Source organism: Procambarus clarkii, chromosome 9 (genome assembly GCF_040958095.1).
Source record: "Procambarus clarkii isolate CNS0578487 chromosome 9, FALCON_Pclarkii_2.0, whole genome shotgun sequence".
NCBI classification, from domain to species: domain Eukaryota; kingdom Metazoa; phylum Arthropoda; class Malacostraca; order Decapoda; family Cambaridae; genus Procambarus; species Procambarus clarkii.
The window spans coordinates 3,185,659-3,257,747 of record NC_091158.1 but is presented as its reverse complement, the minus strand read 5'-3'; the positions used below and the strand labels follow the sequence as shown (position 1 = coordinate 3,257,747).

General features: G+C 50.8%; 2 protein-coding genes across 2 annotated transcripts; one reads left to right on the top strand and one right to left on the bottom strand.

Moving 5' to 3' along the window:
- Positions 1-46,458: 46,458 nt before the first annotated feature.
- LOC123766072 (proline-rich protein 36-like) lies at positions 46,459-52,443 on the top strand. Its single transcript, XM_045754915.2, has one exon. It carries the CDS (start codon positions 46,459-46,461, stop codon positions 52,441-52,443), a length of 5,985 nt encoding a protein of 1,994 aa, XP_045610871.2.
- Positions 52,444-52,527: 84 nt separating this feature from the next.
- LOC123766073 (uncharacterized) lies at positions 52,528-53,298 on the bottom strand. The gene has a single exon (XM_045754917.1). It carries the CDS (start codon positions 53,296-53,298, stop codon positions 52,528-52,530), a length of 771 nt encoding a protein of 256 aa, XP_045610873.1.
- Between the last annotated feature and the right edge of the window lie 18,791 nt (positions 53,299-72,089).

Genomic DNA, 72,089 nt, shown 5'->3' with positions numbered 1-72,089 from the left:
GTGTGGCGGGAGAGTGTGGGGGTGGGAGAGTGTGGGGCGGGAGAGTGTGGGGGTGGGAGAGTGTGGGGGTGGGAGAGTGTGGGGCGGGAGAGTGTGGGGCGGGAGAGTGTGGGTAGGAGAGTGTGGGGGTGGGAGAGTGTGTGGCGGGAGAGTGTGGGGTGGGAGAGTGTGTGGCGGGAGAGTGTGGGGTGGGAGAGTGTGGGGCGGGAGAGTGTGGGGCGGGAGAGTGTGGGGTGGGAGAGTGTGGGGTGGGAGAGTGTGTGTGAGAGAGTGTGGGGCGGGAGAGTGTGTGTGGGAGAGTGTGGGGTGGGAGAGTGTGGGGTGGGAGAGTGTGTGTGGGAGAGTGTGGGGTGGGAGAGTGTGTGTGGGAGAGTGTGGGGCGGGAGAGTGTGGGGCGGGAGAGTGTGGGGCGGGAGAGTGTGGGGCGGGAGAGTGTGGGGCGGGAGAGTGTGGGGCGGGAGAGTGTGGGGTGGGAGAGTATGGGGCGGGAGAGTGTGGGGCGGGAGAGTGTGGGGCGGGAGAGTGTGGGTGGGAGAGTGTGGGGCGGGAGAGTGTGGGGCGGGAGAGTGTGGGGCGGGAGAGTGTGGGGTGGGAGAGTGTGGGGTGGGAGAGTGTGTGTGTGGGAGAGTGTGGGGCGGGAGATTGTGTGTGGGAGAGTGTGGGGCGGGAGAGTGTGGGGCGGGAGAGTGTGGGTAGGAGAGTGTGGGGTGGGAGAGTGTGGGGCGGGAGAGTGTGGGGTGGGAGAGTGTGGGGTGGGAGAGTGTGGGGTGGGAGAGTGTGGGGCGGGAGAGTGTGGGGCGGGAGAGTGTGGGGCGGGAGAGTGTGGGTAGGAGAGTGTGGGTGGGAGAGTGTGGGGCGGGAGAGTGTGGGGTGGGAGAGTGTGTGTGGGAGAGTGTGGGGCGGGAGAGTGTGGGTGGGAGAGTGTGGGGTGGGAGAGTGTGGGGCGGGAGAGTGTGGGGCGGGAGAGTGTGGGGTGGGAGAGTGTGGGGTGGGAGAGTGTGTGTGGGAGAGTGTGGGGCGGGAGAGTGTGGGGTGGGAGAGTGTGGGGCGGGAGAGTGTGGGGCGGGAGAGTGTGGGGCGGGAGAGTGTGGGTGGGAGAGTGTGGGGTGGGAGAGTGTGGGGCGGGAGAGTGTGGGGCGGGAGAGTGTGGGGTGGGAGAGTGTGTGTGGGAGAGTGTGGGGCGGGAGAGTGTGGGGTGGGAGAGTGTGGGGCGGGAGAGTGTGGGGCGGGAGAGTGTGGGGCGGGAGAGTGTGGGTAGGAGAGTGTGGGTGGGAGAGTGTGGGGTGGGAGAGTGTGTGTGGGAGAGTGTGGGGCGGGAGAGTGTGGGGTGGGAGAGTGTGGGGTGGGAGAGTGTGGGTGGGAGAGTGTGGGGCGGGAGAGTGTGGGCCGGGAGAGTGTGGGCCGGGAGAGTGTGGGGCGGGAGAGTGTGGGCCGGGAGAGTGTGGGGCGGGAGAGTTTGGGGCGGGAGAGTGTGGGTGGGAGAGTGTGGGGCGGGAGAGTGTGGGGTGGGAGAGTGTGTGTGGGAGAGTGTGGGGCGGGAGAGTGTGGGGTGGGAGAGTGTGTGTGGGAGAGTGCGGGGTGGGAGAGTGTGTGTGTAGGAGAGTGTGGGGCGGGAGAGTGTGTGTGGGAGAGTGTGGGTAGGAGAGTGTGGGGTGGGAGAGTGTGGGGCGGGAGAGTGTGGGGTGGGAGAGTGTGGGGTGGGAGAGTGTGTGTGGGAGAGTGTGGGGCGGGAGAGTGTGGGGTGGGAGAGTGTGGGGTGGGAGAGTGTGGGTGGGAGAGTGTGGGGCGGGAGAGTGTGGGGTGGGAGAGTGTGTGTGGGAGAGTGTGGGGTGGGAGAGTGTGGGTGGGAGAGTGTGGGGTGGGAGAGTGTGTGTGGGAGAGTGTGGGGCGGGAGAGTGTGGGGTGGGAGAGTGTGGGTGGGAGAGTGTGGGGCGGGAGAGTGTGGGCCGGGAGAGTGTGGGCCGGGAGAGTGTGGGGCGGGAGAGTTTGGGGCGGGAGAGTGTGGGTGGGAGAGTGTGGGGCGGGAGAGTGTGGGGTGGGAGAGTGTGGGGCGGGAGAGTTTGGGGCGGGAGAGTGTGGGTGGGAGAGTGTGTGGGGCGGGAGAGTGTGGGGCGGGAGAGTGTGGGGTGGGAGAGTGTGGGGCGGGAGAGTTTGGGGCGGGAGAGTGTGGGTGGGAGAGTGTGGGGCGGGAGAGTGTGGGCCGGGAGAGTGTGGGCCGGGAGAGTGTGGGGCGGGAGAGTTTGGGGCGGGAGAGTGTGGGTGGGAGAGTGTGGGGCGGGAGAGTGTGGGGTGGGAGAGTGTGGGGTGGGAGAGTGTGGGGCGGGAGAGTTTGGGGCGGGAGAGTGTGGGTGGGAGAGTGTGTGGGGCGGGAGAGTGTGGGGCGGGAGAGTGTGGGTGGGAGAGTGTGGGGCGGGAGAGTTTGGGGCGGGAGAGTGTGGGTGGGAGAGTGTGGGGCGGGAGAGTTTGGGTCGGGAGAGTGTGGGTGGGAGAGTGTGGGGCGGGAGAGTTTGGGGCGGGAGAGTGTGGGTGGGAGAGTGTGGGGCGGGAGAGTGTGGGGCGGGAGAGTTTGGGGCGGGAGAGTGTGGGTGGGAGAGTGTGGGGCGGGAGAGTTTGGGGCGGGAGAGTGTGGGTAGGAGAGTGTGGGGCGGGAGAGTTTGGGGCGGGAGAGTGTGGGTGGGAGAGTGTGGGGCGGGAGAGTTTGGGGCGGGAGAGTGTGGGTGGGAGAGTGTGGGGCGGGAGAGTGTGGGGCGGGAGAGTGTGGGTGGGAGAGTGTGGGGCGGGAGAGTGTGGGTGGGAGAGTGTGGGGCGGGAGAGTGTGGGTGGGAGAGTGTGGGGCGGGAGAGTTTGGGGCGGGAGAGTGTGGGTGGGAGAGTGTGGGGCGGGAGAGTGTGGGGCGGGAGAGTGTGGGTGGGAGAGTGTGGGTGGGAGAGTGTGGGGCGGGAGAGTGTGGGTGGGAGAGTGTGGGGCGGGAGAGTGTGGGGCGGGAGAGTGTGTGTGGGAGAGTGTGGGGCGGGAGAGTGTGTGTGGGAGAGTGTGGGGCGGGAGAGTGTGGGGCGGGAGAGTGTGGGGCGGGAGAGTGTGGGGCGGGAGAGTGTGGGTAGGAGAGTGTGGGGTGGGAGAGTGTGGGGCGGGAGAGTGTGGGGTGGGAGAGTGTGGGGCGGGAGAGTGTGGGGCGGGAGAGTGTGGGGCGGGAGAGTGTGGGTAGGAGAGTGTGGGTGGGAGAGTGTGGGGCGGGAGAGTGTGGGGCGGGAGAGTGTGGGGCGGGAGAGTGTGGGGCGGGAGAGTGTAGGGCGGGAGAGTGTGGGGCGGGAGAGTGTGGGGCGGGAGAGTGTGGGGTGGGAGAGTGTGGGGCGGGAGAGTGTGGGGCGGGAGAATGTGGGTGGGAGAGTGTGGGTGGGAGAGTGTGGGGTGGGAGAGTGTGGGGTGGGAGTGTGTGGGTGGGAGAGTGTGGGTGGGAGAGTGTGGGCGGGAGAGTGTGGGGCGGGAGAGTGTGGGGCGGGAGAGTGTGTGGGTGGGAGAGTGTGGGGCGGGAGAGTGTGGGGTGGGAGAGTGTGGGCGGGAGAGTGTGGGCGGGAGAGTGTGGGCGGGAGAGTGTGGGCGGGAGAGTGGGTGGAGGTCTCAAGGGTCCGCAATAAGGCCAGCCACCAGGGCGGGAAGGCGACAACCAGCCTAGCTGAAATGAGACATTGGTTCAGGGTCCAGGGACAGGTCAGGGGGACCAGGGACAGGTCAGAGGGACCAGGGACAGGTCAGGGGGACCAGGGACAGGTCAGGGGGACCAGGGACAGGTCTGAGGGACCAGTGACAGGTCAGGGGGACCAGGGGCAGTTCAGGGGGACCAGGGACAGGTCAGGGGGACCAGGGACAGGTCAAGGGGACCAGGGACAGGTCAGGGGGACCAGGGGCAGGTCAGGGGGACCAGGGACAGGTCAGGGGGGCCAGGGACAGGTCAGGGGGACCAGGGACAGGTCAGGGGGACCAGGGACAGGTCAGGGGGACCAGGGACAGGTCAGGGGGACCAGGGAAATGTCAGGGGGGACCAGGGGCAGGTCAGGGGGACCAGGGACAGGTCAGGGGGACCAGGGGCAGGTCAGGGGGACCAGGGACAGGTCAGGGGGGCCAGGGACAGGTCAGGGGGGCCAGGGACAGGTCAGGGGGGCCAGGGACAGGTCAGGGGGACCAGGGACAGGTCAGGGGGACCAGGGGCAGGTCAGGGGGACCAGGGGCAGGTCAGGGGGACCAGGGACAGGTCAGGGGGACCAGGGACAGGTCAGGGGGACCAGGGACAGGTCAAGGGGACCAGGGACAGGTCAGGGGGACCAGGGGCAGGTCAGGGGGACCAGTGACAGGTCAGGGGGACCAGGAGGCAGGTCAGGGGGACCAGGGACAGGTCAAGGGGACCAGGGACAGGTCAGGGGGACCAGGACAGGTCACGGGGACCAGGACAGGTCACGGGGACCAGGGACAGGTCAGGGGGACCAGGGACAGGTCAGGGGGACCAGGGACAGGTCAGGGGGACCAGGGACAGGTCAGGGGGACCAGGGACAGGTCAGGGGGACCAGGGACAGGTCAGGGGGACCAGGGAAATGTCAGGGGGGACCAGGGGGCAGGTCAGGGGGACCAGGACAGGTCAGGACCAGGGACAGGTCAGGGGGACCAGGGACAGGTCAGGGGACCAGGACAGGTCAGGACCAGGGACAGGTCAGGGGGACCAGGGACAGGTCAGGGGGACCAGGACAGGTCAGGACCAGGGACAGGTCAGGGGGACCAGGGACAGGTCAGGGGGACCAGGGACAGGTCAGGGGGACCAGGGACAGGTCAGGGGGACCAGGGGGCAGGTCAGGGGGACCAGGGGGCAGGTCAGGGGGACCAGGGACAGGTCTGGGGGACCAGGGACAGGTCAGGGGGACCAGGGACAGGTCAGGGGGACCAGGGGCAGGTCAGGGGGAAAAGGGGCAGGTCAGGGCGACCAGGGGGCAGGTCAGGGGGACCAGGGACAGGTCAGGGGGACCAGGGACAGGTCAGGGGGACCAGGGACAGGTCAGGGGGACCAGGGACAGGTCACGGGGACCAGGGACAGGTCACGGGGACCAGGGACAGGTCACGGGGACCAGGGACAGGTCACGGGGACCAGGGACAGGTCACGGGGACCAGGGACAGGTCACGGGGACCAGGGACAGGTCACGGGGACCAGGGACAGGTCACGGGGACCAGGGACAGGTCACGGGGACCAGGGACAGGTCAGGGGGACCAGGGACAGGTCAGGGGGACCAGGGACAGGTCAGGGGGACCAGGGGGCAGGTCAGGGGGACCAGGGGGCAGGTCAGGGGGACCAGGGGGCAGGTCAGGGGGGACCAGGGACAGGTCAGGGGGACCAGGACAGGTCAGGACCAGGGATAGGTCAGGGGGACCAGGGACAGGTCAGGGGGACCAGGACAGGTCAGGACCAGGGACAGGTCAGGGGGACCAGGGACAGGTCAGGGGGACCAGGGACAGGCCAGGGGGGCCAGAGACAGGTCAGGGGGACCAGGGGCAGGTCAGGGGGACCAGGGACAGGTCAGGGGGACCAGGGACAGGTCAGGGGGACCAGGGACAGGTCAGGGGGACCAGGGACAGGTCAGGGGGACCAGGGACAGGCCAGGGGGACCAGGGACAGGCCAGGGGGACCAGGGACAGGCCAGGGGGACCAGGGACAGGCCAGGGGGACCAGGGACAGGCCAGGGGGACCAGGGACAGGCCAGGGGGACCAGGGACAGGCCAGGGGGACCAGGAACAGGCCAGGGGGACCAGGGCCAGGTCAGGGGGACCAGGGACAGGTTAGGGGGACCAGGGACAGGCCAGGGGGACCAGGGACAGGTGAGGGGGACCAGGGACAGGTCAGGGGGACCAGGGACAGGTCAGGGGGACCAGGGACAGGTCAGGGGGACCAGGGACAGGTCAGGGGGACCAGGGACAGGTCAGGGGGACCAGGGACAGGTCAGGGGGACCAGGGACAGGTCAGGGGGACCAGGGACAGGTCAGGGGGACCAGGGACAGATCAGGGGGACCAGGGACAGATCAGGGGGACCAGGGGCAGCTCAGGGGGACCAGGGACAGGCCAGGGGGACCAAGGACAGATCAGGGGGACCAGGGGCAGGTCAGGGGGACCAGGGACAGATCAGGGGGACCAGGGACAGGCCAGGGGGACCAGGGACAGGCCAGGGGGACCAGGGACAGGTCAGGGGGAGGAGGGGTGGGAACCGCAATGAAGAGGTGTTAATGAACAGAGTGAAAAACGAACGAGGGGGAGGGGAGAACCAGAGGGGGCAGGAGGGGGGGGGAGAACCAGAGGGGGCAGGAGGGGGGGGAGAACCAGAGGGGGCAGGAAGGGGGGGGGGGAGAACCAGAGGGGGCAGGAAGGGGGGGGAGAACCAGAGGGGGCAGGAAGGGGGGGGGGGAGAACCAGAGGGGGCAGGAAGGGGGGGGGGGGAGAACCAGAGGGGGCAGGAAGGGGGGGGGGGAGAACCAGAGGGGGCAGGAGGGGGGGGAGAACCAGAGGGGGCAGGAGGGGGGGAGAACCAGAGGGGGCAGGAAGGGGGGGGGGAGAACCAGAGGGGGCAGGAAGGGGGGGGGAGAACCAGAGGGGGCAGGAAGGGGGGGGGGAGAACCAGAGGGGGCAGGAAGGGGGGGGGGAAACCAGAGGGGGCAGGAAGGGGGGGGGAGAACCAGAGGGGGCAGGAGGGGGGGGAGAACCAGGGGGGGCAGGAGGGGGGGGGGAAAACCAGAGGGGGCAGGAGGGGGGGAGAACCAGAGGGGGCAGGAGGGGGGGAGAACCAGAGGGGGCAGGAGGGGGGGAGAACCAGAGGGGGCAGGAGGGGGGGGAGAACCAGAGGGGGCAGGAGGGGGGGAGAACCAGAGGGGGCAGGAGGGGGGGGAGAAGCAGAGGGGGCAGGAGGGGGGGGGGAGAAGCAGAGGGGGCAGGAGGGGGGGAGAACCAGAGGGGGCAGGAGGGGGGGAGAACCAGAAGGGGAAGGAGGGGGGAGAACCAGAAGGGGAAGGAGGGGGGGAAAACCAGAAGGGGAAGGAGGGGGGGAGAACCAGAAGGGGAAGGAGGGGGGGAGAACCAGAGGGGGCAGGAGGGGGGGGGGGAAGAACCAGAGGGGGCAGGAGGGGGGGGGAGAACCAGAGGGGGCAGGAGGGGGGAAGAACCAGAGGGGGCAGGAGGGGGGGAAGAACCAGAGGGGGCAGGAGGGGGGCAGGAGGGGGGCGGGGAGAACCAGAGAGGGCAGGAGGGGGGGAGAACCAGAGGGGGCAGGAGGGGGGAGGGGAGAACCAGAGGGGGCAGGAGGGGGGGGAGAACCAGAGGGGGCAGGAGGGGGGGGGAGAACCAGAGGGGGCAGGAGGGGGGGAGAACCAGAAGGGGAAGGAGGGGGGGAGAACCAGAAGGGGCAGGAGGGGGGAGAACCAGAGGGGGCAGTAGGGGGGAGGGGAGAACCAGAGGGGGCAGGTGGGGGGAGTGGAGAACCAGAGGGGGCAGGTGGGGGGAGTGGAGAACCAGAGGGGGCAGGAGGGGGGAGGGGAGAACCAGAGGGGGCAGGAGGGGGGAGGGGAGAACCATAGAGGAATGCATTTTTCTATACATTAGCTCCACATTTTTAGATTTCATTGTTTATAAATGGAGTACCCGGCCGTGCCCGGGTCCTTATATTTTCCCTAACCCACTTGTTCTCTCTCTCTCTCTCTCTCTCCAAGAAGTGTTACAAAGCTAAATAACACCAAGAAAAACACAACCTCTTTTTCAGACTTGAATTGAAAATCGTAGAGGGTCACTGTTGATGCACATTTTTCTCAAAACGTTACACTGGGGACCAACCCCGACTGGCCATGCACCAGTGGACACTCCCATGCACCACACGTGTCATCCTATAAAGTTGTCTGGCCTCCAACTTCAAACATTCTCATTTATGGATATTGATTGGATATTAGGTTGTCTATTATACTTAATTCATGGGACCTGGTGCAGAGGAAAGATTAGAGAAGGAAGGATAGGTGTAGAGGGAGGGTGGGAAGGAATGGGTAAGCGGGGAAGGAAGGGAGATAAAGGGAGGAGAGGATCACGTGACCTTGGTTACAGTGGTCTGTTCAACTAGAGCTCCAGCGTGATCTACCTCATTACTGGGGGGCACTCCCTGCTCTACAGTGTACCAGCTACTGAACACGAAGGGAGAGAGAGTCAGAGAGAGAGAGAGAGAGAGAGAGAGAGAGAGAGAGAGAGAGAGAGAGAGAGAGAGAGAGAGAGAGAGAGAGAGAGAGAGAGAGAGAGAGAGAGAGAGAGCGAGAGAGTCAGAGAGAGTGAGAGTCAGAGTGAGTCAGCGAGAGTCAGAGTGAGTCAGCGAGAGTCAGAGTGAGTCAGAGTGAGTCAGAGAGAGTCAAAGAGAGATAAATATATATATATATATATATATATATATATATATATATATATATATATATATATATATATATATATATATATATATATATATATATATAGAGAGAGAGAGAGAACGTGTTAAATAAAACCACGAAACCCGAGAGTGGTAAATCAAAGCTAAAATTTCTTACCACATAAACCAGCAGACGCTCAGAGGCGCCTCCCCCGAGTGACCGCCCCTTCCTCTCTCCCTCCCACAAGGTTAACACAACCACCCCTTCCTCTCTCCCTCCCACAAGGTTAACACAACCACCCCTTCCTCTCTCCCTCCCACAAGGTTAACACAACCACCCCTTCCTCTCTCCCTCCCACAAGGTTAACACAACCACCCCTTCCTCTCTCCCTCCCACAAGGTTAACACAACCACCCCTTCCTCTCTCCCTCCCACAAGGTTAATACAACCACCCCTTCCTCTCCCCCTCCCACAAGGTTGTGGGAGGGGGAGTGGAAGAGGTGGTTGTATTAAGGTGCACCTCACGGTACACTCAGCACCTCACGGTACACACAACTCCTCACGGTACACTCAACACCTCACGGTACACTCAACACCTCACGGTACACTCAACACCTCACGGTACACTCAACGCCCCACGGTACACTCAACACCCCACGGTACACTCAACGCCTCACGGTACACTCAACGCCCCACGGTACACTCAACGCCCCACGGTACACTCAACACCCCACGGTACACTCAACACCCCACGGTACACTCAACGCCTCACGGTACACTCAACGCCCCACGGTACACTCAACACCCCACGGTACACTCAACACCCCACGGTACACTCAACGCCTCACGGTACACACAACACCTCACGGTACACTCAACGCCTCACGGTACACTCAACGCCTCACGGTACACACAACACCTCACGGTACACTCAACGCCTCACGGTACACTCAACGCCTCACGGTACACTCAACACCCCACGGTACACTCAACGCCTCACGGTACACTCAACGCCTCACGGTACACTCAACGCCTCACGGTACACTCAACGCCCCACGGTACACTCAACGCCCCACGGTACACTCAACACCCCACGGTACACTCAACACCCCACGGTACACTCAACGCCTCACGGTACACTCAACGCCCCACGGTACACTCAACACCCCACGGTACACTCAACACCCCACGGTACACTCAACGCCTCACGGTACACTCAACGCCTCACGGTACACTCAACGCCTCACGGTACACTCAACGCCTCACGGTACACTCAACGCCTCACGGTACACTCAACGCCTCACGGTACACTCAACGCCTCACGGTACACTCAACACCCCACGGTACACTCAACGCCTCACGGTACACTCAACGCCTCACGGTACACTCAACAAGGTGTCCAGTCTGCTGCTGGATTTGTTAACCTTCTGTAGACAAATATTTGTACGTGTAGTACATGGGTGAAGCATTTCAACCCGTCCTCGACTCAAGTCCATTACATCCAGCCGTCAACCCCACAGACGCATTCATAAATTTTAACATGCTGTTCATTCAAAACGGGAATTTTCTCAAGAATAAAAATATATATGATAATATATTGGCATATTGTGTATATATAGGCATAGGTTAGGTTAGGTGTTTAGGTTCTGTTGGCGATTATTTGTATTTGTAGTACGTGGGTGAAGCATTTATAGTGTTGCGATTCGAACAAAATTCGTCAGTGAAGCACTTGTTCCGGATATGTTCGAACGTCAGCAGTTGTGAGTCGTGTGTAAACCGCTTTTCATTCATAAACAGGGGGTTTGGCGGGTGCATGGAATCACGTTTGGATCTTTGTTTGGAGGACGGGCTGAGCACAGACAGTGGGGGTACGAACACGGGTCGTCAGTGAAGCTGTGCTCGAGAAAAGTTGCGTCAACGTCATCAGTTGACGGTCGTGTCAGCACGTCGTCATTAACAAAGGCCAAAGTTCATTCCATGCACCCGCCAAACCCACTGTTTATGAATGAAAAGCGGTTTACACACGACTCACAACTGCTAATGTTCGAACATATCCGGAACAAGTGCTTCACTGACGAATTTTGGTCGAACCACAACACTATAAATGCTTCACCCACGTACTACAAATACAAATAATCGCCAATAAGCCTAAACCCTTAACTAATGCCTAAATACACACAATATGCTAATATATAACAACATAAATTTATATTTGAGAAAATTCCTGTTTTGAATAAACATGTTAAAATTGTTGAATGCGTCTTTGGAGTCGACCGCTGGATGGAATGGACTTGAACCGAGGACAGGTTGGATAAAAAGAGGTTTTGGCGGCTAGATGAACGGGCATTTGGTCTTTGTTTATGAGGGCTTGCTGCTCATTCACTAATTATTAGTACCAAGCAATATTTAATTCTAACTCTTTCATAAAAACCCAAATCTATATTATGAAATTGAATGTCGGAATCGTTCAATAAACTTTAACTTAGCTGATCTCCTTCTGACCAGAAGCCTGTTATTGGATTTCCAGATATGAATCACTATAGTTTGCTTTGTGACTCGTTAAGTCAATACAAATTTGGCAATTATTAATTAATATAACCATCTAGATACATATAAATAAATTATTTGGAGACAGTAAATAATAGCACAGAAGAATATTTTAAAATGACAAGTATAAGTTTACTTAAAAACACTAATAAATTGCAAAACATCATACCACTTAGTTCTCTACGCAATACAGTCGAGCTGGCTTAGCGCTTTCTCCCGATAATTTCGTTACCTTAATTCTCCACCACGATTAGACAGTTAACAAGTCATTAACTGTAGGGAGGGGACAAGGACTACTTACCGAGTGCAGTCCAATTCATCATCATCTCCCTAATCAAAGACTTAAGACAGTCTTGACCCTCCACACAGGACCAAGGCTGAGCCAGCACTGCTTGCTCTCATATTCTCCAGCTGAGGAATTAAACTACGCAAACAATTAACATGACCAATCACAGCAATTCGCAATTCGCATATGAAGTTTTTCACATGTTGACCAGACCACACACTTGAAGGTGAAGGGACGACGACGTTTCAGTCCGTCCTGGACCATTCTCAAGTCAATCTTGAGAATGGTCCAGGACGGACCGAAACGTCGTCGTCCCTTCACCTTCTAGTGTGTGGTCTGGTCAACATTCTTCAGCCACGTTATTGTGACTCATCGCCTGCAAGTTTTGCGCAGTTTAGTGGTTAAGCAGCTACACGTTCGCTCTCAAAATCTAAGGTCTATAAATACTAATTTGGGGTACTGGACGAACCTACCGTTTTAAGCGCTTTAAGCCGCCCTTCTCACCAAATGTAGACACCATTTGTAACAATTAAGTTTGACTGGGAAACTGTAAGTACAGCAAGGCTTGTTCACCTTCCCCCATGTGCTTACACGCTATATAATACTGTCTTGGCGTTTTACCCAAGTCTTTCTCTGTTCTTCAAGAATTTTTCAAGCAATTGTTCAACTTTGTTCAAGAACTGTTAATTTCAAGGCTACTAAAACACCCTCCACTCCCTCCACCGTCACATGAGGCTACTAAAACACCCTCCACTCCCTCCACCGTCACATGAGGCTACTAAAACACCCTCCACTCCCTCCACCGTCACATGAGGCTACTAAAACACCCTCCACTCCCTCCACCGTCACATGAGGCTACTAAAACACCCCTCCACTCCCTCCACCGTCACATGAGGCTACTAAAACACCCCTCCACTCCCTCCACCGTCACATGAGGCTACTAAAACACCCCTCCACTCCCTCCACCGTCACATGAGGCTACTAAAACACCCTCCACTCCCTCCACCGTCACATGAGGCTACTAAAACACCCTCCACTCCCTCCACCGTCACATGAGGCTACTAAAACACCCTCCACCGTCACATGAGGCTACTAAAACACCCCTCCACTCCCTCCACCGTCACATGAGGCTACTAAAACACCCTCCACTCCCTCCACCGTCACATGAGGCTACTAAAACACCCCTCCACTCCCTCCACCGTCACATAAGGCTACTAAAACACCCCTCCACCGTCACATGAGGCTACTAAAACACCCTCCACCGTCACATGAGGCTACTAAAACACCCCTCCACTCCCTCCACCGTCACATAAGGCTACTAAAACCCCCTCCACTCCCTCCACCGTCACATGAGGCTACTAAAACACCCCTCCACTCCCTCCACCGTCACATGAGGCTACTAAAACACCCTCCACTCCCTCCACCGTCACATGAGGCTACTAAAACACCCCTCCACTCCCTCCACCGTCACATGAGGCTACTAAAACACCCCTCCACTCCCTCCACCGTCACATGAGGCTACTAAAACACCCCTCCACTCCCTCCACCGTCACATGAGGCTACTAAAACACCCCTCCACTCCCTCCACCGTCACATGAGGCTACTAAAACACCCCTCCACTCCCTCCACCGTCACATGAGGCTACTAAAACACCCTCCACTCCCTCCACCGTCACATGAGGCTACTAAAACACCCCTCCACTCCCTCCACCGTCACATAAGGCTACTAAAACACTCCTCCACCGTCACATAAGGCTACTAAAACACCCTCCACCGTCACATAAGGCTACTAAAACACCCCTCCACCGTCACATAAGGCTACTAAAACACTCCTCCACCGTCACATAAGGCTACTAAAACACTCCTCCACCGTCACATAAGGCTACTAAAACACCCCTCCACCGTCACATAAGGCTACTAAAACACCCCTCCACCGTCACATAAGGCTACTAAAACACCCCTCCACCGTCACATAAGGCTACTAAAACACCCTCCACCGTCACATAAGGCTACTAAAACACCCCTCCACCGTCACATAAGGCTACTAAAACACTCCTCCACCGTCACATAAGGCTACTAAAACACCCTCCACCGTCACATAAGGCTACTAAAACACCCCTCCACCGTCACATAAGGCTACTAAAACACTCCTCCACCGTCACATAAGGCTACTAAAACACCCTCCACCGTCACATAAGGCTACTAAAATACCCTCCACCGTCACATAAGGCTACTAAAACACTCCTCCACCGTCACATAAGGCTACTAAAACACCCCTCCACCGTCACATAAGGCTACTAAAACACTCCTCCACCGTCACATAAGGCTACTAAAACACCCTCCACCGTCACATAAGGCTACTAAAATACCCTCCACCGTCACATAAGGCTACTAAAACACTCCTCCACCGTCACATAAGGCTACTAAAACACCCCTCCACCGTCACATAAGGCTACTAAAACACCCTCCACCGTCACATAAGGCTACTAAAACACCCCTCCACCGTCACATAAGGCTACTAAAACACTCCTCCACCGTCACATAAGGCTACTAAAACACCCTCCACCGTCACATAAGGCTACTAAAATACCCTCCACCGTCACATAAGGCTACTAAAACACTCCTCCACCGTCACATAAGGCTACTAAAACACCCCTCCACCGTCACATAAGGCTACTAAAACACTCCTCCACCGTCACATAAGGCTACTAAAACACCCCTCCACCGTCACATAAGGCTACTAAAACACCCCTCCACCGTCACATAAGGCTACTAAAACACCCCTCCACCGTCACATAAGGCTACTAAAACACCCCTCCACCGTCACATAAGGCTACTAAAACACCCCTCCACCGTCACATAAGGCTACTAAAACACCCCTCCACCGTCACATAAGGCTACTAAAACACCCTCCACCGTCACATAAGGCTACTAAAACACCCTCCACCGTCACATAAGGCTACTAAAACACCCTCCACCGTCACATAAGGCTACTAAAACACTCCTCCACCGTCACATAAGGCTACTAAAACACCCTCCACCGTCACATAAGGCTACTAAAACACCCTCCACCGTCACATAAGGCTACTAAAACACCCTCCACCGTCACATAAGGCTACTAAAACACCCCTCCACCGTCACATAAGGCTACTAAAACACTCCTCCACCGTCACATAAGGCTACTAAAATACCCTCCACCGTCACATAAGGCTACTAAAACACTCCTCCACCGTCACATAAGGCTACTAAAACACCCCTCCACCGTCACATAAGGCTACTAAACACCCCTCCACTCCCTAGCCCCCCCCACAGAGTCGCCGACGCTTCTACTGTTATTATGGCGGTTATAATAACTTTTAATCAAGTTGTAGTCATAAACATGGTCATTATGTGTTATTATGACGGTGGCGGCGGGACGGTGGTGGTGGAGGCTTCCTAGCGGCAGGGTTGTGGTTGTGTTATGGTGGTCGTTGGTGGTTGTTCTGGTTGTAGTTATGTGGCTGTTGTCGTCCTGGTTGATACCTGGTTGATGGGGTTCTGGGAGTTCTTCTACTCCCCAAGCCCGGCCCGAGGCCAGGCTCGACTTGTGAGAGTTTGGTCCACTAGGCTGTTACTTGGAGCGACCCGCAGGCCCACATACCCACCACAGCCCGGTTGGTCCGGCACTCCTTGGAGGAATAAATCTAGTTTCCTCTTGAAGATGTCCACGGTTGTTCCGGCAATATTTCTTATGCTTGCTGGGAGGACGTTGAACAACCGCGGACTTCTGATGTTTATACAGTGTTCTCTGATTGTGCCTATGGCACCTCTGCTCTTCACTTCATTTGGAGGGCTTTGAGACGATCCCTATAATTTAGGTGCTTTATTGCGTCTATGCGTGCCGTATATGTTCTCTGTATTCCCTCTATTTCAGCAGTCTCTCCTGCTCTGAAAGGGGAAGTGAGCACTGAGCAGTACTCAAGATGGGACAACACAAGTGACTTGAAGAGTAGAACCATTGAGATGGGATCCCTAGATTTGTAAGTTCTCGTAATCCATCCTATCATTTTTCTGGCTGTCGCAATATTTGCTTGGTTATGCTCCTTAAACGTTAGGTCGTCAGACATTATTATTCCCAAATCCTTTACATGCTGTTTTCCTACTATGGGCACATTTGATTGTGTTTTGTACTCTGTATTATGTTTAAGGTCCTCATTTGTACCGTACCTGAGTACCTGGAATTTATCACTGTTAAACATCATGTTATTTTCTGATGCCCAGTAGAAAACTTTATTAATATCAGGTTGAAGTTTTTCAGTGTCTTCAGCCGAGATAATTTTCATACTGATTTTTGTGTCATCTGCAAAGTTTGATACGAAGCTGTGACTTGTATTTTTGTCTATATCTGATATGAGAATAAAGAAAAGCAGCGGTGCAAGGACTGTACCCTGAGGTACAGAGATTTTAACTGCACTTGGACTAGATTTTATATGGTTGACAGTTACTCGCTGAGTCCTGTTTGACAGAAAACTGAGTATCCAGCCTCCTACTTTACCGGTTATTCCCATTGACTTCATTTTGTGTGCTATCACGCCATGGTCACATTTATCGAAAGCCTTTGCGAAGTCCGTGTATATCACATCAGCATTCTGTTTCTCTTCTAATGCCTCAGTGACTTTGTCGTAGTGCTCAAGTAGCTGTGAGAGGCACGATCTTCCCGCTCAAAATCCATGTTGGCCTGGGTTATGAAGGTCATTGGTCTCCATGAAATTGGTGACCTGACTCCTAATCACTCTCTCAAATACTTTTATGGTGTGCGATGTTAGTGCAACTGGTCTATAATTCTTTGCCAATGCTTTGCTCCCTCCCTTGTATAGAGGGGCTATGTCTGCTACTTTAAGTGCATCTGGTATCTCCCCCGTATCCAAGCTCTTCCTCCACACTATACTGAGTGCCTGTGCTACCGGCACTTTGGATTTCTTTATAAATAATGAATTCCATGAGTCTGGACCTGGGGCCGAGTGCATGGCCATGTTTTCAATTTCTCTTTCAAAATTTAGTGCGCTCGTGTTGATATCAATTATATTTACAGGGGTTTGAATATCCCGCATAAAGAAATTGTCTGGATCTTCTACTTTCATGTTGTTTATTGGAGTGCTAAACATGTCCTCATACTGCTTTTTTAGGATTTCACTAATTTCTTTGTCATCCTCCGTGTATGAACCTTCACTTGTACGAATAGGTCCAATACTGGCAGTGGTTTTGCTTTTGATTTCGCATATGTGAAGAAATATTTTGGATTTTTCTTTATTTCCTGAATTGCTTTCTGTTCTAACTGCCTTTCTTCAGTTTCATATGAGTGTTTCAATTTCCGCTCGATTTCTTCAATCTCCCTATTTAAATTATTCCTTCTTTGAGGTTGTTGTGGTTGTACTCACCTAGTTGTGTTTGCGGGGGTTGAGCTCTGGCTCTTTGGTCCTGCCTCTCAACCGTCAATCAACTGGTGTACAGATTCCTGAGCCTATTGGGCTCTATCATATCTACACTTGAAACTGTGTATGGAGTCAGCTTCCACCACATCACCTCCTAATGCATTCCATTTGTCAACCACTCTGACATTAAGAAAGTTCTTTCTAATATCTCTGTGGCTCATTTGGGCACTCAGTTTCCACCTGTGTCCCCTAGTGCGTGTGCCCCTTGTGTTAAATAGCCTGTCTTTATCTACCCTATCAATTCTCTTGAGAATCTTGAATGTGGTGATCATGTCCCCCCTAACTCTTCTGTCTTCCAGCGAAGTGAGGTTTAATTCCCGTAGTCTCTCCTCGTAGCTCATACCTCTCAGCTCGGGTACTAGTCTGGTGGCAAACCTTTGAACTTTTTCCAGTTTAGTCTTATCCTTGACTAGATATGGACTCCATGCTGGAGCCGCATACTCCAGGATTGGCCTGACATATGTGGTATACAAAGTTCTGAATGATTCTTTACACAAGTTTCTGAATGCCGTTCTTATGTTGGCCAACCTGGCATATGCCGCTGATGTTATCCTCTTGATATGTGCTGCAGGAGACAGGTCTGGCGTGATATCAACTAAATATTTTTTGTGTTTTGTTGTGAGTGGCGTCTGTGGTTTTGGTTACTTTGGTTGTGGTTATTGAGATTTTTGGTGTTGTGGAGCTGCCGCCATCCAGTCTTGTGTTTACTGGCAAACATGTAAATGTGTCTCTCGACCTGTGTCGAGAGTGATGACCTGTGTCGAGAGTGATGACCTGTGTCGAGAGTGATGACCTGTGTCGAGAGTGATGACCTGTGTAGAGAGTGATGACCTGTGTCGAGAGTGATGACCTGTGTCGAGAGTGATGACCTGTGTAGAGAGTGATGACCTGTGTCGAGAGTGATGACCTGTGTCGAGAGTGATGACCTGTGTCGAGAGTGATGACCTGTAGAGAGTGATGACCTGTAGAGAGTGATGACCTGTGTAGAGAGTGATGACCTGTGTAGAGAGTGATGACCTGTGTAGAGAGTGATGACCTGTGTAGAGAGTGATGACCTGTGTAGAGAGTGATGACCTGTGTCGAGAGTGATGACCTATGTAGAGAGTGATGACCTGTCTAGAGAGTGATGACCTATGTAGAGAGTGATGACCTGTCTAGGGAGTGATGACCTGTGTCGAGAGTGATGACCTGTGTAGAGAGTGATGACCTGTGTAGAGAGTGATGACCTATGTAGAGAGTGATGACCTGTCTAGAGAGTGATGACCTGTGTAGAGAGTGATGACCTGTAGAGAGTGATGACCTGTAGAGAGTGATGACCTGTGTAGAGAGTGATGACCTGTGTAGAGTGATGACCTGTGTAGAGAGTGATGACCTGTGTAGAGAGTGATGACCTGTCTAGAGAGTGATGACCTGTGTAGAGAGTGATGACCTGTGTAGAGAGTGATGACCTGTGTAGAGAGTGATGACCTGTGTAGAGAGTGATGACCTGTGTAGAGAGTGATGACCTGTGTAGAGAGTGATGACCTGTGTAGAGAGTGATGACCTGTGTAGAGTGATGACCTGTGTAGAGAGTGATGACCTGTGTAGAGAGTGATGACCTGTCTAGAGAGTGATGACCTGTGTAGAGAGTGATGACCTGTGTCGAGAGTGATGACCTGTGTAGAGAGTGATGACCTGTGTCGAGAGTGATGACCTGTGTAGAGAGTGATGACCTGTGTAGAGAGTGATGACCTGTGTAGAGAGTGATGACATGTGTAGAGAGTGATGACCTGTGTCAGGAGTGATGACCTGTGTAGAGAGTGATGACCTGTGTCAGGAGTGATGACCTGTGTAGAGAGTGATGACCTGTGTCAGGAGTGATGACCTGTGTCGAGAGTGATGACCTGTGTAGAGAGTGATGACCTGTGTAGAGAGTGATGACCTGTGTCAGGAGTGATGACATGTGTAGAGAGTGATGACCTGTGTCAGGAGTGATGACCTGTGTAGAGAGTGATGACCTGTGTAGAGAGTGATGACCTGTGTCAGGAGTGATGACCTGTGTCGAGAGTGATGACCTGTGTAGAGAGTGATGACCTGTGTAGAGAGTGATGACCTGTGTAGAGAGTGATGACCTGTGTCGAGAGTGATGACCTGTGTAGAGAGTGATGACCTGTGTAGAGAGTGATGACCTGTGTCAAGAGTGATGACCTGTGTTGAGAGTGATGACCTGTGTAGAGAGTCATGACCTGTGTAGAGAGTGATGACCTGTGTAGAGAGTGATGACCTGTGTAGAGAGTGATGACATGTGTAGAGAGTGATGACCTGTGTCAGGAGTGATGACCTGTGTAGAGAGTGATGACCTGTAGAGAGTGATGACCTGTGTAGAGAGTGATGACCTGTGTAGAGAGTGATGACCTGTGTCAGGAGTGATGACCTGTGTAGAGAGTGATGACCTGTGTCAGGAGTGATGACCTGTGTCAGGAGTGATGACCTGTGTCAGGAGTGATGACCTGTTAAGAGAGTGATGACCTGTGTCAGGAGTGATGACCTGTGTAGAGAGTGATGACCTGTGTCAGGAGTGATGACCTGTGTAGAGAGTGATGACCTGTGTCAGGAGTGATGACCTGTGTCAGGAGTGATGACCTGTGTCAGGAGTGATGACCTGTTAAGAGAGTGATGACCTGTGTCAGGAGTGATGACCTGTGTAGAGAGTGATGACCTGTGTAGAGAGTGATGACCTGTGTCAGGAGTGATGACCTGTTAAGAGAGTGATGACCTGTGTCAGGAGTGATGACCTGTGTAGAGAGTGATGACCTGTGTCGAGAGTGATGACCTGTGTAGAGAGTGATGACCTGTGTCGAGAGTGATGACCTGTGTAGAGAGTGATGACCTGTGTCGAGAGTGATGACCTGTGTAGAGAGTGATGACCTGTGTCAGGAGTGATGACCTGTGTAGAGAGTGATGACCTGTGTAGAGAGTGATGACCTGTGTAGAGAGTGATGACCTGTGTAGAGAGTGATGACCTGTGTCAGGAGTGATGACCTGTGTAGAGAGTGATGACCTGTGTAGAGAGTGATGACCTGTGTAGAGAGTGATGACCTGTGTAGAGAGTGATGACCTGTGTCAGGAGTGATGACCTGTGTCGAGAGTGATGACCTGTGTCGAGAGTGATGACCTGTGTCAGGAGTGATGACCTGTGTAGAGAGTGATGACCTGTGTCGAGAGTGATGACCTGTGTAGAGAGTGATGACCTGTGTCAAGAGTGATGACCTGTGTAGAGAGTGATGACCTGTGTAGAGAGTGATGACCTGTGTCAGGAGTGATGACCTGTGTAGAGAGTGATGACCTGTTAAGAGAGTGATGACCTGTGTCAGGAGTGATGACCTGTGTCAGGAGTGATGACCTGTGTAGAGAGTGATGACCTGTGTAGAGAGTGATGACCTGTGTAGAGAGTGATGACCTGTGTAGAGTGATGACCTGTGTCGAGAGTGATGACCTGTGTAGAGAGTGATGACCTGTAGAGAGTGATGACCTGTGTAGAGAGTGATGACCTGTGTAGAGAGTGATGACCTGTGTAGAGAGTGATGACCTGTGTCGAGAGTGATGACCTGTCTAGAGAGTGGTGACCTGTGTCAGGAGTGATGACCTGTGTAGAGAGTGATGACCTGTGTCAGGAGTGATGACCTGTGTCGAGAGTGGTGACCTGTGTAGAGAGTGATGGCCTGTGTAGAGAGTGATGACCTGTGTCAGGAGTGATGACCTGTGTCAAGAGTGATGACCTGTGTAGAGAGTGATGACCTGTGTCAAGAGTGATGACCTGTGTAGAGAGTGATGACCTGTGTAGAGAGTGATGACCTGTGTCGAGAGTGATGACCTGTCTAGAGAGTGGTGACCTGTGTCAGGAGTGATGACCTGTGTAGAGAGTGATGACCTGTGTCAGGAGTGATGACCTGTGTCGAGAGTGGTGACCTGTGTAGAGAGTGATGACCTGTGTAGAGAGTGATGACCTGTGTCAGGAGTGATGACCTGTGTCAAGAGTGATGACCTGTGTAGAGAGTGATGACCTGTGTCGAGAGTGATGACCTGTGTAGAGAGTGATGACCTGTGTAGAGAGTGATGACCTGTGTCAAGAGTGATGACCTGTGTAGAGAGTGATGACCTGTGTAGAGAGTGATGACCTGTGTCAAGAGTGATGACCTGTGTAGAGTGATGACTTGTGTAGAGAGTGATGACCTGTGTAGAGAGTGATGACCTGTGTCAGGAGTGATGACCTGTGTCAGGAGTGATGACCTGTGTAGAGAGTGATGACCTGTGTAGAGAGTGATGACCTGTGTCAGGAGTGATGACCTGTGTCAGGAGTGATGACCTGTGTCAGGAGTGATGACCTGTGTCGAGAGTGATGACCTGTCTAGAGAGTGATGACCTGTGTAGAGAGTGGTGACCTGTGTAGAGAGTGATGACCTGTGTAGAGAGTGGTGACTTGTGTAGAGAGTGATGACTTGTGTAGAGAGTGGTGACTTGTGTAGAGAGTGATGACCTGTGTAGAGAGTGGTGACCTATCTAGAGAGTGATGACCTGTGTAGAGAGTGATGACCTGTGTCAAGAGTGATGACCTGTGTTGAGAGTGATGACCTGTGTAGAGAGTGATGACCTGTGTCAAGAGTGATGACCTGTGTAGAGAGTGATGACCTGTGTAGAGAGTGATGACCTGTGTTGAGAGTGATGACCTGTGTAGAGAGTGATGACCTGTGTCAAGAGTGATGACCTGTGTAGAAAGTGATGACTTGTGTAGAGAGTGATGACCTGTGTAGAGAGTGATGACCTGTGTAGAGAGTGATGACCTGTGTCAGGAGTGATGACCTGTGTCAGGAGTGATGACCTGTGTCAGGAGTGATGACCTGTGTCAGGAGTGATGACTTGTGTCAGGAGTGATGACCTGTCTAGAGAGTGATGACCTGTCTAGAGAGTGATGACCTGTGTAGAGAGTGATGACCTGTCTAGAGAGTGATGACCTGTCTAGAGAGTGATGACCTGTGTAGAGAGTGATGACCTGTCTAGAGAGTGATGACCTGTCTAGAGAGTGATGACCTGTCTAGAGAGTGATGACCTGTGTAGAGAGTGATGACCTGTGTCAGGAGTGATGACCTGTGTCAGGAGTGATGACCTGTGTCAGGAGTGATGACCTGTGTCAGGAGTGATGACCTGTGTCAGGAGTGATGACCTGTGTCAGGAGTGATGACCTGTCTAGAGAGTGATGACCTGTGTCGAGAGTGATGACCTGTGTAGAGAGTGATGACCTATGTAGAGAATGGTGACCTGTGTCAGGAGTGATGACCTCACATATTCAGGATTGACATTTTATTTATTTGTAAATATTCTCATGATTCAACAATAAAGATGGACATTTATTTCACCTTTAACGTGACAATATCACCACTCACTGCCCCGTGAGAGTGAAGAAGACGAACAGTACCAGAACACGGAGATGAATCACCTGACTGACATCACTCACCAAGAGACTCCAAGATGGACCCCCTACCCCAGTCACGGTGGTAAGGGGGTACCCCATTACCCCAGTCACGGTGGTAAGGGGGTACCCCATTACCCCAGTCACGGTGGTAAGGGGGTACCCCATTACCCCAGTCACGGTGGTAAGGGGGTACCCCATTACCCTAGTCACGGTGGTAAGGGGGCACGGAGGACAGGTCAAGGCCCCAGCCACCCTCCACCAGTCTGACGCTACAATGCAGACCACTCTATCATCTTTCTTCCCGATGCCAGACTGTTGGTCAATGGAACTGGGGAGGCCAGGAGCTAGGCCCTGAGGAGGCCGGGAGCTAGGCCCTGGGGAGGCCAGGAGCTAGGCCCTGGGGAGGCCAGGAGCTAGGCCCTGGGGAGGCCAGGAGCTAGGTCCTGGGGAGGCCGGGAGCTAGGTCCTGGGGAGGCCGGGAGCTAGGTCCTGGGGAGGCCGGGAGCTAGGTCCTGGGGAGGCCGGGAGCTAGGTCCTGGGGAGGCCGGGAGCTAGGTCCTGGGGAGGCCGGGAGCCAGGTCCTGGGGAGGCCAGGAGCTAGGTCCTGGGGAGGCCAGGAGCCAGGTCCTGGGGAGGCCAGGAGCTAGGTCCTGGGGAGGCCGGGAGCTAGGTCCTGGGGAGGCCAGGAGCTAGGTCCTGGGGAGGCCAGGAGCCAGGTCCTGGGGAGGCCATAGGAGCTAGGTCCTGGGGAGGCCGGGAGCTAGGTCCTGGGGAGGCCGGGAGCCAGGTCCTGGGGAGGCCGGGAGCTAGGTCCTGGGGAGGCCGGGAGCTAGGTCCTGGGGAGGCCGGGAGCTAGGTCCTGGGGAGGCCGGGAGCTAGGTCCTGGGGAGGCCAGGAACTAGGTCCTGGGGAGGCCAGGAGCTAGGTCCTGGGGAGGCCGGGAGCTAGGTCCTGGGGAGGCCGGGAGCTAGGTCCTGGGGAGGCCAGGAGCTAGGTCCTGGGGAGGCCGGGAGCTAGGTCCTGGGGAGGCCGGGTGCTAGGTCCTGGGGAGGCCAGGAGCTAGGTCCTGGGGAGGCCAGGAGCTAGGTCCTGGGGAGGCCGGGAGCTAGGTCCTGGGGAGGCCAGGAGCTAGGTCCTGGGGAGGCCAGGAGCTAGGTCCTGGGGAAGCCAGGAGCTAGGTCCTGGGGAGGCCAGGAGCTAGGTCCTGGGGAGGCCAGGAGCTAGGTCCTGGGGAGGCCAGGAGCCAGGTCCTGGGGAGGCCAGGAGCTAGGTCCTGGGGAGGCCGGGAGCTAGGTCCTGGGGAGGCCAGGAGCTAGGTCCTGGGGAGGCCGGGAGCCAGGTCCTGGGGAGGCCAGGAGCTAGGTCCTGGGGAGGCCGGGAGCCAGGTCCTGGGGAGGCCAGGAGCTAGGTCCTGGGGAGGCCGGGAGCTAGGTCCTGGGGAGGCCAGGAGCTAGGTCCTGGGAGGCCAGGAGCTAGGTCCTGGGGAGGCCAGGAGCTAGGTCCTGGGGAGGCCGGGAGCTAGGTCCTGGGGAGGCCAGGAGCTAGGTCCTGGAGAGGCCGGGAGCCAGGTCCTGGGGAGGCCAGGAGCTAGGTCCTGGGGAGGCCGGGAGCCAGGTCCTGGGGAGGCCAGGAGCTAGGTCCTGGGGAGGCCGGGAGCCAGGTCCTGGGGAGGCCAGGAGCTAGGTCCTGGGGAGGCCGGGAGCTAGGTCCTGGGGAGGCCGGGAGCTAGGTCCTGGGGAGGTGCTTTCTTTTGGAGGTGTTTATCCAGTTCTCTCTTGAACACTGTGAGGGGTCGGCCAGTTATGTCTCTTATGTGTAGTGGAAGCGTGTTGAACAGTCTCGGGCCTCTGATGTTGATAGTTCACTCTTGAACACTGTGAGGGGTCGGCCAGTTATGCCCCTTATGTGTAGTGGAAGCGTGTTGAACAGTCTCGGGCCTCTGATGTTGATAGAGTTCTCTCTCAGAGTACCTGTTGCACCTCTGCTCTTCAACGGGGATATTCTGCACATCCTGCCATGTCTTCTGGTCACATGTGATGTTATTTCTGTGTGCAGGTTTGGGACCAGCCCCTCTAATATTTTCCATGTGTAAATTATTATGTAATTCTCCTGCCTGCGCTCTAGAAAATACAGATTTAGGCATTTCAGTCGCCTAAACTATCCCAATAGTCTAGATGTTTTACTGAGTGGATTCTAGTAGTAAAGGATCTCTGCACGTTCTCCAGGTCAGCAATTTCTTCAGCTTTGAAAGGTGCTGTCATTGTGCAGCAGTACTCCACTCTAGAGAGCACTAGCGTTTTGAAAAGTATCATCATTGGTATAGCATCTCTAGTGTGAAAAGTTCTTGTTATCCAACCTGTCATTTTTCTTGCAGTTGTGACGGATACTTTATTGTGTTCTTTAAAGGTAAGGTCTTCCGACATGAGTACACCCAGATCCTTTACATTGCCTTTACGTTCTATGTTATGATTTGCCTGTGCTTCATACGTGGTTTCCGTGTTTATATTTTCCTTTATTCCGTAGCGCATGAGCTGGAACTTATCTTCATTAAATACCATATTATTTTTTGTAGCCCATAGAAAGACCTCATTTACATCTGATCGGATGTTTGCTGTGTCCTCTATGTTATCTACTCTCATGAAAATCCTAGTGTCTTCTGCAAAGGATGATACAGGAACCATAAAATGTGTCCTTGTCTATGTCCGATAAGAGGATGAGAAAAAGTACTGGAGCAAGCACAGTACCCTGGGGGGCTGTACTGGAGCAAACACAGTACCCTGGGGGACTGAGCTCATCACGGTTGTTGGTCCGGATTTTTTGTTGTTGACTATTACACATTGGGTTCTGTTAGTCAGGAAATTGCAGATCCATTTGCCTATTTTTTCCGGTAATTCCTTCTGAACGCATTTTGTGTGCAATAACACCATGGTCACATTTGTCGAAGGCTTTTGCGAAATCTGTGTAAATTACATCAGCGTTTTGTCTTCCATGGCATCTAGTGCCATGTCATAGTGGTCCAGCAACTGTGATAGGCAAGAGTGCCCTGTTCTGAAACCATGTTGTCCGGGGTTATGAATATGAGGCACTGAAAGAAAGACAGAATGCAGTTGTGGTATACACGCACTTCGCAAAGGCATGCGATAAATGCGACCATGGATTGATAGCATACACAATGAGGTGAATGGGAGTAACTGGTAAAGTAGGACGTGGATACTCAATTTTCTGTCGAACAGAACACAAAGAGCAACAGTCAACTATATAAAATAGAAGCCAAGCGCAGTTAAAAGCTCTGTACCTCAGGGTACAGTCCTTGCACCGCTGCTTTTCTTTATTCTCCTATCAGATATAGACAAAAATACAAGTCGCAGCTTCGTATCATTCTTTCCAGATGACACAAAATTGAGCATGAAAATTACCTCTGCTGAGGCTAATGAAAAACTACAAGAAGATATTAATAAAGTTTTCTACTCGGCAGCAGAAAATAACATGATGTTTAACAATGATAAATTCCAGGTACTCAGGTACGGTAAAAATGAGGACCTTAAACATAAACAGGATACAAAACGCAATCAGATTTGCATATAGTAGGAAAGCAGCATGTAAAGGATTTGGGGATAATAATGTCTGACGACCTAACGTTTAGGGAGCGTAACCAAGCAAATATTGCGTCAGCCAGAAAAATTTTAGGATGGATTACGAGAACTTTCAAATCCAGGGATCCCATCACAATGGTTGTACTCTTCAAGTCACTTGTGTTGTCCCGTCTTGAGTACAACTCAATACTCACTTATCCCTTTAGAGTAGGAGAGATTGCTGAAAAAGAGGGAATACAAAGAACATGTACGACATACATAGACGCAACAAAGCACCTAAACTATTGGGATCGTCTCAAAGCTCTCCAAATGTACTCACTAAAAAAGAGACGAGAGAGATACCAAACAATATACACGTGGAAAATACTGGAGGGCCAAGTACCAAATCTACATAGTAAAATAACAACGTACTGGAGTGAACGATATGAAAGAAAATGCAGAATAAAACCAGTGAAGAGCAGAGGTGCCATAGGCACAATCAGAGAACACTGTATAAACATCAGAGGTCCGCAGTTGTTCAACGTCCTCCCAGCGAGCATAAGGAATATTGCCGGAATAACCGTGGACAAGTACACAAGAGAGTTTTCAAGAGAAAACTAGATAGCTTTTCTTCAAGGAGTGCCAGACCACCCGGGCTGTTGTGGATATGTGGGCATGCGGGCCGCTCCAAGCAACAGCCTGGTGGACCAAGTTATTACAAGTCGAGCCTGGCCTCAGGCCGGGCTCGGGGAGTAGAAGAAATCTCTGAACCCTCTCCAGGTAAGATCCACGTAAGCTCCAAGATCCCGCTTCGGTGGCTGGAAGTGCTCGGAATCTACATCCTGATTGAAATGTCAAAAGTGAGAAGCTTGAATATCTTGAATATTGTCTTATCATACGTATGGCTTCTTCAACAATACTCTCACACATAACAAGCCTTAGCATAAATCTTTAGTACTAAGAAAGCTCACTAATCGACATAAAGCAGACCCCGTTTAAAAACCACTCGCTGATAGCGGGGTTAGTTATGTAACGACCTTCACGTGTATGTGTTCTCCTGTGTAATATGTGGTGTTGAAGAGTCCCATAACCACAGACTCCATAATGGTTAGGCCGGTATTGATGTCGTTTCATTCGCCTGGTTATATTCATAAGTAATGAGTCTATCTGTGCCTAACTAATGTTTCATTTATTGATTGATCTATTATATTATTTTGACGAAGAAGATTATGGCATATCTTTGATTTCCTTTTCAAATACCTCTGCATATACGCTGACTATCCCTGCATATACGCTGACTATCCCTGCATATACGCTGATTATCCCTGCATATACGCCGACTATCCTTGCATATACGCCGACTATCCTTGCATATACACTGACTATCCCTGCATATACGCCGACTATCCCTTCATATACGCTGACTATCCCTGCATATACGCTGACTATCCCTGCATATATGCTGATTATCCTTGCATATACGCCGACTATCCCTGCATATACGCCGACTATCCCTGCATATACGCCGACTATCCCTGCATATACGCCGACTATCCTTGCATATACACTGACTATCCCTGCATATACGCCGACTATCCCTGCATATACGCTGACTATCCATGCATATACGCTGACTATCCCTGCATATACGCTGACTATCCCTGCATATACACTGACTATCCCTGCATATACGCCGACTATCCCTGCATATACGCCGACTATCCCTGCATATACGCCGACTATCCCTGCATATACACAGACTATCCCTGCATATACGCCAACTATCCTTGCATATACGCTGACTATCCCTGCATATACGCTGACTATCCCTGCATATATGCTGATTATCCCTGCATATACGCCGACTATCCTTGCATATACGCCGACTATCCCTACATATACGCCGACTATCCCTGCATATATGCCGACTATTCCTGCAGATATGCTGACTATCCCTGCATATATGCTGACTATCCCTGCAGATATGCTGACTATCCCTGCATATACGCCGACTATCCCTGCATATACGCCGACTATCCCTGCATATACGCCGACTATCCTTGCATATACGCCGACTATTCCTGCATATACGCCGACTATCCCTGCATATACGCCGACTATCCTTGCTATACGCCGACTATCCCTGCATATACGCCGACTATCCCTGCATATACGCTGACTATCCCTGCATATACGCCGACTATCCTTGCATATACGCCGACTATCCCTGCATATACGCCGACTATCCCTGCATATACGCCGACTATCCCTGCATATTCACTGACTATCCCTGCATATACGCCGACTATCCCTGCATATACGCCGACTATCCTTGCATATACGCCGACTATTCCTGCATATACGCCGACTATCCATGCATATACGCCGACTATCCTTGCATATTCACTGACTAGCTGTGTTTACTGATCTCTCAACACATAATATCTAGCTCCTATTAACAGTATTCATCTCGGAATTGGGTTCACTTGGTGTGTTTCTCTCCATGTTTTTGACTGTGACTAAACATAATGTTTCGTTTGTTTATCTCATTGTGTCTTCGGTGCGCAGCTGTGTGTCGAGGCCGGGTTGGTGTGTCAACACTTGCCTGGTCGCTTACACCCTGGGTGTTAATTGCCTTTGTTTATGTCCAGTTTTCTTTATATGTTGTGAGAGCAGCCGCGAAGGTGGCTTAATTAATGAAAATGGTGATGTAATAATTTCCGTTTTCCTTTGGGATGTGAGACTGGCGGCATTGCAGGTCCGGTAAACGGACTGTTTTTCCATCCCATTTATTCGATCATTTCGTATGAGAATAATGTCTTCTGCAAGTGTAGCAGAGGAGCACAGCTGACAACGTACATAACAGGGGTAATTAAGTCTATCTTGACAGACTGAGCAACGCATGTGTGCTAGATCGTAAAGTTGATAATGTGCTTACAGTGTCATCTTCCGGTCCAACGAGAGGAGCACTTGAGCTAGCCGGCACCCCACTCTTCCAGAGCTGCATTATTAATGCTACCAGTCTGTTTTTTCCAACAAATTACTGCAGAATGCATTTACAAGCTCATAGTGCCCTTTCCTCCCCTCTCTGCCTACTACTGTCCCCTGTCTATATTCCCCACTTCCCCCTGCCTGCCGGGTTCCCAGGTCGGGCGCCACCGGCGTGTGACCACCACATAACTCAACCCACATTATGAAAGAATGCTTCATTAAGATAATAACACATGCGGGGTGGCACTCCGGAGTGCCACTTTTGTTCTTCACTTTCTCTCCCTCCGGGTGGCACTCCGGAGTGCCACTTGTGTTCTTCACTTTCTCTCCCTCCGGGTGGCACTCCGGAGTGCCACTTGTGTTCTTCACCACCTCTCCCTCCTGATGGTGAACACTCCGGAGTGCCACTGTGTTCTTCACCACCTCTCCCTCCTGATGGTGAACACTCCGGAGTGCCACTGTGTTGTAACACTGTAAAAGTGTTTGGTTTAGGTTAATACATACATAGAGTACATGAGTCACAGACAAGGATCGGAGAGGCGCCAGTTGTCTGCCTGAGATCTCACACCTCTAACCGTTAACGACCCCAAGTGACCTGAGGTCAGATCATGAGAATTTCACCTTGCTTCCGCTAAGCGTATAATTGGAGCCGGGTAGCCTTCAAACATGCCGACGTTTAAGGAGTGGCTTGGTAGTGCCGGAGGCTATCTACTTGTGGGCGGAGTTAGCTACTAGGTTCCCCAATATAAACTCGGAGAGCTATCGAGCATTAAGCAATAGGAGACCGGCCAGCGGAGCAGAGCAGAGGCCAGCCGTCGAGATAGGCCGTCACCAGACGGGGGGTGACGCTGCCTGAAAATTGCAGACCCCCCCCCCCTCTCTATTCAACTTAGACTCAGTCCTCGGTGAGTGAACATTTAGGTGACTTGGTCGTGTTTACATATGTTGTATGATGATCAGGGGCAGTCAAGTTGTAGGGTTCTCGAATTCTTGGATGATGACTCACTTTGCATATTAAACTGGAACATTTTAATTGAATTGCTAAATTATGATACTTCATGTGAAATATAATTATGAATTTATTATTTAAATTGTGTTTAACTTTGTTCCCTAGAGCTTTGAGTTGAGGTGAGAAAGCCTCTGTGGTTACTGGTTTCATGATATTAACGAGTACATGTTTGGAGTTGATACATGGTACAGAGGGAACATACTAATAATGAACTCATGATAACATCTTTTGAGAATTTTGTGATACAGGCAAGTTCCATTCCTTGTCTTGTATGTAATGATCATGAATGGATGGTGGCAGCATTTCGTCTTCTACTATCTACTTCTACTATCTACTCTTCTCCTTCTACCTATCTACTCCTCTCCCTCCACCCCTCTCTAAACTCTCACTTTCAACTAATGACCCTCCTCGCTCCTCCGACCTCTCTGCCTCTCACCCCAAACCCTCACTAATTACTTCACTATTCATTTCTTTCCTTTCGTTTTCTCTTATACGTTTGTGGCAATGATTCTGTATTCTAGAGTTCTCTCTAGAGTTTCGGGTAGCTGATCCAGTTACGACGCCTTGTAGTCTTAGTACCTAGGTAGTCAAATACCTAGGTTACAAGGTGTTGAACGAGAGAGGTTGCCTTAGGAACTCTGGGAGTGCTCTAGAATAGTTAGCTAACTGAGGACGGAATAACGGACTAGAGAGAGCTGTTTCCCCCGGCCTCGTTAGTTAACTGGGGGGTGGAATAATGGACAAGATAGAGCTATTTCCCCCACCCCCTGTTACAGTGTTCTTCACCACCTCTCCCTCCTGATGGTGAACACTCCGGAGTGCCACTGTGTTCTTCACCACCTCTCCCTCCTGATGGTGAACACTCCGGAGTGCCACTGTGTTCTTCGCCACCTTTCCCTCCTGATGGTGAACACTCCGGAGTGCCACTGTGTTCTTCACCACCTCTCCCTCCTGATGGTGAACACTCCGGAGTGCCACTGTGTTCTTCACCACCTCTCCCTCCTGATGGTGAACACTCCGGAGTGCCACTGTGTTCTTCACCACCTCTCCCTCCTGATGGTGAACACTCCGGAGTGCCACTGTGTTCTTCACCACCTCTCCCTCCTGATGGTGAACACTCCGGAGTGCCACTGTGTTCTTCACCACCTCTCCCTCCTGATGGTGAACACTCCAGAGTGCCACTGTGTTCTTCACCACCTCTCCCTCCTGATGGTGAACACTCCGGAGTGCCACTGTGTTCTTCACCACCTCTCCCTCCTGATGGTGAACACTCCAGAGTGCCACTGTGTTCTTCACCACCTCTCCCTCCTGATGGTGAACACTCCAGAGTGCCACTGTGTTCTTCACCACCTCTCCCTCCTGATGGTGAACACTCCAGAGTGCCACTGTGTTCTTCACCACCTCTCCCTCCTGATGGTGAACACTCCAGAGTGCCACTGTGTTCTTCACCACCTCTCCCTCCTGATGGTGAACACTCCGGAGTGCCACTGTGTTCTTCACCACCTCTCCCTCCTGATGGTGAACACTCCGGAGTGCCACTGTGTTCTTCACCACCTCTCCCTCCTGATGGTGAACACTCCGGAGTGCCACTGTGTTCTTCACCACCTCTCCCTCCTGATGGTGAACACTCCGGAGTGCCACTGTGTTCTTCACCACCTCTCCCTCCTGATGGTGAACACTCCAGAGTGCCACTGTGTTCTTCACCACCTCTCCCTCCTGATGGTGAACACTCCAGAGTGCCCCATAGAGAAGCTTGACAGCGTCCTCCTGGTCCTATACATCATGCTAGAGAACAATATAATATCTTACCAGCGGCTGAATAAATCTACGAGTTAATAAAGAGTATAAAAGAAAAAATCGAGTTATTACAAGGCAGAAAGGGATTAACAAATAGAAAAAATATAAATTAAAAAAAAATTCCCGGGCCGGACAAAGTATTCGCCGGGGTGCTGAAGGAATGCGCAGATGAGCTTAATGAGTCGAGACGACCGCTCGAGACGAAAATGAAAAATGCTCTTATAAATAATCGTTAAAGCCATTCATTTACATCTTGTAAAAATATAGAGTAATTATTTAAGGACACACATTATAGCTTTACTAAGTTGTTTGTATTAATAAACACATTTACTCCTATTTTTCCAAAATTTTTAAGCAGTCACAATGGAAAGGATTGCGACATACATTATATATATATATATATATATATATATATATATATATATATATATATATATATATATATATATATATATATATATATATATATATATATGTCGTACCTAGTAGCCAGAACTCACTTCTCAGCCTACTATGCAAGGCCCGATTTGCCTAATAAGCCAAGTTTTCCTGAATTAATATATTTTCTATAATATTTTTCTTATGAAATGATAAAGCTGCCCTTTTCACTATGTATGAGGTCAATTTTTTTTTATCGGAGTTAAAATTAACGTAGATATATGACCGAACCTAACCAACCCTACCTAACCTAACCTAACCTATCTTTATAGGTAAGGTTAGGTTAGGTAGCCAAAAAAAGCTAGGTTAGGTTAGGTTAGGTAGGTTAGGTAGACGAAAAAACATTAATTCATGAAAACTTGGCTTATTAGGCAAATCGGGCCTTGAATAGTAGGCTGAGAAGTGCGTTCTGGCTATTAGGTACGACATATATATATATATATATATATATATATATATATATATATATATATATATATATATATATATATATATATATATATATATATATATATATATATATACACACACACACACAATTATCGATCACGAAACACTGATCAGTGGTATGCGGAAAGGGAGATGAACGTTTCGGCTGGTTAGAGTAGTTGTCAACTCTTAAGACTCAGTCACTATGTAGTTGCAACGTTGACAACGTTTATGTTGACAACGGCTGTAACCGGCCAAAACGTTCATATCCCTTCCCATTTCTATGTGGATTTTCCGCGTATATATATATATATATATATATATATATATATATATATATATATATATATATATATATATATATATATATATATATATATATATATATATATATATATTAGTATATTTTGGTAGCAGTCTTTCCTGTAGACATATATTGTTAAATATGACCGAAAAAGTAAGATTAATAATTCTAACACGAATTTTCTCGATCTTTCGTACGTTTCTTTTCACTGTTGGTGGTAATTCAAAAATCAATTCTCCAAAATTCATTTTTTATTTCTAGTCTGACGCGACACTTGAGCGCGTTTCGTAAAACTTATTACATTTTCAAAGACTTTAGCTTACACATACACAACTGAATAGAACTTACACATCTTCGATTTGTTTATATCTACATTTGAGTGAGGTGGATGGGGTGAGGTGGTATTAATAGGGTATTAAATTCCTAAACACAAGACAGAACACGAAACAATGGGTATTGAATGGAAGTGATTTGTAGAAAGCCTATTGGTCCATATTTCTTGATGCTTCTATATTGGAGCGGAGTCTTGAGGTGGGTAGAATATAGTTGTGCATTAATTGGCTGTTGATTGCTGGTGTTGACTTCTTGATGTGTAGAGCCTCGCAAACGTCAAGCCGCCTGCTATCGCTGTATCTATCGATGATTTCTGTGTTGTTTACTAGAAATTCTCTGGCGATGGTTTGGTTGTGGGAAGAGATTATATGTTCCTTAATGGAGCCCTGTTGCTTATGCATCGTTAAACGCCTAGAAAGAGATGTTGTTGTCTTGCCTATATACTGGGCAAGAGCTCCAAAAAAACCAGCAACATCTCTTTCTAGGCGTTTAACGATGCATAAGCAACAGGGCTCCATTAAGGAACATATAATCTCTTCCCACAACCAAACCATCGCCAGAGAATTTCTAGTAAACAACACAGAAATCATCGATAGATACAGCGATAGCAGGCGGCTTGACGTCTGCGAGGCACTACACATCAAGAAGTCAACACCAGCAATCAACAGCCAATTAATGCACAACTATATTCTACCCACCTCAAGACTCCGCTCCAATATAGAAGCATCAAGAAATATGGACCAATAGGCTTTCTACAAATCACTTCCATTCAATACCCATTGTTTCGTGTTCTGTCTTGTGTTTAGGAATTTAATACCCTATTAATACCACCTCACCCCATCCACCTCACTCAAATGTAGATATAAACAAATCGAAGATGTGTAAGTTCTATTCAGTTGTGTATGTGTAAGCTAAAGTCTTTGAAAATGTAATAAGTTTTACGAAACGCGCTCAAGTGTCGCGTCAGACTAGAAATAAAAAATGAATTTTGGAGAATTGATTTTTGAATTACCACCAACAGTGAAAAGAAACGTACGAAAGATCGAGAAAATTCGTGTTAGAATTATTAATCTTACTTTTTCGGTCATATTTAATAATATATATATATATATATATATATATATATATATATATATATATATATATATATATATATATATATATATATATATATATATATATTTGTATCAGTCTTTCCTGTAGGCATATATTTGTGATATAGGTAATAGTGGCTTTAGGCATAGAGCTGTATGTACTAGCTCTATCTATGAATCCATCAACTTTTCTATTTCACCTTGGTTGTATGTATTTTACCTTAATAAATATTTGTATTTGTATATTATTTAATGTGATCGAAAGAGTGAGATCAATAATTCTAAGCCGAATCTTCCCTATTTTCTGTACATTTTCCTTCACTTGAGAAGGAAGCTGAAAAATTAACTCTCCAAAGTTCATTTTCGCAGTTTAACCTGACGCTAAGAGATGCATTTTGTAAACATTGTCAAAGACAGAGCTGGAATGATTTAAAATTGTTGTTGTTTTAGATTTAGCTGCTCAGAGCAAATTGTCCATGTAGCACGGGCTATAGTGAGCACGTAATTGAGTTAAGTTATTCGTAATAACTTTGTTTCTGTGATATATAGGTCAAAGTTGTCAATAGAGGTCGGGTTTCTTTCTTTCCCGCTCTTGTTTTAACGAACTGGTTTTAGTCTCCAAATTGACTGATTGATGAAGATTAAGCCACCCAAAAGGCCACCTATTCATGCACGGGAATAAATAGCCCGTAAAGACAATTTTCCAATTGTTGTTGTTTGTTGTTATAGATTCAGCTACTCGGAACAAGTTCCAAGTAGCACGGACTATGGTGAGCCCAGAGTGGACTTACCTGGAACAGGAGCGGTGCGGAGAGAGGTCCAAAAGATTTTCAAATTGTCTTCGTGCATAATATACCCGAGGATGAGGTGAGGGTGATGACTGAAGTATGGTGCAGTGTGGTGCAGTGTGGTGTGTGTTACGTCATGTTGAGGAAGATGGTAGAGTGTAGTGGACTAGTAATGCCTGGCTTGCTTTGTTTTATGTATAATGCCTCGCCCATGTCCAGTCTCCTGTTGTTACTGTATCTGTCAATTATTTTGGCGTTGTTTGTGAGTATAAACAACATCACCCGTTCACCTCACACGTTCACCTCACACGTTCACCTCACACGTTCACCTCACACGTTCACCTCACACGTTCACCTCACACGTTCACCTCACACGTTCACCTCACACGTTCACCTCACACGTTCACCTCACACGTTCACCTCACACGTTCACCTCATCCCATTCAGATTGCTTTGAAAGATTTTTTTCGGGGGGGGGAGGGGGTTTAAAGTCATTTTACTATTTGGCAGCTTGCACACGCTGCTGATGTTACCTTGCTCATGTGTGTATCTGGTGTTAGTCTTGCAGTTATTTCCTCTTCCAAATATTTTCTCACTCCAAGCTCTGTAGCTGACTTCCCCTTACACCCCTTACACCCTAATATAATCACCTTTCCCTAAAGTAGTCACCTTCCCATTTTGTAGTTGCCTTCCCCTTAGATACCTTCTGAGTTTTCTCCTTTTCCCAGGTTCATTAATTTACACTTGTTGAGGTTGAATTCTAGTAATCACCTGACCGCCTTTTCCTGGAGTTTGAACACCTTAAAAATTAAGTTATTGCTAGAAAATATATCAAATATTTTTACAGAGTGGATATCATATATTTCAAATATATCTTTCAAATATTATATTTTATTTTTTTATATTTTATTTTATATATAAGACATTTAAGATATTTGATTTTTAAAAGATATTTTGAAATATACATAAAAGAAAATATCTTATTGAAGATATTTTAAAATATTATTCATATATAAAATATCTTTATTTTTATTTTTAGAGATTTTGTTACATTTAATATCACTTTAAAAAGTAACCATTAAAATTTTGGATAATGAATAAATTGAGGTTGAGTCATACTTTTTAAACCAAAAAAAGAGCAGAAATTCTCGGCCTAGCAGCTGTTATACATATTTTTCAGAGAGTTTACCCTTCACCCTCACTCGCAGTAAAGTACATACATTCAAATATACATTTGTACAAGCACACTTAACCTGCACACACTCCCTCTCACACACACACACACACACTCCCTCACACACATACACACACACTCCCTCACACACATACACACACACTCCCTCACACACATACACACTCCCTCACACACACACACTCACTCCCTCACACACACACACACACACTCCCTCACACACACACACACACTCCCTCACACACACACACTCCCTCACACACACACACTCCCTCACACACACACACACACTCCCTCACACACACACACACACACTCCCTCACACACATACACACACACTCCCTCACACACATACACACTCCCTCACACACATACACACTCCCTCACACACACACGCTCCCTCTCACACACACACACACACACACTCCCTCACACACATACACACTCCCTCACACACACACACTCTCTCCCACACACACACACACACACTCCCTCACACACACACACACACACACTCCCTGGAAAAGGTTCAGAGGTTTGCAACGAGACTCGTCCCAGAGCTACGAGGGATGGGGTATGAAGAGCGCCTGAGGGAACTGTGCCTTACGACACTAGAAAGAAGAAGGGAGAGGGGGGACATGATAGGAACGTATAAGATACTCAGAGGAATTGACAGAGTGGACATAGACGAAATGTTCACACGGAATAGTAACAGAACGAGAGGACATGGATGGAAGCTTGAAACTCAGATGAGTCACAGAGATGTTAGGAAGTTTTCTTTTAGCGTGAGAGTAGTGGGGAAATGGAATGCACTTCAGGAACAGGTTGTGGAAGCAAATACTATTCATAATTTTAAAACCAGGTATGATAGGGAAATGGGACAGGAGTCATTGCTGTAAACAACCGATGCTCGAAAGGCGGGATCCAAGAGTCAATGCTCGATCCTGCAAGCACATATAGGTGAGTAATATAGGTGAGTACACACACACACTCACTCCCTCACACAGTAGTGAGGGTAGTACACACACACACTCACTCCCTCTAAGAATAGTAGTAGCAGTAATATACAACCCTCCACCAAATGACAGGAGACCCAGTCAAGAGTATGAAAACAACAACAAGGCAGTTAACACTATAATTGAGAGGGCAGCCTCTGCTGCCTGTAGAAATAGATCCCACCTGCTCATCATGGGCGACTTCAATCACGGAAAGATTGACTGGGAGAACAAGGAACCGCATGGAGGCGAGGATACGTGGAGAGCCAAACTATTGGAGGTGGTGACAAGCAACTTTTTAACGCAGCATGTCGGAGAACCCACAAGGATGAGAGGCAATGATGAACCAGCGAGACTCGACCTAGTCTTCACTCTGAACGACTCCGACATAAGAGAAATCGGTTTTGAGGACCCAGTAGGAATGAGCGACCACAGTGTACTGGTGTTTGAGTACTTGATTGAAGAAGGGTTATTGAACTCGAGGAGGGATACCGAAACCAAAAGGTTAGCATACCGAAAGGGAAACTATGAGGGGATAAGAAAATTCCTAACAGATATAGCATGGGAAACAGAGCTCAGGGGAAAGACGGCCCAAGATATGATGGATTACATCACGCAGAAGTGCAAGGACGCAGCAAACAAGTTTGTCCCAGTCCAAAAGGAAAACAGAGAAATGAAGATGAGAAACCCATGGTTTAATCAAAGATGTAGGCTAGCTAAGCAGCAAAGTAAAAGGGCATGGAGAAACTATAGGAATAACAGGACACTGGAGAGCAGAGAAAGATACCAGAATGCCAGGAATGAATATGTCAGGATGAGGAGAGAGGCAGAAAGACAATACGAAAATGACATCGCAAGCAAGGCAAAGACTCAGCCTAAATTGTTGCATAGCCACATTAGGAGAAAAACAACAGTAAAGGAACAGGTTATGAGATTAAGGATAGGGGCGGAAGGATTCACTACAAATGACAAGGAAGTGTGTGAGGAATTGAATAAGAAATTCCAGGAGGTCTTCACCTTAGAACAAGGAGAAATTCCAGAGGTAAGTGAGGGAATAGCTAACCAGGAACCACTGGAAGAGCTTGAGATTACCAGTGGGGAAGTAAGGAAGTGTTTACTAGAGTTGGACGTGACGAAGGCTATAGGCCCAGATGGAATCTCCCCTTGGGTTCTAAAGGAAGGAGCAAGAGAACTGAGCCTACCACTCTCCATAGTGTATAACAAATCACTGGCAACAGGGGAACTGCCAGATACTTGGAAAGCAGCTAACGTAGTCCCGATATACAAGAAAGGGGATAGACAGGAGGCACTGAACTACAGGCCAGTGTCCCTAACCTGCATACCATGCAAGCTGATGGAGAAGATTGTGCGAAAAAAACTAGTGGAGCATCTGGAGCGAAGGAACTTTGTAACACAGCATCAACATGGGTTCAGGGATGGCAGGTCCTGCCTCACAGGGTTACTTGAATTCTACGACCAGGCAACAAAAATAAGGCAAGAAAGAGAAGGGTGGGCAGACTGCATATTTTTGGATTGTCAGAAAGCCTTTGATACAGTGCCACACAAGAGGCTAGTGCGAAAGTTGGAGATGCAGGCTGGAGTGAGAGGGAAGGTACTCCGGTGGATAGAGGAATACCTAAGCAACAGGAGACAACGAGTCTGTGTGAGGGGTGAGGTCTCAGATTGGCGAGACGTCACAAGTGGAGTCCCGCAGGGGTCAGTCCTTGGACCTATACTGTTTCTGGTATATGTAAATGATCTCCCAGAGGGTATAGATTCGTTCCTCTCAATGTTTGCCGACGATGCAAAAATTATGAGGAGGATTGAAACAGAGGATGATAGTAGGAGGCTACAAGATGACCTGGATAGACTGAGTGAATGGTCCAACAAATGGCTGTTGAAGTTCAACCCGAGTAAATGCAAAGTAATGAAACTAGGCAGTGGAAACAGGAGGCCAGGCACAGGATACAGAATAGGAGATGAAGTACTTAATGAAACAGACAGAGAGAAAGATCTAGGAGTTGATATCACACCAAACCTGTCTCCTGAAGCCCACATAAAGAGAATAACGTCTGCGGCATATGCGAGGCTGGCTAACATCAGAACGGCGTTCAGGAACCTGTGTAAGGAATCATTCAGAATCTTGTACACCACATATGTAAGACCAATCCTGGAGTATGCGGCCCCAGCATGGAGCCCGTACCTTGTCAAGCACAAGACGAAGCTGGAAAAAGTCCAAAGGTATGCTACTAGACTAGTCCCAGAACTAAGAGGCATGAGTTATGAGGAAAGGCTGCGGGAAATGCACCTCACGACACTGGAAGACAGAAGAGTAAGGGGGGACATGATCACAACCTACAAAATCCTCAGGGGAATCGACCGGGTAAACAAGGACGAACTTTTCAACACTGGTGGGACGCGAACAAGGGGACACAGGTGGAAGCTGAGTACCCAAATGAGCCACAGAGACGTTAGAAAGAACTTTTTCAGTGTCAGAGTAGTTAGCAAATGGAATGCATTAGGAAGTGATGTGGTGGAGGCTGACTCCATTCACAGTTTCAAATGTAGATATGATAGAGCCCAATAGGCTCAGGAATCTGTACACCAGTTGATTGACGGTTGAGAGGCGGGACCAAAGAGCCAGAGCTCAACCCCCGCAAGCACAATTAGGTAAGTACAATTAGGTAAGTACACATACACACTCCCTCACACACACACACTCACTCCCTCACACACACACACACACTCCCTCACACACACACACACACTCCCTCACACACATACACACTCCCTCACACACACACACTCATTCCCTCACACACACACACACACTCCCTCACACACACACACACACTCCCTCACACACATACACACTCCCTCACACACACACACACTCCCTCACACACACACGCTCCCTCACACACACACACACGCTCCCTCACACACACACACACACACTCCCTCACACACACACGCTCCCTCACACACACACACACGCTCCCTCACACACACACACACACTCCCTCACACACACACGCTCCCTCACACACACACACACACTCCCTCACACACACACGCTCCATCACACACACACACACACACACTCCCTCACACACACACGCTCCCTCACACACACACGCTCCCTCACACACACATACACGCTCCCTCACACACACACACACACTCCCTCACACACACACGCTCCCTCACACACACACACACACTCCCTCACACACACACGCTCCCTCACACACACACACACACTCCCTCACACACACACGCTCCCTCACACACACACACACACTCCCTCACACACACACGCTCCCTCACACACACACACACACTCCCTCACACACACACGCTCCCTCACACACACTCCCTCACACACTCCCTCACACATACACGCTCCCTCACACACACACACACACTCCCTCACACACACACGCTCCCTCACACACACACACACGCTCCCTCACACACACACACACACTCCCTCACACACACACGCTCCCTCACACACACACACACGCTCCCTCACACACGCACACACACTCCCTCACACACACACACACACTCCCTCGCACACACACGCTCCCTCACACACACACACACACTCCCTCACACACACACGCTCCCTCACACACACACACACACTCCCTCACACACACACGCTCCCTCACACACACACACACGCTCCCTCACACACACACACACACTCCCTCACACACACACGCTCCCTCACACACACACACACACACTCCCTCACACACACACGCTCCCTCACACACACACACACGCTCCCTCACACACACACACACACTCCCTCACACACACACGCTCCCTCACACACACACACACGCTCCCTCACACACACACACACACACACTCCCTCACACACACACGCTCCCTCACACACACACACACACACACACTCCCTCACACACACACGCTCCCTCACACACACACACACACTCCCTCACACACACACGCTCCCTCACACACACACACACACTCCCTCACACACACACACACACACTCCCTCACACACACACACGCTCCCTCACACACACACGCTCCCTCACACACACACACACACTCCCTCACACACACACACACACTCCCTTACACACACACGCTCCCTCACACACACACGCTCCCTCTCACACACACACACACACTCCCTCACACACACACGCTCCCTCACACACACACACACACACTCCCTCACACACACACACACACACTCCCTCACACACACACGCTCCCTCACACACACACGCTCCCTCACACGCTCCCTTACGGGGGCCTCGTAGCCTGGTGGATAGCGCGCAGGACTCGTAATTCTGTGGCGCGGGTTCGATTCCCGCACGAGGCAGAAACAAATGGGCAGAGTTTCTTTCACCCTAAGTGCCCCTGTTACCTAGCAGTAAATAGGTACCTGGGAGTTAGTCAGCTGTCACGGGCTGCTTCCTGGGGTGTGTGTGTGTGTGTGGTGTGGAAAAAAAAAAAAAAAAAAAAAAAAAGTAGTTAGTAAACAGTTGATTGACAGTTGAGAGGCGGGCCGAAAGAGCAAAGCTCAACCCCCGCAAAAACACAACTAGTAAACACACACACTCCCTCACACACACACACACTCCCTCACACACACACGCTCCCTCACACACACAGACACGCTTCCTCACACACACACACACACTCCCTCACACACACACACACTCCCTCACACACACACACACTCCCTCACACACACACACACTCCCTCACACACACACACACGCTCCCTCACACACACACACACGCTCCCTCACACACACACACACTCCCTCACACACACACGCTCCCTCACACACACAGACACGCTTCCTCACACACACACACACACTCCCTCACACACACACACACTCCCTCACACACACACACACTCCCTCACACACACACACACTCCCTCACACACACACACACGCTCCCTCACACACACACACACTCCCTCACACACACACACACGCTCCCTCACACACACACACACTCCCTCACACACACACGCTCCCTCACACACACAGACACGCTTCCTCACACACACACACACACTCCCTCACACACACACACACTCCCTCACACACACACACACTCCCTCACACACACAGACACGCTTCCTCACACACACACACACACTCCCTCACACACACACACGCTCCCTCACACACACACACACGCTCCCTCACACACACACACACTCCCTCACACACACACACACTCCCTCACACACACACACACGCTCCCTCACACACACAGACACGCTCCCTCACACACACACACACACTCCCTCACACACACACACACACACACACACACACACACACACACACACACACACACACACTCCCTCACACACACACACACACTCCCTCACACACACACACGCTCCCTCACACACACACACACGCTCCCTCACACACACACACTCCCTCACACACACACACACACACTCCCTCACACACACACACACGCTCCCTCACACACATACACACTCCCTCACACACACACACACGCTCCCTCACACACACACACACGCTCCCTCACACACATACACACTCCCTCACACACACACACTCCCTCACACACACACACACACTCCCTCACACACACACACACACTCCCTCACACACATACACACTCCCTCACACACACACACACACTCCCTCACACACACACACACACTCCCTCACACACACACACACGCTCCCTCACACACACACTCCCTCACACACACACTCCCTCACACACACACACACTCCCTCACACACACACACACGCTCCCTCACACACACGTACATCAAAATACACACATGCATAAGTAAACAAACTTTATATGATAATAGCGTCACTTATTCAGCCAATAAACAAGTGTGGAAAAATGCGGATGCAAGATGTACACACACACACACACACACACACACACACACACACACACACACACACACACACACACACAGCTCCAGCCTGGAGTCCATACCTAGTTAAACACAAGACAAAGTTAGAGAAGATTCAGCGGTATGCCACCAGGCTCGTCCCGGAACTGAGAGGATTGAGCTACGAGGAAAGGCTAAAGGAGCTGAACCTCACATCCCTGGAAAACAGAAGAGTAAGGGGAGACATGATAACCACCTACAAAATTCTCAGGGGAATTGACAGGGTGGACAAAGACAAACTCTTCAGCACGGGTGAGACACGAACAAGGGGACACAGGTGGAAACTTAGTACCCAGATGAGCCACAGAGACGTTAGAAAGAATTTTTTCAGTGTCAGAGTAGTTAATAGATGGAATGCACTAGGAAGTGATGTGGTGGAGGCTGACTCCATACACAGTTTCAAATGTAGATATGATAGAGCCCAATAGGCTCAGGAATCTGTACACCAGTTGATTGACGGTTGAGAGGCGGGACCAAAGAGCCAGAGCTCAATCTCCGTTTGCCTAACAGCTAGGCAAGTACACAGACGCAACACGCCGGAGTGACGGGTGACCCGTCCCGGGCTGGGACGGGCTGGGACGGGCGCGACGGAAGAGCAGCGTTGGGTAGCCGCAGCTGGCTCTTGTTGTGGTATTGGATCCCGGGTACTGCAGTTCCCATGCGTATCTTGGCGCGCATACCCAACCACTGGGGCTGGTTGGTAGAGCCACGGTCTCGCTTCAAGCAGGTCGGCGTTCAGTCCCCGACCGTCCAAGTGGTTGGTTACCATTCCTTCCCTCCGTCCCATCTCAAATCTCTATCCTGACCCCTTCCAAGTGCTATATAATCGTAATGGCTTGGTGCTTTCCCCAGATAACTCCCTTCCCGTCGCCAGTCTCCGCTTGCTCACACGTCTGTAGGGAAACATGTCACTTATACTCCACCTTGTTCAGTATGTCCTCCCCTGCTTCCGTCCCCCCCACCCCTTCACCCTTAACCCCCCTCCCTCGCCCCCACCCCTTCACTCTCCCCCACCCCTTCACCCTTTCCACCCCTCCCCATCACCCTTCCCCCCATCCCTCGTCCCTACACCCGTCACCCATCCTCCTCCATCACCCCCACCCCTTCACCCTTAACCCCCCTCCCTCGCCCCCACCCCTTCACTCTCCCCCACCCCTTCACCCTTTCCACCCCTCCCCGTCACCCTTCACCCCATCCTTACCCCCGTCACCCATCCTCCTCCATCTCCCCGACCCCTTCACCCTTCCCCGCCCATCAAACCCCTCCCATTACCCCATGTGTATGTATGTATATACAGGACATATGCATGTATGTCTGTGTATTGTTTTTGTATCATACTCCTGTATGAGTCTTCAGTCACTATATCACTTCATCTCTGTCCATGTACCAACCAAGCCTGAAAACCTCTATATTTTACTAGGTCCTTCCAACAGTCTCCCCTTCACGATGTCTGTCACTGCCGCTCTGTCCTTAACTTGCCACTCTACCTGACTGGACATAACCAAAACATCTAAAATACTTCTTCACATATGCGAAATCAAAATGAAAAAGCTCCGTTAGTATTGGCGCTATTCTTACAAGTGAAAACACATACACAAGGGACGACAAAACACATACACAAGGGACGACAAAACACATACACAAGGGACGACAAAACACATACACAAGGGACGACAAAACACATACACAAGGGACGACAAAACACATACACAAGGGACGACAAAACACATACACAAGGGACGACAAAACACATACACAAGGGACGACAAAAGACACTGATGTAGTCCCAGAAGAGCCGTATAAGGACATGTTTAACACCACAGTGAACAGAATGAAAGTGGAAGGTCCAGACAGCTTTTTTATTTGTTGTATCCAAACCCCTAAAAATATAACTGATATCAACACGAACGCTGCAGATTTTGAAAGAGAAATTGACATCATGCCCATGCACTCAGCCCCTGGTCCTGACTCATGGAATTCAATATTCATAAAGAAATATAAAGTACCAGTAGTGCGAGCACTCAGTGAAATATGGAGAAAGAGCCTGGATACTGGGGAGATACCAGCAGTACTTATATCAGCAGATATAGCTCCTCGGCACAAGGGAGGTAGTAAAGCCTTGGCAAAAAACTATAGACCAATTACACTAATATCACACATAATAAGTTTTTTTTTAAAGAGTGATTAGAAATGAAATCTCCAGTTTTATGGAAAACAATTAAACTTCACAATCCAGGTCAACACGGACTTAGAGCTGGAAAATCCTGTCTTTTGTAACTACATAATCACTATGACAGAATCACAGAAACGTTAGAAGAAAAACAAAATGCAGATGTTGTATACACAGATTTTGCAAAGGCATTTGATAAGTGTGACCACGGAGTGATAGCCCATAAAATGAGATCAATAGGAATAACGGGAAAAGTGGAGCGTTGGATTTAAAATTTTCTGTCAAACAGAATACAAAAAGTAACAGTCAGTCAACTAGGATCAAGCCCAAGTGCAGTGAAAAGCTCTGTACCCGAGGGCACAATCCTTGCACCGCTGCTATTTTTCATTCTTATCTCGGACATAGACAAAAATACTAGCCATAGCTTTGTGTCATCCTTTACTGATGAGGCGAAAATCAGCATGAATATTTCCTTTGTAGAAGTCTCTTAAATTACAAGGTGATATTAATAAAGTCTTTGATTGGGCAACGGATAATAACATGATGTTTAGTAGTGATAAGATCAAGATGCTTAAGTAAGGAGGAAACGAGGAATTTAAACGAAACACAGTGTACAAAACAGTCAGACGTAATATACAAGGAAACCAACTTGTAAATGATCTGGGAATTATGATAACGTTGAAACCCAGAGACCCTACTGCAATGTTAATACTAGTTAAATCACTGGTGTTGTCCCGTCTTGAGTACTGCTCAAGACCAGTACTCACCTCCCCTTTAATAGCAGGAGAGATCTCTGAATTAGAGGGAATACAGAGAACATATACGGCACGCATAGACACGAGAAAACACCTGAATTATTGGGACCGTCTCAAAGCTCTCAAAATGTACTCTTTGGAAAGGACACGAGAGAGGAATCAAATAATATATACATGGAAGATACTGGAAGGTCAGGTCCTAAATTCGTACAGAAGAATAACAACATATTGGAACGAAAGATACGGAAGGAAATGCTGAAGAACCAGTGAGGAGTAGAGGTGCCATAGGCACAATCAGAGAACACTGTCTGAGCATCACACTGGCTGTGGTGGGTATGTGGGCCTGCGGGCCGCTCCAAGCAACAGCCTGTTGGACCAAGTTATCACAAGTCGAGCCTGGCCTCAGGCCGGGCTCAGAGAGTAGAAAAGCTCTCGAGACACTCATCAGGTATGCTCCAGGTAATAATGAGAGAGGGGTCGCCGCCCCTAACACAAGACTCTACGCCTCCATCCTCCGTCACCTTCATGTTGAGAGCTTCGTGCCTCGCGTCCCATGCTGCTCCACCGTCCCATGCTGCCCCACCGTCTCATGCTGCTCCACCGTCCCATGCTGCTCCACCGTCCCATGTTGCCCCACCGTCCCATGCTGCTCCACCGTCCCATGCTGCCCCACCGCCCAATACTGCTCCACCGTCCCATACTGCTCCACCGCCCCATGGTGCCCCACCGTCCCATGCTGCCCCACCGCCCAATACTGCTCCACCGTCCCATGCTGCTCCACCGTCCCATACTGTCCCACCGTCCCATGCTGCTCCACCGCCCCATGCTGCTCCACCGTCCCATACTGCTCCACCGCCCCATGCTGCCCCACCGCCCCATGCTGCCCCACCGCCCCATGCTGCCCCACCGTCCCATGCTGCCCCACCGCCCAATACTGCTCCACCGCCCCATGCTGCTCCACTGTCCCATACTGCTCCACCGTCCCATGCTGCTCCACCGTCCCATGCTGCTCCACCGTCCCATGCTGCTCCACCGCCCCATGCTGCTCCACCGTCCCATGCTGCCTCACCGTCCCATGCTGCTCCACCGTCCCATACTGCCCCACCGCCCCATGCTGCTCCACCGTCCCATGCTGCCCCACCGTCCCATGCTGCTCCACCGCCCCATGCTGCCCCACCGTCCCATGCTGCCCCACCGCCCCATGCTGCTCCACCGTCCCATGCTGCTCCACCGCCCCATGCTGCTCCACCACCCCATGCTGCTCCACCGTCCCATGCTGCTCCACCGTCCCATGCTGCCCCACCGCCCAATACTGCTCCACCGCCCCATGCTGCTCCACTGTCCCATACTGCTCCACCGTCCCATGCTGCTCCACCGTCCCATGCTGCTCCACCGTCCCATGCTGCTCCACCGCCCCATGCTGCTCCACCGTCCCATGCTGCCGCACCGTCCCATGCTGCTCCACCGTCCCATACTGCCCCACCGCCCCATGCTGCTCCACCGTCCCATGCTGCCCCACCGTCCCATGCTGCTCCACCGCCCCATGCTGCCCCACCGTCCCATGCTGCCCCACCGCCCCATGCTGCTCCACCGTCCCATGCTGCCCCACCGCCCAATACTGCTCCACCGCCCCATGCTGCCCCACCGCCCAATACTGCTCCACCGCCCCATGCTGCCCCACCGCCCAATACTGCTCCACCGTCCCATGCTGCTCCACCGTCCCATACTGCTCCACCGCCCCATGCTGCCCCACCGCCCCATGCTGCCCCACCGCCCCATGCTGCCCCACCGTCCCATGCTGCCCCACCGTCCCATGCTGCTCCACCGTCCCATGCTGCTCCACCGTCCCATGCTGCTCCACCGCCCCATGCTGCTCCACCGTCCCATGCTGCTCCACCGTCCCATACTGCTCCACCGCCCCATGCTGCTCCACCGCCCCATGCTGCTCCACCGCCCAATACTGCTCCACCGCCCCATGCTGCCCCACCGCCCAATACTGCTCCACCGTCCCATGCTGCTCCACCGTCCCATACTGCTCCACCGCCCCATGCTGCCCCACCGCCCCATGCTGCCCCACCGCCCCATGCTGCCCCACCGTTCCATGCTGCCCCACCGTCCCATGCTGCTCCACCGTCCCATGCTGCCCCACCGTCCCATGCTGCTCCACCGTCCCATGCTGCTCCACCGTCCCATGCTGCTCCACCGTCCCATGCTGCTCCACCGTCCCATGCTGCTCCACCGCCCCATGCTGCTCCACCGTCCCATGCTGCTCCACCGTCCCATGCTGCTCCACCGCCCCATGCTGCCCCACCGTCCCATGCTGCCCCACCGTCCCATGCTGCTCCACCGTCCCATGCTGCTCCACCGTCCCATGCTGCTCCACCGTCCCATGCTGCTCCACCGTCCCATGCTGCTCCACCGCCCCATGCTGCTCCACCGTCCCATGCTGCTCCACCGTCCCATGCTGCCCCACCGTCCCATACTGCTCCACCGCCCCATGCTGCCCCACCGCCCCATGGTGCCCCACCGCCCAATACTGCTCCACCGTCCCATGCTGCCCCACCGTCCCATACTGCTCCACCGTCCCATGCTGCTCCACCGCCCCATGCTGCCCCACCGCCCCATGCTGCTCCACCGTCCCATGCTGCTCCACCGCCCCATGCTGCTCCACCGTCCCATACTGCTCCACCGTCCCATACTGCTCCACCGCCCCATGCTGCCCCACCGTCCCATGCTGCTCCACCGTCCCATGCTGCCCCACCGCCCCATGCTGCCCCACCGTCCCATACTGCTCCACCGCCCCATGCTGCCCCACCGTCCCATGCTGCTCCACCGTCCCATGCTGCCCCACCGCCCCATGCTGCCCCACCGTCCCATACTGCTCCACCGCCCCATGCTGCCCCACCGTCCCATGCTGCTCCACCGTCCCATGCTGCTCCACCGCCCCATGCTGCTCCACTGTCCCATACTGCTCCACCGTCCCATACTGCTCCACCGCCCCATGCTGCCCCACCGTCCCATGCTGCTCCACCGCCCCATGCTGCCCCACCGCCCAATACTGCCCCACCGCCCCATGCTGCCCCACCGCCCCATGCTGCTCCACCGCCCCATACTGCTCCACCGTCCCATACTGCTCCACCGTCCCATGCTGCTCCACCGTCCCATACTGCTCCACCGCCCCATGCTGCCCCACCGCCCAATACTGCTCCACCGTCCCATGCTGCCCCACCGTCCCATGCTGCCCCACCGTCCCATACTGCTCCACCGCCCCATGCTGCCCCAACGCCCCATGCTGCCCCACCGCCCAATACTGCTCCACCGTCCCATGCTGCTCCACCGTCCCATACTGCTCCACCGTCCCATGCTGCTCCACCGTCCCATGCTGCTCCACCGTCCCATACTGCTCCACCGCCCCATGCTGCCCCACCGCCCAATACTGCTCCACCGCCCCATGCTGCCCCACCGCCCCATGCTGCTCCACCGTCCCATGCTGCTCCACCGCCCCATGCTGCCCCACCGCCCCATGCTGCCCCACCGCCCCATGCTGCTCCACCGTCCCATACTGCTCCACCGCCCCATGCTGCCCCACCGCCCCATGCTGCTCCACCGTCCCATGCTGCTCCACCGTCCCATGCTGCTCCACCGCCCCATGCTGCCCCACCGTCCCATGCTGCCCCACCGCCCCATGCTGCTCCACCGCCCCATGCTGCCCCACCGCCCCATGCTGCTCCACCGCCCCATACTGCTCCACCGTCCCATACTGCTCCACCGTCCCATGCTGCTCCACCGTCCCATACTGCTCCACCGCCCCATGCTGCCCCACCGCCCAATACTGCTCCACCGCCCCATGCTGCCCCACCGCCCCATGCTGCCCCACCGCCCAATACTGCCCCACCGTCCCATGCTGCTCCACCGTCCCATACTGCTCCACCGCCCCATGCTGCCCCACCGCCCCATGCTGCCCCACCGCCCAATACTGCTCCACCGTCCCATGCTGCCCCACCGTCCCATACTGCTCCACCGCCCCATTCTGCCCCACCGCCCCATGCTGCCCCACCGCCCAATACTGCTCCACCGTCCCATGCTGCTCCACCGTCCCATACTGCTCCACCGTCCCATGCTGCTCCACCGTCCCATGCTGCTCCACCGTCCCATACTGCTCCACCGCCCCATGCTGCCCCACCGCCCCATGGTGCCCCACCGCCCCATGCTGCCCCACCGTCCCATACTGCCCCACCGTCCCATGCTGCTCCACCGTCCCATGCTGCTCCACCGTCCCATACTGCTCCACCGCCCCATGCTGCCCCACCGCCCCATGCTGCCCCACCGCCCCATGCTGCTCCACCGTCCCATACTGCTCCACCGCCCCATGCTGCCCCACCGCCCCATGCTGCCCCACCGCCCCATGCTGCCCCACCGCCCCATGCTGCCCCACCGTCCCATGCTGCTCCATCGCCCCATGCTGCCCCACCGTCCCATGCTGCTCCACCGCCCCATGCTGCCCCACCGCCCCGAGCTGCTCCACCGCCCCATGCTGCCCCACCGTCCCATGCTGCTCCACCGTCCCATGCTGCTCCACCGTCCCATGCTGCTCCTCCGTCCCATACTGCTCCACCGCCCCATGCTGCCCCACCGTCCCATGCTGCTCCACCGTCCCATGCTGCTCCACCGTCCCATGCTGCTCCACCGTCCCATACTGCTCCACCGTCCCATGCTGCTCCACCGCCCCATGCTGCTCCACCGTCCCATACTGCTCCACCGCCCCATGCTGCTCCACCGCCCCATGCTGCCCCACCGTCCCATGCTGCTCCACCGTCCCATGCTGCCCCACCGCCCCATGCTGCTCCACCGCCCCATGCTGCTCCACCGTCCCATGCTGCTCCTCCGTCCCATGCTGCTCCACCGCCCCATGCTGCTCCACCGTCCCATGCTGCTCCACCGTCCCATACTGTTCCACCGCCCCATGCTGCCCCACCGCCCCATGCTGCCCCACCGTCCCATGCTGCCCCACCGTCCCATGCTGCCCCACCGTCCCATGCTGCCCCACCGTCCCATACTGTCCCACCGTCCCATGCTGCCCCACCGTCCCATACTGTCCCACCGTCCCATGCTGCCCCACCGTCCCATGCTGCCCCACCGTCCCATGCTGCCCCACCGTCCCATGCTGCCCCACCGTCCCATGCTGCCCCACCGTCCCATGCTGCCCCACCGCCCCATACTGCCCCACCGTCCCATGCTGCTCCACCGTCCCATGCTGCCCCACCGTCCCATGCTGCCCCACCGTCCCATGCTGCCCCACCGTCCCATGCTGCTCTACCGTCCCATGCTGCCCCACCGTCCCATGCTGCCCCACCGTCCCATGCTGCCCCACCGTCCCATGCTGCTCCACCGCCCCATGCTGCCCCACCGCCCCATGCTGCCCCACCGCCCCATGCTGCCCCACTGCCCCATGCTGCTCCACCGCCCCATGCTGCCCCACCGTCCCATGCTGCCCCACCGCCCCATGCTGCCCCACCGTCCCATGCTGCTCCACCGTCCCATGCTGCTCCACCGTCCCATGCTGCCCCACCGTCCCATGCTGCCCCACCGTCCCATGCTGCTCCACCGTCCCATGCTGCCGAACCGTCCCATGCAGCCCTACCGTCCCATGCTGCTCCACCGTCCCATGCTGCTCCACCGTCCCATGCTGCCCCACCGTCCCATGCTGCCCCACCGTCCCATGCTGCTCCACCGTCCCATGCTGCCCCACCGTCCCATGCTGCCCCACCGTCCCATGCTGCTCCACCGTCCCATGCTGCTCCACCGTCCCATGCTGCCCCACCGTCCCATGCTGCCCCACCGTCCCATACTGTCCCACCGTCCCATACTGTCCCACCGTCCCATACTGCCCCACCGACCCATGCTACCCCACCGTCCCATACTGTCCCACCGTCCCATACTGTCCCACCGCCCCATGCTGCCCCACCGTCCCATACTGCCCCACCGTCCCATGCTGCTCCACCGTCCCATACTGCTCCACCGTCCCATGCTGCCCCACCGTTCCATGCTGCTCCACCGTCCCATACTGTCCCACCGTCCCATGCTGCCCCACCGTCCCATGCTGCTCCACCGTCCCATGCTGCCCCACCGTCCCATGCTGCTCCACCGTCCCATACTGTCCCACCGTCCCATGCTGCCCCACCGTCCCATGCTGCTCCACCGTCCCATGCTGCCCCACCGTCCCATGCTGCTCCACCGTCCCATACTGTCCCACCGTCCCATGCTGCCCCACCGTCCCATGCTGCTCCACCGTCCCATGCTGCCCCACCGTCCCATGCTGCTCCACCGTCCCATACTGTCCCACCGTCCCATGCTGCTCCACCGTCCCATGCTGCCCCACCGTCCCATGCTGCTCCACCGTCCCATGCTGCCCCACCGTCCCATGCCGTCCCACCGTACCTCAACCCCTGACAGAGAGCACAAGCCTCAACGCACCTACACGTTACCACACTCATTAAACCTCAAACTTCTGCCATTCTAGAGGAGAGTGAGGGATCAGAAGTGTGTTGTCATCACACTTGGGGGGCGAGGCTGAGCCACGCACACTTGGTGGGCGAGGCTGAGCCACGCACACTTGGTGGGCGAGGCTGAGCCACGCACACTTGGTGGGCGAGGCTGAGCCACGCACACTTGGTGGGCGAGGCTGAGCCACGCACACTTGGTGGGCGAGGCTGAGCCACGCACACTTGGTGGGCGAGGCTGAGCCACGCACACTTGGTGGGCGTGGCTGAGCCACGCACACTTGGCGGGCGAGGCTGAGCCACGCACACTTGGCGGGCGAGGCTGGAGGCTGAGCCACACACTTGGTGGGCGAGGCTGAGCCACGCACACTTGGGGGGCGAGGCTGAGCCACGCACACTTGGGGGGCGAGGCTGAGCCACGCACACTTGGTGGGCGAGGCTGAGCCACGCACACTTGGTGGGCGAGGCTAAGCCACGCACACTTGGGGGGCGAGGCTGAGCCACGCACACTTGGCGGGCGAGGCTGGAGGCTGAGCCACACACTTGGTGGGCGAGGCTGAGCCACGCACACTTGGGGGGCGAGGCTGAGCCACGCACACTTGGGGGGCGAGGCTGAGCCACGCACACTTGGGGGGCGAGGCTGAGCCACGCACACTTGGTGGGCGAGGCTGAGCCACGCACACTTGGGGGGCGAGGCTGAGCCACGCACACTTGGTGGGCGAGGCTGAGCCACGCACACTTGGTGGGCGAGGCTGAGCCACGCACACTTGGGGGGCGAGGCTGAGCCACGCACACTTGTGGTCATTTGCGTGTGAATCAGGGCATGAGGAAACGACCCGACCACCGACCCGTGATTGCTTGGGGCACTTGAAGGCTACAATCACGCTATCAGGCAATCACGACCTTCTTGTTGAGGCTTCTGTAATACACCGTCCCTCTCCCTCTGTCAGTTCTACTACTACTGTCAGTCCGGACTGTCAGTCCTCTCCAACTACTGTCAGTCCTCTTCAACTACTGTCAGTCCTCCCCAACTACTGTCAGTCCTCTCCAACCACTGTCAGTCCTCTCCAACTACTGTCAGTCCTCTCCAACTACTGTCAGTCCTCTCCAACTACTGTCAGTCCTCCCCAACTACTGTCAGTCCTCTCCAACTACTGTCAGTCCTCCCCAACTACTGTCAGTCCTCCCCAACTACTGTCAGTCCTCTCCAACTACTGTCAGTCCTCTCCAACTACTGTCAGTCCTCTCCAACTACTGTCAGTCCTCTCCAACTACTGTCAGTCCTCTCCAACTACTGTCAGTCCTCTCCAACTACTGTCAGTCCTCTCCAACTACTGTCAGTCCTCTCCAACTACTGTCAGTCCTCTCCAACTACTGTCAGTCCTCCCCAACTACTGTCAGTCCTCCCCAACTACTGTCAGTCCTCTCCAACTACTGTCAGTCCTCTCCAACTACTGTCAGTCCTCTCCAACTACTGTCAGTCCTCTCCAACTACTGTCAGTCCTCTCCAACTACTGTCAGTCCTCTCCAACTACTGTCAGTCCTCTCCAATTACTGTCAGTCCTCTCCAACTACTGTCAGTCCTCCCCAACTACTGTCAGTCCTCTCCAACTACTGTCAGTCCTCTCCAACTACTGTCAGTCCTCTCCAACTACTGTCAGTCCTCTCCAACTACTGTCAGTCCTCTCCAACTACTGTCAGTCCTCTCCAACTACTGTCAGTCCTCTTCAACTACTGTCAGTCCTCTTCAACTACTGTCAGTCCTCTTCAACTACTGTCAGTCCTCTTCAACTACTGTCAGTCCTCTCCAACTACTGTCAGTCCTCTCCAACTACTGTCAGTCCTCTTCAACTACTGTCAGTGTTCCCCAACTACTGTCAGTCCTCTTCAACTACTGTCAGTCCTCTCCAACTACTGTCAGTCCTCCCCAACTACTGTCAGTCCTCTCCAACTACTGTCAGTCCTCCCCAACTACTGTCAGTCCTCTCCAACTACTGTCAGTGTTCCCCAACTACTGTCAGTCCTCTTCAACTACTGTCAGTCCTCTCCAACTACTGTCAGTCCTACCCAACTACTGTCAGTCCTCTCCAACTACTGTCAGTCCTCTCCAACTACTGTCAGTCCTCTTCAACTACTGTCAGTCCTCTCCAACTACTGTCAGTCCTCTCCAACTACTGTCAGTCCTCTTCAACTTCTGTCAGTCCTCTTCAACTACTGTCAGTCCTCTTCAACTACTGTCAGTCCTCTTCAACTACTGTCAGTCCTCTCCAACTACTGTCAGTCCTCTCCAACTACTGTCAGTCCTCTTCAACTACTGTCAGTGTTCCCCAACTACTGTCAGTCCTCTTCAACTACTGTCAGTCCTCTCCAACTACTGTCAGTCCTCCCCAACTACTGTCAGTCCTCTCCAACTACTGTCAGTCCTCCCCAACTACTGTCAGTCCTCTCCAACTACTGTCAGTGTTCCCCAACTACTGTCAGTCCTCTTCAACTACTGTCAGTCCTCTCCAACTACTGTCAGTCCTACCCAACTACTGTCAGTCGTCTCCAACTACTGTCAGTCCTCTCCAACTACTGTCAGTCCTCCCCAACTACTGTCAGTCCTCCCCTACTACTGTCAGTCCTCTCCAACTACTGTCAGTCCTCCCCAACTACTGTCAGTCCTCTCCAACTACTGTCAGTCCTCCCCTACTACTGTCTTCACTCTAATCACTCACCATGGCAAGAAACCACTTGAGACTTAACAACCACTGAGGTCACCGAGGAGGTGCAGGCGGGTGTCGTCATTAACAACTGTGTAACTACCTACAAAAGCTTGTCACTTTCTGAGCTAAAGGAACAATGTTGTTAAGTTCCTGAACCAATTATGGGCCGCTGTAACCCTTTCCACCACCACCCACGGGATGGGTATGGGGTGCATAATTAAAGAAAGAAACTGAATTGTCGAACGCGCTGACCAAGAGTTCCAAACATGAACACCAAGTGAGATTACTTGACAATTTTGGAGAGGCGGAGAGCCTAAAGGCTAATACACTGCGGGTGACCACATCAGAGGACCTGTTTCCTCGCCAAGAAACACGGAGAGTTGGATCCTACGACCAAAGTCAACACGAGAGAAGAAGTCAATGTTGACACTCTCCTGAAGGCATCCTGCCTCGTGGAAAGGTGTGTTGGGTACCGGCACACAACCGAAGGCTGCTGGGAGAGACGAGCCTCAAGTATTAATACAACACTGCCCAAGCAGGTACCCTCCAGCATCTCGTCTACTGGAAACCCGTCGAGGCTGCCAAGTTATGTGTAATTTACCGAAAGGATTTCGAGGTATGATAAGTCAAAGACTTTATGTGAATATTGAGAGATAAAGTCCAGGTTATCAGTGAACAGAAGCACATTTCAAACTTCCCTATTCTTCTCGGTATCCGACCTGAGTGCTGCACTGAACAACAGGCCACAAACACTTCACAACAGGCCACAAACACTTCACAACAGGCCACAAACACTTCACAACAGGCCACAAACACTTCATAACAGGCAACAAACACTTCACAACAGGCCACAAACACTTCACAACAGGCCACAAACACTTCACAACAGGCAACAAACACTTCACAACAGGCAACAAACACTTCACAACAGGCCACAAACACTTCACAACAGGCCACAAACACTTCACAACAGGCAACAAACACTTCACAACAGGCAACAAACACTTCACAACAGGCAACAAACATTTCATAACAGGCAACAAACACTTCACAACAGGCAACAAACACTTCATAACAGGCCACAAACACTGAACAACAGGCCACAAACACTTCATAACAGGCAACAAACACTTCATAACAGGCCACAAACACTGAACAACAGGCAACAAACACTTCACAACAGGCCACAAACACTTCATAACAGGCCACAAACACTTCACAACAGGCCACAAACACTTCACAACAGGCAACAAACACTTCACAACAGGCAACAAACACTTCATAACAGGCAACAAACACTGAACAACAGGCAACAAACACTTCACAACAGGCCACAAACACTTCATAACAGGCCACAAACACTTCACAACAGGCAACAAACACTTCACAACAGGCAACAAACACTTCATAACAGGCCACAAACACTTCACAACAGGCCACAAACACTGAACAACAGGCAACAAACACTTCACAACAGGCAACAAACACTTCACAACAGGCCACAAACACTGAACAACAGGCAACAAACACTTCACAACAGGCAACAAACACTTCACAACAGGCCACAAACACTGAACAACAGGCAACAAACACTTCACAACAGGCTACAAACACTTCACAACAGGCAACAAACACTGAACAACAGGCAACAAACACTGAACAACAGGCCACAAACACTTCACAACAGGCCACAAACACTTCACAACAGGCAACAAACACTTCACAACAGGCAACAAACACTTCACAACAGGCAACAAACACTTCATAACAGGCAACAAACACTTCACAACAGGCCACAAGCACTTCACAACAGGCCACAAACACTTCACAACAGGCAACAAACACTTCACAACAGGCAACAAACACTTCACAACAGGCCACAAACACTGAACAACAGGCAACAAACACTTCACAACAGGCCACAAACACTGAACAACAGGCAACAAACACTTCACAACAGGCCACAAACACTTCACAACAGGCAACAAACACTTCACAACAGGCAACAAACACTTCACAACAGGCAACAAACACTTCACAACAGGCAACAAACACTTCACAACAGTCAACAAACACTTCACAACAGGCAACAAACACTTCATAACAGGCCACAAACACTGAACAACAGGCCACAAACACTTCATAACAGGCAACAAACACTTCACAACAGGCCACAAACACTGAACAACAGGCCACAAACACTTCATAACAGGCAACAAACACTTCATAACAGGCCACAAACACTTCACAACAGGCCACAAACACTTCACAACAGGCCACAAACACTTCACAACAGGCCACAAACACTTCACAACAGGCCACAAACACTTCATAACAGGCAACAAACACTTCACAACAGGCCACAAACACTTCACAACAGGCCACAAACACTTCACAACAGGCAACAAACACTTCACAACAGGCAACAAACACTTCACAACAGGCCACAAACACTTCACAACAGGCCACAAACACTTCACAACAGGCAACAAACACTTCACAACAGGCAACAAACACTTCACAACAGGCAACAAACATTTCATAACAGGCAACAAACACTTCACAACAGGCAACAAACACTTCATAACAGGCCACAAACACTGAACAACAGGCCACAAACACTTCATAACAGGGTACAAACACTTCATAACAGGCCACAAACACTGAACAACAGGCAACAAACACTTCACAACAGGCCACAAACACTTCATAACAGGCCACAAACACTTCACAACAGGCCACAAACACTTCACAACAGGCAACAAACACTTCACAACAGGCAACAAACACTTCATAACAGGCAACAAACACTGAACAACAGGCAACAAACACTTCACAACAGGCCACAAACACTTCATAACAGGCCACAAACACTTCACAACAGGCAACAAACACTTCACAACAGGCAACAAACACTTCATAACAGGCCACAAACACTTCACAACAGGCCACAAACACTTCACAACAGGCAACAAACACTTCACAACAGGCAACAAACACTTCACAACAGGCAACAAACACTTCACAACAGGCCACAAACACTGAACAACAGGCAACAAACACTTCACAACAGGCCACAAACACTGAACAACAGGCAACAAACACTTCACAACAGGCTACAAACACTTCACAACAGGCAACAAACACTTCACAACAGGCAACAAACACTTCACAACAGGCCACAAACACTTCACAACAGGCAACAAACATTTCATAACAGGCAACAAACACTTCACAACAGGCAACAAACACTTCATAACAGGCCACAAACACTGAACAACAGGCCACAAACACTTCATAACAGGCAACAAACACTTCATAACAGGCCACAAACACTGAACAACAGGCAACAAACACTTCACAACAGGCCACAAACACTTCATAACAGGCCACAAACACTTCACAACAGGCCACAAACACTTCACAACAGGCAACAAACACTTCACAACAGGCAACAAACACTTCATAACAGGCAACAAACACTGAACAACAGGCAACAAACACTTCACAACAGGCCACAAACACTTCATAACAGGCCACAAACACTTCACAATAGGCAACAAACACTTCACAACAGGCAACAAACACTTCATAACAGGCCACAAACACTTCACAACAGGCCACAAACACTTCACAACAGGCAACAAACACTGAACAACAGGCAACAAACACTTCACAACAGGCAACAAACACTTCACAACAGGCCACAAACACTGAACAACAGGCAACAAACACTTCACAACAGGCCACAAACACTGAACAACAGGCAACAAACACTTCACAACAGGCAACAAACACTGAACAACAGGCAACAAACACTGAACAACAGGCCACAAACACTTCACAACAGGCCACAAACACTTCACAACAGGCAACAAACACTTCACAACAGGCAACAAACACTTCACAACAGGCAACAAACACTTCATAACAGGCAACAAACACTTCACAACAGGCCACAAGCACTTCACAACAGGCCACAAACACTTCACAACAGGCAACAAACACTGAACAACAGGCAACAAACACTTCACAACAGGCCACAAACACTGAACAACAGGCAACAAACACTTCACAACAGGCCACAAACACTGAACAACAGACAACAAACACTTCACAACAGGCCACAAACACTTCACAACAGGCAACAAACACTTCACAACAGGCAACAAACACTTCACAACAGGCAACAAACACTTCACAACAGTCAACAAACACTTCACAACAGGCAACAAACACTTCATAACAGGCCACAAACACTGAACAACAGGCCACAAACACTTCATAACAGGCAACAAACACTTCACAACAGGCCACAAACACTGAACAACAGGCCACAAACACTTCATAACAGGCAACAAACACTTCATAACAGGCCACAAACACTTCACAACAGGCCACAAACACTTCACAACAGGCCACAAACACTTCACAACAGGCCACAAACACTTCACAACACGCCACAAACACTTCACAACAGGCCACAAACACTTCACAACAGGCCACAAACACTTCACAACAGGCCACAAACACTTCACAACAGGCCACAAACACTTTTCCATGTTGAAACACCCATCCTGTTTCTGATATATGTAAACGATCTTCCACAGGGTATAGACTCATTCCTCTCAATGTTTGCTGATGATGCCAAAATTAGGAGAAGAATCAAGACAGATGAAGACAGACAGTGACCACAGGATGACCTGGACAAACTGGAGGAATGGTCTAGAAAATGGCTTTTAAAGTTCAACTCAGGAAAGTGTAAGGTAATGAAATTAGGCGAAGGGAGCAGGAGGCTGAACACAAAGTACAGTCTGGGAGGTGAGATCCTGCAAGAGTCAAATAGAGACAAAGATCTGGGGGTTGATATCACACCGAACCTGTCCCCAGAGGCCCACATCAAAAGAATATCATCAGCGGCATATGTTAGATTGGCCAACATAAGAACTGCCTTTAGAAACTTGTGTAAGGAATCGTTCAGGACCTGCTATACCACTTATGTCAGATCAATCCTGGAGTATGCAGCTCCAGCCTGGAGTCCATACCTAGTTAAACACAACACAAACTTAGAGAAGATTCAGAGGTATGCCACCAGACTAGTCCCAGAACTGAGAGGTATGAGCTACGAGGGAAAGCTACGGGAGCTAAACCTCACGTCCCTGGACGACCGAAGAGTAAGGGGAGACATGATAACCACCTACAAAATTCTCAGAGACATTGATAGGGTTATCTTGATGTTATCTTGAGGTGACTTCGGGGCTTTTTAGTGTCCCCGCGGCCCGGTCCTCGAACAGGCCTCCACCCCCAGGAAGCAGCCCGTGACAGCTGACTAGCACCCAGGTACCTATTTTACTGCTTGGTAACAGGGGCATAGGGTGAAAGAAACTCTGCCCATTGTTTCTCGCCGGCGCCTGGGATCGACCCCAGGATCACAAGTCCAGCGTGCTGTCCGCTCGGCCGACCGGCTCCCCTAAATAAATGGGTGGATAAAGACAAACTATTTAGCGCGGGTGGAACACGAACAACACAGGCGGAAACTTTGTACATAAATGAGCCATAGAGACGTTAGAAAGAATTTGTTCAGTGTCAGAGTAGTTAACAGGTGGAATGCATTAAGTAGTGATGTGGTGGAGGCTGACTCCATACACAGTTTCAAATGTAGATATGATAGAGCCCAATAGGCTCAGGAATCTGTACACCAGTTGATTGACAGTTGAGAGGCGGGACCAAAGAGCCAAAGCTCAACCCCCGCAAGCACAACTAAGTGAGTGCATTTGTGAGTGCACTGAGTGAGTGCATCCACAAACACTTTACATCAGGCCATCTGCGGATAATCCTGTGCAGATAAGAGGGCGACCTTGCCAAGGTCACGCTCAGTGTCTAACATCACCTACAACCCTGACCTTATGGCCCGGGAACCCAGATGCCCCCATATCAACGAACCACTAAGCCTCACATCCACGAATTATCAGTCCCACATCAAGGAATTACCAGTCCCACATCAAGGAATTACCAGTCCCACATCAAGGAATTATCAGTCCCACATCAAGGAATTATCAGTCCCACATCAAGGAATTACCAGTCCCACATGAAGGAATTACCAGTCCCACATCAAGGAATTACCAGTCCCACATCAAGGAATTACCAGTCCCACATCAAGGAATTACCAGTCCCACATCAAGGAATTATCAGTCCCACATCAAGGAATTACCAGTCCCACATCAAGGAATTATCAGTCCCACATCAAGGAATTACCAGTCCCACATCAAGGAATTATCAGTCCCACATCAAGGAATTACCAGTCCCACATCAAGGAATTACCAGTCCCACATCAAGGAATTACCAGTCCCACATCAAGGAACTACCAGTCCCACATCAAGGAATTATCAGTCCCACATCAAGGAATTACCAGTCCCACATCAAGGAATTATCAGTCCCACATCAAGGAATTACCAGTCCCACATCAAGGAATTATCAGTCCCACATCAAGGAATTATCAGTCCCACATCAAGGAATTAGCAGTCCCACATCAAGGAATTACCAGTCCCACATCAAGGAATTATCAGTCCCACATCAAGGAATTATCAGTCCCACATCAAGGAATTATCAGTCCCACATCAAGGAATTACCAGTCCCACATCAAGGAATTACCAGTCCCACATCAAGGAATTACCAGTCCCACATCAAGGAATTATCAGTCCCACATCAAGGAATTAGCAGTCCCACATCAAGGAATTACCAGTCCCACATCAAGGAATTATCAGTCCCACATCAAGGAATTACCAGTCCCACATCAAGGAATTACCAGTCCCACATCAAGGAATTACCAGTCCCACATCAAGGAATTACCAGTCCCACATCAAGGAATTATCAGTCCCACATCAAGGAATTACCAGTCCCACATCAAGGAATTACCAGTCCCACATCAAGGAATTAGCAGTCCCACATCAAGGAATTACCAGTCCCACATCAAGGAATTACCAGTCCCACATCAAGGAATTATCAGTCCCACATCAAGGAATTATCAGTCCCACATCAAGGAATTACCAGTCCCACATCAAGGAATTATCAGTCCCACATCAAGGAATTACCAGTCCCACATCAAGGAATTATCAGTCCCACATCAAGGAATTATCAGTCCCACATCAAGGAATTAGCAGTCCCACATCAAGGAATTACCAGTCCCACATCAAGGAATTATCAGTCCCACATCAAGGAATTATCAGTCCCACATCAAGGAATTATCAGTCCCACATCAAGGAATTACCAGTCCCACATCAAGGAATTACCAGTCCCACATCAAGGAATTACCAGTCCCACATCAAGGAATTATCAGTCCCACATCAAGGAATTAGCAGTCCCACATCAAGGAATTACCAGTCCCACATCAAGGAATTATCAGTCCCACATCAAGGAATTACCAGTCCCACATCAAGGAATTACCAGTCCCACATCAAGGAATTACCAGTCCCACATCAAGGAATTACCAGTCCCACATCAAGGAATTATCAGTCCCACATCAAGGAATTACCAGTCCCACATCAAGGAATTACCAGTCCCACATCAAGGAATTAGCAGTCCCACATCAAGGAATTACCAGTCCCACATCAAGGAATTACCAGTCCCACATCAAGGAATTATCAGTCCCACATCAAGGAATTATCAGTCCCACATCAAGGAATTACCAGTCCCACATTAAGGAATTATCGATCGCACACCAATGAACCAACAAACTCAAATCAACTATCCACCAACCCCACATTTATTTATTTATTTATTTATTTATTTATTTATTTATATAGTAGGCATCCTTCAGTCTCAGGAGACTATGGAGTTGCACCCTGGTTGTCAATCCTGGTGCAGCGTCTGGTGTGACTGATGAGGCCAATCCCAGAGTGGCAGTCCATCCCACACTGAGCACAAATGAAGTCCGATTCTGGTCTGTCTTCCTGACTACCGACTTTCATTCTCTGTCTCTTTACCTCCGATTTCTTGGCAAGTGACTTCTCGAACTTGGGGACTCTGGACAGACTGCCCCCAGGCTGAACGGTCTGTGGCCAGTGTTTCCCACGTAGCAAGATTGATGTCCATGGCTTTCAGGTCCCTCTTGCATACGTCTTTGTACCGTAGCTGGGGCTTGCCTGTTGGACGCTTTCCCTGCATCAGCTTTCCGTATAGGAGATCCTTGGGGGTCCTGCCGTCGACCATTCACACCACGTGGCTGATCCAGCGCATTCGTTTCCGCTTCAGCATTGTGTACATGCTGGTGATTCTAGCTCTCCCCAAGACGTTGTTGTTTGTCACCTTGTCCTGCCAGGTGATGCAAATAAAGGGACCTGGTCTGTGGGACTCACTCCCTGACGAATTGAAAAGCTGTCCAACTTTTTCCTTATTCAAAAACAAAACCAAAAAGTACCTAACTTCATCTTTATAGTTTCCTACTTAGTGCTCTAAACTCTGTATCTAGTGCTACCCAATCCCCCAATATATGTACCTAAGCCATACAACTTAGGTACATATATTGTATCTAGGAATCACCAATCGCACATCAATAAACCAACAAACCCAAATCAACTATCCACCAGCCCCACTTAAATTAACCAACCCCATATTAACTAACCAAACCCACTTCAACTAACCAACCCCACATCAACTAACCAACCTCACATTTATTTATTTCTTTGTTTATTTATTTATATAGTAGGCCATATGTAAGATAAGGATAGATTAGTGCATAGTATATCGAGAGGACAGCAGAGTTAGGTACATAATATCTGAGTTTAGAGAATATACCAATTGTTTTAGAGACTTTCTTGGTTGTGTGTTGTATGTGGGTGCTGAAGTTGAGGCTCTTGTCTTGGTTGTGTGTTGTATGTGGGTGCTGAAGTTGAGTCTCTTGTCTAAGCATAGACCAAGGAACTTTCTGTCATTCTGATTGCTGATCGTCACCTTATTGTCACGTGAAGGTGAATAATAGGTAATATTATAATGAGGTGAATTATTAGGTAAACATTTATGGATCAGCAGACTAGGGGAGACAATAATCTGAAGATAAGGCAGGAAATTCTGTAGGACGTTGGTGACTGTGACTCTGGGGGTAAAGTTGACGGAGATGCTGACTTCCCAACATGCTCTTGCTGAAGGTCCTCAACACGTTATCATATATACACGCCGCCTCATTATGATGGGTTATATTTATGTGTGAAGGTATCCATACAAAGGAGATGATGAAGTTGAATTAGATCTAGGTATCCCCATCTCTGCTGTCAAAACTGTATTGGTCCAAACACTCAGATCTGATAGGAAAGAACTTACTGACTCCCAACGACCTGAAAGTACTAGTATAAAAAGCTATGATCTGTTCAGATCTGAAACCTATATTTATGGGCAGCACAAAACGTCTACTAGACTGTGCGACACAGTGGTTGCAAAGATCAGGTTGGGTTACCGTTACCTGTGGCAGGTGGTTACCGTTACCTGTGGCAGGTGGCTACAGGTGACGGGTCTCCCAATCCTGAGCACTCCAGTTGCAAACTCTGTGAGCAGGAACTACGGCACGATCTCCCGCACTACATCACTGAATGCCCAGTTATTAGACCTTTCAGACCAGTTGGCATGAGGTACCTGGAGCTTTGCAATTACTTTATTCATTCTTGTATTCTTGAAGATATCCTCACAGTGAACCCAAAATTTGCCAGTGCAGGCTATTAAACACATGGCTCTGTATGACTAACCATCCTGCGAGATGGGGACTTGTAGTACTCTGCTACCTTATTCAATCTTGTGTTGATGATATCCTCAAAATGCTTCCGGAGTCTGCCAGTGCAGACTTGTTATCACATGCCTCTGTATGACTAACCATCCTGTGTGATGGGGATTTTTTTAGCATCACCTAGTTAGCTTTTTTGACACACTGTACTCCACTTCATATAGTCTAAGGTAGCTGCACTAATGCACATGTACCTCATGTATTAATAAAAAAAAAAATATAGACGCCGCCGCTCCACAACTGCCACTGAAACTACGCAGCAGGAGCAGTTATGTGGCAGCATCCCTCTGAGCACAGATGATATAGTATTAATGCACACACTTCAAGGTCCTTAAGCACATATCAGCTGTGTGTCATGTCCTGTAGGACTACCACCATTATAATAGTCATCTGACATTACACATGACTCGGCAAAACTTGTAACTAAGAAAAAGACTGTAAATATTTACAAGCCACAGATTAAAAACACAAAATGGGGGCGTGACGGATGAGTGGACAGCGCTCAGGATTCATAGTCCTAGGGTCCGGGGATCAATCCCCGGCGGAGGTGGAAACAAATGGACAGAGATACTTTCCCCCGTCCACCTAGAAGTAAACAGGTACCTGGGAGTTAGACAGCTGCTATGGTCTGCTTCCTGTGTATGTGTGTGTGCGTGTATTCACCTATTTGTGCTTGCAGGGTTGAGCTTTGGCTCTTTGGTCCCGCCTCTCAACTGCCAATCAACTGGTGTACAGATTCCTGAGCCAACTGGGCTCTATCATATCTACACTTGAAGCTGTGTATGGAGTCAGCCTCCACCACATCACTGCCTAATGCATTCCACCTGTTAACTACTCTGACACTGAAAAAGTTCCTTCTAACGTCCCTGTGACTCATGTGGGTACTCAGTTTCCACCTGTGTCCCCTTGTTCGCGTACCGCCAGTGTTAAATAGTTTATCCTTGTTTACCCGGTCGATTCCTCTGAGGATTTTGTAGGTTGTGATCATATCTCCCCTTACTCTTTTGTCTTCCAGTGTCGTAAGGTTCATTTCCCGCAGCCTTTCCTCGTAACTCATGCCTCTTAGTTCTGGGACTAGTCTAGTGGCATACCTTTGGACTTTTTCCAGCTTCGTCTTGTGCTTGACAAGGTACGGGCTCCATGCTGGGGCCGCATACTCCAGGATTGGTCTTACATATGTGGTGTACAAGATTCTGAATGATTCTTTGCACAGATTCCTGAACGCTGTTCTAATGTTAGCCAGCCTGGCATATGCCGCAGACGTTATTCTTTTTATGTGGGCTTCAGGAGACAGGTTTGGTGTGATATCAACTCCTAGATCTTTCTCTCTGTCCATTTCATTAAGTACTTCATCTCCTATTCTGTATCCTGTGTCTGGCCTCCGGTTTCCACTGCCTAGTTTCATTACTTTGCATTTACTCGGGTTGAACTTCAACAGCCATTTGTTGGACCAGTCACTCAGGCTGTCTCGGTCATCTTCCAGCCTCCTACTATCATCCTCTGTTTTAATCCTCCTCATAATTTTTGCATCATCAGCAAACATTAAGAGAAACGAGTCTATACCCTCTGGGAGATCATATACATATATCAGAAACGGTAAAGGAAAATATATGTGTATGTGTGTGTGTGTGTGTGTGTGTGTGTGTGTGTGTGTGTGTGTGTGTGTGTGTGTGTGTGTGTGTGTGTGTGTGTGTGTGTGTATGTGTGTGCGACTGTGTACTCACCTAGTTGTACTCACCTAGTTGTGTCTGCAGGATCGAGCATTGACTCTTGGATCCCGCCTTTCGAGCATCGGTTGTTTACAGCAATGAGTCCTGTCCTATTTCCCTATCATACCTGGTTTTAAAATTATGAATAGTATTTGCTTCCACAACCTGTTCCTGAAGTGCATTCCATTTCCCCACTACTCTCACGCTAAAAGAAAACTTCCTAACATCTCTGTGACTCATCTGAGTTTCAAGCTTCCATCCATGTCCTCTCGTTCTGTTACTATTCCGTGTGAACATTTCGTCTATGTCCACTCTGTCAATTCCTCTGAGTATCTTATACGTTCCTATCATGTCCCCCCTCTCCCTTCTTCTTTCTAGTGTCGTAAGGCACAGTTCCCTCAGGCGCTCTTCATACCCCATCCCTCGTAGCTCTGGGACGAGTCTCGTTGCAAACCTCTGAACCTTTTCCAGTTTCATTATATGCTTCTTCAGATGGGGACTCCATGATGAGGCGGCATACTCTAAGACTGGCCTTACGTAGGCAGTGTAAAGCGCCCTAAATGCCTCCTTACTTAGGTTTCTGAATGATGTTCTAACTTTTGCCAGTGTAGAGTACGCTGCTGTCGTTATCCTATTAATATGTGCCTCAGGAGATAGATTAGGTGTTACGTCCACCCCCCAGGTCTCTTTCACGCGTCGTTACAGGTAGGCTGTTCCCCTTCATTGTGTACTGTCCCTTTGGTCTCCTATCTCCTAGTCCCATTTCCATAACTTTACATTTGCTCGTGTTGAATTCTAGTAGCCATTTCTCTGACCATCTCTGCAATCTGTTCAGGTCCTCTTGGAGGATCCTGCAATCCTCATCTGTCACAACTCTTCTCATCAACTTTGCATCATCCGCAAACATCGACATGTAGGACTCTACGCCTGTAAACATGTCGTTAACATATACAAGAAATAGAATTGGTCCCAGCACCGATCCTTGTGGTACTCCACTTGTTACTGTTCGCCAGTCCGACTTCTCGCCCCTTACCGTAAGTCTTTGGCTCCTTCCTGTTAGGTAGTTCCTTATCCATTCTAGGACCTTTCCCCCCACCCCCGCCTGCCTCTCGAGCTTGAACAGCAGTCTCATGTGCGGTACTGTATCAAAGGCTTTTTGGCAGTCCAGAAATATGCAGTCTGCCCAACCATCTCTGTCCTGTCTTATCCTCGTTATTTTATCATAGAATTCCAGAAGGTTTGTTAGGCACGATTTCCCTGTCCAGAACCCATGTTGATGTTTGTTCACAAACCTAATGTTCTCCAGGTGTGCAACCAGTCGCAGCCTAATTATTCTTTCCAGTATTTTACAGGGGATGCTTGTCAGTGATACAGGTCTGTAGTTAAGTGCCTCCTCCCTATCTCCTTTCTTGAAGATCGGCACGACATTTGCCTTCTTCCAGCAACTGGGCAATTCTCCTGACATAAGTGACTCATTAAAGATCATTGCCAGAGGCACGCTGAGGGCCTGTGCTGCTTCTTTTAGTATCCACGGTGATACTTTGTCTGGTCCAACTGCTTTAGTTGCATCTAGAGTTGTCAACTGTTTCATTACCTCCTCTGCTGTCACCTCTATATCTGATAGTCTTTCATCTAGGGTAACCCCTTCCAACAATGGGAGCTGCTCAGGCTCGGTAGTGAACACTCCATGGAAACTGGCATTCAGTGCCTCGCAGATTTCCTTGTCACTTTCAGTATATGCCCCCTCTGTCTTCCTTAGTCTTGTCACTTGGTCGTTCACCGACATTTTTCTTCTTATATGACTGTGTAGTAACTTAGGTTGTTTTTTCGCTTTGATTGCAATATCGTTCTCATAGTCCCTTTCCGATGTTCGTCTTATGTTAATGTAATCGTTCCTAGCTCTGTTGTATCTGCTTCTGTTGTCCTCTGTTCTTTGTCTTCTGTACTTCCTCCACTCCCGTCTGCTGGCCATTTTTGCTTCCTGACACTGTCTATTAAACCATGGGTTATTATATTCCTTCTTATTTTTTCCCTTTACCGTTGGTATAAATCTCTCTTCGGCCTCCTGGCATTTCTGTATGACTAGGTCCATCATATCTTGGACTGTTTTTCCTCTAATTTCTTCCTCCCACTGCACTTCACCCAGATAGTCCCTTATCCTCATATAGTCCCCTTTCCTGTAGTCAGCTCTCCTTTCCCTTTCACACAGGAGAGCCAGCTCTCCTGTGTGTGTGTGTGTGTGTGTGTGTGTGTATATGAAACAAAATTCAGTTGATTAATTGACAGTTGAGAGGGGGGCCCAAAGAGCCAGAGCTCAACCCCCGCAAGCACAACTAGGCGGGTACAACTAGGTGAATATATAACAACACAGAAGATGTAATGTTCGCAACTGAAATGTTGTAATCTGCAGGTTAATGCAAGAATTCAACCAACTATGAACCAATTATTTTGGTGGAACAATCCAAGAAGAGAAGTGCACGTCCATGGCATCAGGCTTGGACGACCATGTGCACTGTATATAGCCTTACAGGCTCCAGGAGAAGACAGCAAATGTCAGCATTGTGAACAAATGCCAAACAGCCCACCAGGACATTACCCAACACACTGTCGGGTTACAAACTACATAACATTTCCTCTGAAATTAACAACGCGAAAGTTGTTAAACACATTGGGCCTTACTGAAGCCAACACACGAGCCGTAACAACTCATCCACCGCCTGAGTAAGACGGATAAACAGCCCGTTCTCGCGACTGTTGCCAACGTCAATACACTGTCGTACTAAAGTGACTTATCCTAATCAACCTGAGGACCCACAAACACAAACTAGGACATTATCTCAACTTCGCGAGCCGCTACCATTTTCTAGTACGACATATATATGTACCTTGGTCTTAGGTAAAGTATACGTCAAGTATACCTTTAGTATACGCCCTAACCCTGTGAGTGGGCCAGCCAGAGTATTAGGACCCTAACAACACGGTTCCTGGCTGAAACGCTTTGCGTATTACCTGGAACATACCTGGAGAGGGTTTTGGAAGTTCTTCTACTCCCAGAGCCCGGCCTGGGGCCAGGCTCAACTTGCGATACTTGGTCCAACAGGCTGTTGCTTGGAGTGGCCCGCTGGCCCACATATACTTCACATCCCGGTTGGTCCGGTACTTCTTGCAAGAATCTGTCCAGTTGACTCTTGAATACATCCACCATTGTTTCCGACAATATTTATAATGCATCCTGGGTGTTGAACACCCGTGGACCCCTGATGGATCAGCGCACCCATCATCACCATCAACACATCAGCACCATCAACACCATCAACACATCAGCACCATCAACACATCAGCACCATCAACACATCAGCACCATCAACACCATCAACACATCAGCACCATCAACACATCAGCACCATCAACACATCAGCACCATCAACACATCAGCACCATCAACACATCAGCACCATCAACACATCAGCACCATCAACACATCAGCACCATCAACACATCAGCACCATCAACACATCAGCACCATCAACACCATCAACACATCAGCACCATCAACACATCAGCACCATCAACACATCAGCACCATCAACACCATCAACACATCAGCACCATCAACACATCAGCACCATCAACACATCAGCACCATCAACACATCAGCACCATCAACACATCAGCACCATCAACACATCAGCACCATCAACACATCAGCACCATCAACACATCAGCACCATCAACACATCAGCACCATCAACACATCAGCACCATCAACACATCAGCACCATCAACACCATCAACACATCTGTGGTACATTTTAACTTTCTGACTCGCTAAAATAAAGATCTAACTACTAACATAAGAGCAACTTAGCTGTCAACAGTGACAGCAGTCATATCCAGTGACCAGAAGGACTCTGTTGTTGTCATCGTGGGTCACAGGACAGTACTGTCTCTCTCTCTCTCTCTCTGTGTTCCCCAGGTGGTTCAGCTTCAGGGTCACCCAACAAGACTGGTGCTGTTTTCATTTACCTGTCGGATGAAAAATTATAATTTTACCACTTGGTAACAAAATAAGAATATATATAACGCATCTATCACTGATATGGTTACAAATTATTTTAGCCTATCCTTTTGATCTGGTGTCTTGCCACATGAATTAAATTATAAACAATTACAAGATTATTTAAGTCTCTATTAAACAAGTATTTAAAACATCGGCAGCTATTAAGGCAGTTGGTAGTGGTAAGGTTTGCGATGTTGTGTACCTTGACTTTAGCAAAGCTTTTGATACAATGCCATATGAAAGACTGATTAAAAAGCTCATGGTATTGGGGGTGCTATCATAAGTTGGATTAGGGCATGACTATTCCAAAGGAAACGTTAGTATAATTGGGGTTAAGTCAGAGTGGGAAAATGTTGCAAGTGGAGTACCTCAAGGCTCTGTCCTGGGACCTCTGTTGTTTATAATATATATAAATGATTTAGATTCAGGGTTGAGCAGCAATATTTGCAAATCTGCTAATGATACGAAACTCGGGACGGAAATAAACACGGAAACAGACTCTCTATCACTTCAAGACGATCTAAATAGGGTTTTGAAATGATCACAAGATTGGCAGATGCAGTTTAATGTTGATAAATGTAAGGTTTTGAGGCCAGGTAATGATGATAGATACGAGATACGAGCTAGATGGTGTTGAGATTGTGAAGACGGATTGGGAAAGGGATCTGGGAGTTATGATTAGTAAGAATTTAAAACCAAAAAAGCAATGAATGAATGCTCGTAATAAGGCAAATAGGACACTGGGATTTATTAATCGAAGCGTTAGTAACAAGACACCTGGTGTGGTTCTTAAGCTATATCTTGCTCTGGTTAGGCCCCATTTAGATTATGCAGTTCAGTTTTGGTCGCCGTACTATAGAATGGATATAAATTCACTACAATGTGTCCAGCGTAGGATGACAAAGTTAATCCCTCAAGTTAGAAACCTGTCATATGAAGAAAGACTGACAAAGCTTAAATTACATTCTCTAGAAAAGCGAAGAACAAGGGGTGACATGATAGAAATGTACATGTGGATGAATGGGCATAACAAAGGGGATATTAATAAAGTATTAAAAGTATCAACACAAGACAGAACACGAAACAATGGGTATAAATTGGATAAGTTTGGATTTAGAAAAGACCTGGAACAATACTGGTTCGGTAACAGGATTATTGATTTGTGGAACAATTACCGCGTAACGTGGTGGAGGTGGGGTTCCTCGATTGTTTCAAGCGTGGGTTGGACATGTATATGAGTGGGATTGGGTGGTTATAAATAGGAGCTGCCTCGTATGGGCCAATAGGCCTTCTGCAGTTACCTTTATTCTTATGTTCTTATCAGCACATCAGCACCATCAGCACATCAGCACCA

What these genes read in the sequence shown, in the direction of transcription:
- LOC123766072 (XM_045754915.2), top strand. Translation starts at nt 46,459, where the DNA reads ATGAGAGAGGGGTCGCCGCCCCTAACACAAGACTCTACGCCTCCATCC.
- LOC123766073 (XM_045754917.1), bottom strand. Translation starts at nt 53,298, where the DNA reads ATGACCACAAGTGTGCGTGGCTCAGCCTCGCCCCCCAAGTGTGCGTGG.